This window comes from Octopus sinensis, linkage group LG8 (assembly GCF_006345805.1).
Source record: "Octopus sinensis linkage group LG8, ASM634580v1, whole genome shotgun sequence".
Lineage (NCBI taxonomy): Eukaryota > Metazoa > Mollusca > Cephalopoda > Octopoda > Octopodidae > Octopus > Octopus sinensis.
In genome coordinates, this window is record NC_043004.1 from 5,121,723 (window position 1) to 5,193,811 (window position 72,089).

General features: G+C 35.9%; 2 protein-coding genes across 3 annotated transcripts in view; one reads left to right on the forward strand and one right to left on the reverse strand.

Annotated features, from left to right (window-relative positions):
* The window catches only part of LOC115214986 (THO complex subunit 4), a 23,037-nt gene extending 9,322 nt beyond the window's left edge, over window positions 1–13,715 (forward strand). For both annotated transcript variants that reach the window (XM_029784085.2, XM_029784086.2), the window contains 5 exons: window positions 939–1,094; window positions 4,513–4,660; window positions 9,906–9,996; window positions 10,149–10,317; window positions 12,302–13,715. In XM_029784085.2, coding sequence (XP_029639945.1) covers window positions 939–1,094; window positions 4,513–4,660; window positions 9,906–9,996; window positions 10,149–10,317; window positions 12,302–12,316 — 579 coding nt within the window. In that variant the 3' untranslated portion in view covers window positions 12,317–13,715. The remainder of the gene's footprint in view (window positions 1–938; window positions 1,095–4,512; window positions 4,661–9,905; window positions 9,997–10,148; window positions 10,318–12,301) is intronic.
* A 5,594-nt stretch (window positions 13,716–19,309) lies between these two features.
* LOC118764472 lies at window positions 19,310–51,304 on the reverse strand. Its single transcript, XM_036505194.1, has 7 exons — window positions 51,134–51,304; window positions 43,472–43,697; window positions 41,519–41,709; window positions 37,276–37,777; window positions 28,745–29,066; window positions 25,556–25,607; window positions 19,310–19,423 (listed from the first exon to the last, which is right to left on the reverse strand). Exons 2-7 carry the CDS (start codon window positions 43,662–43,664, stop codon window positions 19,310–19,312), a joined length of 1,374 nt encoding a protein of 457 aa, XP_036361087.1. The 5' UTR covers window positions 43,665–43,697; window positions 51,134–51,304.
* Between the last annotated feature and the right edge of the window lie 20,785 nt (window positions 51,305–72,089).

A 72,089-nucleotide genomic window follows, 5' to 3' on the forward strand; every position in this document is an offset into this window, starting at 1 on the left:
ACCGGTGGCACTTAAAAGCACTATTCAAGTGTGGTCAACACCAGTACCACCTGACTAGCCTGCGTGCCGGTGGAATGTAAAAAGCACCCACTACACTCTGAGTGGTTGGCGTTAGGAAGGGCATCCAGCTGTAGAAACTTTGCCAGATCAGATTGGAGCCTGATGCAGCCTTCTGGCTTGTCAAACTGTCCAACCCATCCCAGCATGGAAAGCGAATGTTAAAAGACGATGATGATGTGCCTGCACAAATATGCATTGTACAATATAGTTGTACATTTACAAATCAATGCACTAATGCTTCATTGCATATTAGTGCAGACATGTGAAATAACTTATACACTGAAATTATTATTACATGAAGAAGGCTGCGAAACGGCTGTAATCCTAAGTATAACAAGTAGTTATATAATTGTATTCACCTTTCATACCTTCTGACGTTTTATGGTTTATATATTCCTCATGAATTCATTTCATCAATTGGATCTCCTGGATTTCAGCTGCATAAAACGCTGTGCTATACTCCTCTGTGTTGGATTACTGTGTGGTATGATAGCCGGATCCTCTGGAGGAGCTTTCTGTGATAGCCACATGGTTCTATGAATCCATATATTGCAAATTTATACACGCGCGCGTGTGCATACACACATAGTGGCTTTCTTTCAGCTTCCGCCTACCAAATCCATTCACAAGCCTTTGCTTAAAGTGCTGCACAGTGGGATTGAACCTGAGACCACAAGCTTGTGAAATAAACTTCTTAAGCACACTGCTACACCTGTGCCTGTATTTTATCTATGAAAATATTGACTTGTCTCATTGAGTATCTGTTTACTTATAATATTGTTTTTGTGTTTAATTTTCTTTTTTCTTTTAATTTGTTTCTGTTTTCTAATTCGTATCACACAAATATCTGTTTATTTTATTTTTATTTCCCTTTTCAGCCAAAAGAGCTTCCTGATGTGTGGCAACATGATCTCTTTGATGGTGGTACTGCTGGACCCATAAAACGTATGATTGGTGGCAGAATAAGCACAGCGGGGCAGGGCAAATTGCTAATTTCCAACTTAGACTTTGGAGTTAATGATTCAGATATTCAGGTACATTTGTGTTAGCTTTACTCTGTAATTCTTCACTTTATATCTTGCATTGGTTTTATTTAGAATGGAGATCCAGCTGTAAAAAAATAATAATTTGAGACTAAGAATTCATAATGGAGATATTACAAGCTTCATCGAGTATATTCTAGCATAGAAAAATTGATATATGGAAGAAACAAAAAATGACTTTATACGTATTTGTATTTATTTTCTCTATATATAAAGAAAAGTGACCAAGACTTCTGGCAATTTGCTATGCTTGAGAAGACACATTGAGTTAAGTGAAATCATGGTTGTGATCAGTGCCAGTGATATGTAAAAGATACCCAGTACACTCTGTAGAGTCAGTGGTTGGCTTTAGGAAGGGCATCCAGGTGTAGAAACCATGCCAAAACAATTGGAGCCTGGTGCAGCTCTCCAGCTTATTAGCTCTAGTCACTATCTAACCCATGCCAGCATGGAAAACAAGCATTAAATAATGATGATATATGGCTTGTTCTCACTCTTTATCATTGTGTATACCTAAAACATGAGAGTACAAAAGAGATTGTTATATGTGTGAGATGATTGAAGACATTAGTAACTTACTACATTAGGCTAATGAATAGTCAATAATATTCAAAAATATACTGAAAGCATTAAAACATGCAGGAGTCGGAGTTAGTAAAATTGTACCGACTCTGACTCACAATGTCTTTATTCTTTAATATAAACCAGTTATAACATATAGGCCTACTCCAAGTACAAGCGTATGCATATGCTTTATGAGAAATGTAGACCACAATCACTTAATTACATAAAGAGGGGTCGGAGTCAAAGTTTTTTGTTCTAACTCCACAGCCCTGGTTGTAATAATATCAGCTTTGTGCAGCCTATCAAAACTCAAACCATGGACCCCTTTGATTCTTATTTTACTCTGGTAATTTAATTTTTAAATATTATTAGGAATTGTATAAAAAATATTGTTAAAACATTTTGTGTATTGTAGAAATATAATCTATTTATTGCACATAACTTTTAGCAAAATCTTATTTGGGATCTCCAAGGGTCATAATGGACCCTGGCTGAGCACCACTGATTTAAAGCATATGCATTCATATCATCAAGTCTACAAAATACATTTAATACTTTCAACTCTCAAATTACAGCAGCTTTATAATACAGTGTGTGAGAGGTATTTGAGGACCTATTTGCTAATTCAATAAGGCAATGCCAATCTAGCAAAAACCAAGTGTATTTTAATAAAACTTTGCACATAAAATTATTGTATGAATCCATCTTCAGCTTCAGTGCAGGCCCTAAATGGTCCTTATTCATTTCAGACATCACCTGGACAGTGGCTGACTTCATTGAAGCTATGGTATTGTGGGGATGTTGATTAATTTTTCTTTCAACAATGCTCCAAGCATAATAGTCCATGGAATTTAAATCTGGCGAGTTTGGAGATCACAAGTTTGGTATTAGATGATTTAAAAGATTGTCTAATATATATTCTTGGGTTATGGGAGCTTTGTTGGAAAGTGCTGAGTTGTGTTGAAATGCTTATGGTCTTCCGCTGCATACTTCATCCATCCAGAGCTCAGCAAAACATTGTTGAGCAACCATTTGGCACAGATCTAACAAGTTTCCCTGTCTTAGAAAACAGGAAATGGCCTCTCCTTGTGTGCTAGTTCGGATGGTCTACTCTAACAGCTGAAGTTCTTTGGCAGTGGCCCTCCTTGATTTTCTAGGATCGTTATTAATAATGTTTTGAATCCATTGAATGAATTGCAGTGTCCTTACAGTGTTTAAACATTTAGTATGGTTCTTTTTTTTCTCTTGGACACAGTTGAAACATCCCCACCAGAGATTTCCAACTCCCTCCAAACCTTGTGTACAAAAGATTTTGCAACATTTAGAAAGTTGGCAATTTCTAAATCACTGTTCCACTCTTATGGCAACAATGATTGCATGTCTTTTCATTTCTTGTGTTAGCATTTTGTCTGCAATGGGGGACTTGAATGAAATAAAAATCTCTTAATTGGTTTGAAGAAAGTGATATACTGATAACTGTCTTTAAAACATTAACTACTATGTCTTGTGTGTAGCTGGCAACATGTACCACTGATGGTACATGTTGCAGTTGGTGTATTAATTATCCATCATTCCCTCTATGTATGAGTATGTGTGTGTGTGTGTACACCATTCAGTTTCTTGTGTCTAAAAACCTACAGTCTCCATGTTTTATTTCTCAATATTCCCTCAACACATAGATTACTCCTTGCTTATATATCCCTCTTCTCTACCAAATAAGTTGATGACATTCAGTGTTGATTTATGGAACTCTTCCAAATATGTTAATTCCAGATTACCTCAGTGTTAGTATTGAATATAATCTCCCCAACCAAGAAAGCACTGCATTTTTTTTTTCTCTTCCATTACTGCTCAGATAAAATTGTAAAACAATATCTATCATTTTTTTTCATTTTCAGTTCTTACTGATTTTATTAACATTTAGTATAATCTTATTACCATCCATTATCCTCTTTGAATTTTCGAAGAAATACAAGTCAAATCTTTGTATAGGAATAATAATATAGCTATCACCTTTTCAGTATACATTTGGGTTGAAAATCTTGGATTTATTTCCTTACAGCCATTATTAAGATTATGTTCTTGTAAAATTTGATGTTTTGCATCTCAAAAGAGATTTTATTGTCGTCATTTAATGTCCGCTTTCCATGGTGGCAAAGGTTGGACGGTTTGACTGAGGACTGGCAAGCCAGTAGGCTGCACTAGGCTCCAATCTGATTTGGCATGGTTTCTGTGGCTGGATGCCCTTCCTAATGCCAACCACTCCGAGAGTCTAGTGGGTGCCTTTTACGTGTCACCAACATGGGAGCCAGTCAGGTGGCGCTGGCATCAACCACATTTGGATGGTGCTTTTTACATGCCACTGGCACGGGAGCCAGTCAGGCAGCACTGGCATCATTTATTGTGGAGAATTTCACTGTTTTCATCATTGCTCACATTTTTATCTTAAAATCATCTTTGGGTATACTCCAATCCAAATTGAAACTACTTTTGATATGTGGTGTTGTGCATGATCTAAGTTGATCAGTAAAAGGATGTCAGGTTATCAAGTATCCACTCCAAAAGCGCCTGAGTGGTGAAAGTGGACTTTTGGTTGGTTTTAGAAACTAGAATACAAACTTGACTTGCTTTATCACCTTAACTGAAGAGTACCGGTCATGCACCACGGCTAAGCCTTCACTTTTGTATTTTTGGTTTAGTGCCAATATGAAATCATGACTAAGATTGGTAATGACTAAGTAATTGCTATATTTAAAACAATTATATGAAATTTTGTTTGTGATTTAAAAAAAAAAAAAATAAAGTTTCTTTATGCATGTGAATAAAAATGATTTTTCTGTTGTAGGAATTATTTGCGGAATTTGGACCTCTAAAGAAAGCTGCCGTTCATTATGATCGTTCTGGTCGATCATTAGGTACTGCTGAAGTTATTTATGAAAGACGAACTGATGCTATCAAAGCTATGAAACAGTACAACAATGTCCCTTTGGATGGTATTATTATATTCTTTCTATATTTTCTTTTGTTTGGTAATAATCAGGACTGTGGAGTCAGAGTCGGTAAAACTATACTGACTCTGATTCCAACTCATAATGTCTTTATTCTTTAATATAAACCAGTTATAGCATACAGGCCTACTTGAAGTACAAGCGTATGCATATGCGTTATGAGACATGTTGACCACAATCACTTAATTACATAAAGAGGAGTCAGAGTTGGGGATACCAATAGTAGAGGAGTTGGAGTCAAGGTTTTTTGTTTCGACTCCACAGCCCTGGTAATAATATACTGGGATTCCAGATTTGATATATTGAGTTTAAATATTCTTAATACACTCCATGAAATTGTTTGTTGAACTAATTTCCTTTTCAAAACCTCGCATATTTGATAGCATTTCAGGATGATAAATTGCTATTATCCCCATCGGTATCAGACGATATTGAATGTAATGGAAACTGCACCAATAAATAGACAATTACTGTAATAATCATTGAAGCATGCAGATTATTTTTCTCTTAACTCTTAAAATCCCGTAGTAGTTTCTCTATAGAAATTGTTCAGTTCTGTTACAAATCGAGAGATTTTGGTGAAATAATTAATCCAGTTCAAACACCACAAGAACATAACTATTGCATCAATATGAAATGGCATTTGCTCATACAATACAGTGATTGCTGCTGAACATTGTATATGTAGTTTTTTTGGGTTTTTTTACATATCACTTTCACCTGTCCAGGGAGGCTGAATACAGATAAATTGTTGATTAAAAATACAAGTTTTCGTACATAATTTCAAAATACCAACTTCTTATTTTGGAGCTGAATTTGTGCTCCAGATAGTTTCTGTAACTTGGAAGCTGCACAGCTCCCATTGGAGAAGAAATAAATTTGAAATGCCTTCATCTCCTCCATTCAAAAATTTGTGAGGATCAACAAATTGGTGTTATTTATTTTTATTATAATTCTCTCTTCATAACCCCAATAAACCAACCAGTATGGAGAGACCTTACATTTATAATATATCAGTAAATATTTGGTTTTTTAATCTTTATCGTTTATTAACAAAAGCATCAATGCAATATCAACTCTATGATAACTTGATTCCTACATAGAATTCATAAATCTTAATATCACTTTAGCTGGTATGTATGTACATAGGGAACTGAAATGTCTTCTAATTATTTTTTCAAAGTCCAAACTCTTTCCCTGTCACTCAGCAAGTAAAGTGAAATCACAGCCATGGCCGATACCAGTGTCGCATAACCAGCTCATTTAGAAGTACCTTTGATTCGTTGGGCGATATGCTGCACTTGAGAAGACCTATCGAGTCAAGTAAAATCAAAATGGAAATTGTAGGTTGTGGTCGGTGCCAGTGCTGCATGACTGACTCCCCATGCTGGTGGCATGTAAAAAGCACCATCAGAATGTGGTCGATGCCAGTGCCCTCCAACTAGCTCTTGTGCTTCTAGCACGTAAAAATCTCCATCCAAATATGGTCAATGCCAGTACCACCTGACTGGCTCCCGTGCCAGTGACACATAAAAAAGCACCCACTACACTCTTGGAATGGTTGGTGTTAGGAAGGGCATCCAGATCAGATTGGAGCCTGGTGCGGCCTCCTGGCTTGCTAGTCCTCAGTCAAACCATCCAACCCATGCCAGCATGGAAAACTGATGTTAAATGATGATAATGGTAAATAAATAAATCATTAAATATCACTAAATTCTGAGCTCACTACTTGGATATTACAACCATCATCATCATTTAACATCCACTTTCCATGTTGGCATAGGTTGGATGGTTTGATTGAGGACTGGCAAGCCAGGAGGCTATACCAGGCTCCAATCTCATTTGGCATGGATACCCTTCCTAATGCCAACCACTCTGAGAGTGTAATGTGTGCTTTTTACATACCACCAGCATGGGAGCCAGTCAGGCAGCACTGGCATCGGCCACGACTACTATTTCACTTGACTCAACAAGTCTTCTTAAGCACAGCATATTGCCCAATGATTGAAAGGTTCTTTTAAACAGGCCAGTTATGTGACACTGGCATCATGTTAAAAAAAAATCCAGAGAAATTCACTTTAATAAAACATGAAAATAAACACACAAAGTGTAATCAGGAAGTTCTTTCTAAAATGAGACTAAACTTTGTTTCTTGCTCAGGAGTGTTTAGTTCTTATAATAATAATGAAATTATTGTATACAGTGCTCAGGTGCACCACAACTTGTCAGAAAGTGCATACAAAGTATATGCAGTAATGTACAAATGTCTGGAAAACGAACAATGTATGAGTCAGATACATGCTTGTGTGTGTATGGAGGGGAGGAAATCAGGTGTAGTGTTGGCGATTTTCAGAAAGCATGGAAGTTTTGAAGGATGCAGTGCTCCGACAACTAACAACTGATGCCGGCAGTTTGTTCCATGCTTCAGCAACTCTCAGCGTGAAAAAATGTTTCCTAAAGTCATGGGAGCTGTGCTGTTTTCTGACTTTGTAAATATGTCCACGGGTGTTAGACAGGTGGAGTTTGAAAAGGTGCTCAGAGTTATTGTTTGTAAGATGGTTGATAATTTTATGGGTGTCTGCCAAGTCAGCTGCCAGACGTCGGAGTTTCAATGTGTCCATGCCCAGGGAAGTAAGGCATTCAGAATATGGCAAATGTCTGATTGAGGGTATTTTGTGGTCCCCACAAGATCACTATTTGAACTGTGATTTTTGCGCAGTTTAGGATTTTGCAACATATGTGAATGCCTGAAGTACAAAAATTCAAAGAGCTAATTAAACTTAGTTCAGTGAGCTTTTCTGTTACCTTTTCCTGTCAGGCAAGTCACATGGTAGCCTCGCTAGTGCTGTGACACAAGAAAAGCACCTCACACACTGTAAAGTTGTTGCTGTTAAAAAGGACAGCCAACCAAAGAAACCATGGACAGCTGATATTAGAGCACAATGCAGTCCTGCAGCTCAAACTGTCCGACCCATGTCTAAATTACATTTATAACAAAACGTAGGTTTTGTTATAAATGTAACTTACACTTTTTTTTTAATGAAATAGTTTTTCATAAGAAGTTCACTTCACAACCTGATGTTTTCAGGTTTAGTTCTACTTGAGCAAGTGTCTTATTATAGACTAAGACTAACCAATGTCTTGTGAGTGAAATTGGTTGGAAGAAACTGAAAGCTAATTGTGTGTATGCATGCATGTCTATGAATTTCTGTCTTAAAGTTGGCACCACTTGTAAATCAGCGCTCTAACGTTGCAGAACTTAACAGTTCAGTGATTAGAGGACTATAAGTGTCAGTCTGTCTTGGTGTTGGTATGATTGACTAAAAAACCTTCAAGGTTTTGGCCTCAACCTACTGACTGACACAAAAGAATTACAATATTTTATAATAGTCAAATCACTTTACCAATTAATATTGCTACAGTAAGGGTCTAAGTAGGCAGATTAATTAAATTAAGTATTCATCAAACAATTTGCATTTCATATACCATTTGGAGTGTTCATATTTCGTGTGGGTTTTGGCACATGGTGTCTAGATTGGAAGTGGTTGTTGCATAGTTGGGGAATTTCAGAGAAGAACGAAAAGAATAGCCATTGGTGTTTATAAAGCAGAGATGGGGATTGAAACTGGGTACTGGAGCACACCAGAATTGACAGAACGAAAAACAGAAAGAACTATGTCATCAGCTGAATCAATAGTGCAGTCTAATAGGAACTCATTGATCTTTAAGAGATGAGAGATGGGCGTGCCAGACTTAGTCATCAATCTTTACTGGTGCTGAGGGCAACAGAATTGCTTTCACCAAATTTCTCTCTGATAAAAGCCCATTGGTGGGTGACAGAAGAATCTAACTTTGCAGAAATTGTATTGGTGGTCATGAAAGAGAGATTCAAGGTTGCTAGGATTAATAGGGACTTTTCACTGGACTTACAATGAAGAAAAGGATTTCTGTGAAGTATGCTAATGGCATACCTTAGAGATATCTTATCTCCCACTGTGTTTATCAATGCAACTGCCTTGGTACTACAATTATACTGTTCGAATACATCCAGTTGTTAAAAACCCAACCAAAACTGGATCTCAGTTTTGCCAATGACTTGGCATCGCATTGCTTCATGCAATTAGTGCCACAAGAGGTGGACACATTTGCCCAGCAAATTGGGCTATAGATTAATATTAGAAAGATAAGCCTTGACTTGCTGTCTTCTTGGTGGTACTAATTACCCTGAACACTGAGTCCCATGGTAAAGTGAATAAGTTTGTATATTCCAGGACTTCCTCTGCCAACCTACCAGAGCCATAAAGAAATCTCTTGTTGCATCAACTGGATGTGTTCAGTCATCATACACCACTACAACTGCTTATCAGACCAGTGTGACATGAATCTATGAACCAAAGTCTGTGTATATTGCGCATCCATACATCATTACTTCTTCCAGGGCTGTTGAGTTATACTTTATAGAAGTAATTGATTGTCACTGCTTAAGGCATACACACACACACTCCAAATTACATTAGGCTGTCAATCTTGTTGCTTCATTCCTAGTGCAGCATCAAAGTTGTCATCCAGCAGTGTTATCTCAGTTCAATCACATTTGTCATCAACCAGCTGAAACGCTGGTGTGCTGTCATTGACCCCTGGCTACACTAGCAGTGATGGTATCATAGAGGACAGCTCAAGATCTGTTGGGTCTAACCAAGTCTAATAGGACCTTGATAATGGAGCAAGAAATGACTTCCATTTTGCAGGCACTTGGCAACTGTCCAAGAAGTGTTGATTATCCAAGATGCAGTTTTAGAGGAGGCCAGCTATCTGCAAGTTAGTTACAATGATAGGAAAGAAGGAACTTATCCTCAGACAGGAGACTTAGTCCAAATTGCAACAATGCAAACTTTGCTAAAGACATCAAAAGTAGAGGGGTGGATGGGTGATGTTAAACTAGGCATCTTGACCTTGATAGTAATAAAACAAAAGCAAATAAGTTATATTATTCTAATGAGAGTTTTTACATTTTTGTATATTTTAGTTCTTTTATTTCCAGTGCAAAGTTCAACTTGTATTTCTGAAACACAAAACATTTATTGTTCTATTTTGACAATTTATATTTACACTGAAATCATGAATTAGGCCATACTTTTGGCATTCATAAGTTTTATGTTGGTTTACTTGAAATGATCTCCAGTCTGCAATTCAAAGCAGTCAATTTGATTAAAATTTTTGTTTTCTCCAGGTCGAGCCATGAATATCCAGCTAGTAGGTGCAACAACATCAGAAGGCCCCAACAGATTGGGAATTAGTGGTCTATCGAATCGAAGGCCAGCGTAAGGATTGCTTTGTTTAACTTCCAGCTCTGTTGATTCAGTAGTTACTGCATTTTGATTATGGAATTGAAGCTTTTTATTGTTGTTAAATGACAATAACTTCATAAAATTTGGACAGGTTGAATGTTATTGAATCTCTCTTTGTTTTGTAGATACAATTCAGGAGGGGGTGGGCTTGGTGGTGGTGGTGGTGGTGGTGGTGGCACCGGGAACACAAGAGGAAGAGGTCGGGGAAGAGGAGGTCGAGGTCGTGGAGGTCAGACCAGAAAAACACCAACAGCTGAAGAATTGGATGCACAGCTTGATGCATACAATGCTAGGGTAAGGGACTTGTTTAAGATCTTGTTATTTTTATATATCTCGTTTATGCTTTGACTTATTTACTCAAGCTTATTCTCCCAAACTACTGTTTATTTGCTCTTAACCTCTCGGCTTTTCACACAATCAATTATCAAACTACAATGATCCTCAGAGCCAATACTTACCTTCACTTTTCATATGATAACTCTTCCCTTAACAAGGACTGGTGTTTTTCATAAGGACCTTTTCTTGGAAAGCAATATGAACCCAGCACTACAGCTAAGCAATCACTTGTTGATTCTATTGCTTTGCTCCTATCTACAGCAATAAATTATACCTCTGCTATAACAGAGATATAGTTTATGTCGGCGTCTGTGTAGGCACTCAGGCTGCCTGACACAACCTACCATTTTAAGGAAAGATGCCTGCATTGGCCAGTGCAGCCCCTAATATAGCAAACAACAATCTGAGTGTGACCTCAGATTGTCTTTATTTATGGGGCTGTTTGATTAAGGCTAAAACAACAACCTTCAACGGTATCACTTAGAGCTATTTAATTTTATAGCATTTAAACCAGCCACGTCCAACCTAAATATTCTATCTGCTTTATGTTCAAACTGACCAAATCTGGCTTCTCACACTTACTCTACAATGTCATTCTAAAAACTAACAATTGTATCTCAAAGCTAAGAGAAAATGTGAAATAAGATCATTTCCATCTAAATATAGTTGTATATACTGTGAAAATTTCAACTGCACATTTCAATACCTCCAGTTCCACCCCCTCCCAATGTTTGAAATGGAAATTGATGTCTTTGTAATCAACAATATGGCTTCAGCAAGTAGCAGTTCCAATTTCAGAGGATTCACTGTTGAAGACTTACAAAATGTAGAAGAAAAATAAAAGCTACTGCAACTTTTCTTCAGGTGAATCAGATTCTGAATTTTCCTTCGACAAGGAAGGGTATTTTGATAGCAAAAGTGAAGATCTTCAGAACACCATTCACAATATTACGATGACATGGCCAAACTATATAACACCAATAAATATTCCCTCATTTTATTTAAAATACATAATTGTGTGTGTGTGTGTGTGGGGGGGGTAAATTCCATTTAATTTGGTTCAGAAGTGTTTTGTTCTAAGTAGACACCATAACAAGACAGGAGTATGGAACCTAGTACAGCCCCTAGTCTTGCCATCTCCTGTCAAGCCCTCCAACCCATGCCTCATGCCAGTGTAGAAAACGAAGTTTAAATGATACATTTAATATTAAATAATCTAAATGCTAAAGTGTTTGGCTTCGAACATGGATGCAACAAGATGCTAAATTTGGGGGGATTTTTATGCTAGTTTACCCCCCGATTAACTTAGCCATCAATGCTCTAAGCTAATGCAATTCACAGGTTACATAATCATTTCTAGTTTGCACCTGCAATTTGATGATTGTTATTCTAATTTTCTAAAATCATCAGAAGTCTTGGCTAATTAATTTGATTATTTGCAAATACCTACCGGATCATTCGTTTTTGTAATCAAACTTTTGACCAGAAATGTATTATTAGGTCTTCAACTCCTTTGGTGCCAACCCACCTGAGACCACCTCCAGCTCTGTGAAATAAGACTCCCTGTTTTAAAAGCGTTCGTATTTAGATTAAGACTTTCCATCATAATCATTTTTATGTAACATTTTTGGTGAGTTACATTTCATATGGGAACCTAATACATCAATTAATGAAGAAATTTAATAACCTCCTTCAAATTTTAAGATTATTTTCATAATTAATTTAAATATATTAAGTGTATTTCACGTGAAATATGGTATTGTGGAAGAGGCTACAAGCAGGAACTATATTTCTCATTCCATGAAAAGTATGGTTGCTACCTCTAGCCTCGTTATTGTAATGATAAAGCTAAGCAATTCTTCTAATATCTGTTTCTACCATCAGTTTTTTTTCTTTTGATATTTGTTATACTTTTTAAGTGACTTTTTGTCTTATATTTCAGATGGATACTAACTGAACCATTTGGCATGCTGCGGCAAGAATCTGGAGTACAGAGTTTCTGTGTTGGGGGTGGCTTCATTCTTGCAGTCGCAGAAACAGCAACACCTCTGTTGGTTTACAGGTGGCGTTTTGGCTGGTTTGATTGCTCTCTGTTCAGCCTCCCTCAAATAACCAAAAGCAGCAGCAGCAGCATCAACAGAAATAACAGTGGTACTAACAGCCTCATTAACTTCTCACACCTCTCTCTTCCCCTTTTAATTTCTCCTCTTCATGAGTGAGACATACACTATTTTTTCCTCTCTCTCTCTCTCTTTATTTCCTACCATTCATTATACTGCTGTAGACTGGTAGGCAGAAAGAACTTCACTGCCTCTGTCTAGTTTCAGCAGTTTAAACCTACTCTGTGAACTGAAGACATATGCATAATCTTAAGCTTGCCTTTAGCATTCATACACACTATTAAGATGACAGGCATCCAGCTCTCTTTCTATCTGTCTCTTTATTTGATCCTTTAACTATTAACCAGCCATTTTACTGCAGTCATGCATTACTGCTGTTGTTATTGTCACTGCTGTTGCCAATGTATATAACACTGTTAGGTCGCAGGCGTTTATCCTGCTACTGTCTTGGAGACAGCCATAAGTATCCCCGTTCTTCCCCGACTCTTCATTCATGATTTAACCTTATCATTCAAACCATTCATATTATAAACAGTTCTTAACATTTTGGTTGCGTCAGAATGAGACCTGCCATGTAATGCAGATTCAGCTCAGCAGTGTGAAAACTATTTCCTCAGAAACTTACTTTGAACAGAACTTCAGATATAACAAAAACAAAAAAAATTCTTCATATACAAAACAAAGCAAAAAAAACTTGGATATTTTTTTCTCATTTGTTTTTATTCCCTTTTAAACTGATTTTTAGTCATTCATTTTCCTAATCATACAATTTTTTTTTTGTTTTTACATAAATATATTTAAGATAAGTGTCTTACCATCAATTATTTCTCCCCCTCCTTTTTAATAAACAAACCTATTTGGGTTTTGTTAAGAAACAAAAGATCTTGCCTTAGTTTTAGTGTATTTTGTAAATAGTTTATAAATCAATTTCATCTCCAGTAAGTGTCACTTTGTCCTCATTCCTTTACAGTTGCATATAATCTGCTATATGAAGCTGCTCATTACTGACTGGGGCCACATAGATTGAATGAAATGTCATTGATCCCACCTACTTTATCTCATCATTCTACTTCAAATACTTATTTGTTTATGAGATCAGAGACAGGGTCAGTAGGGATCAGCTTCTTAAAGTGTAGTTATTTTTGAGTGGGTTTTATTTTGTAATGTTACTTTCAAAAGTGAAAGTCTACTAAAGCAGTAAATTTGGATTAAAATTTTGGAGAAAAAAAAAGAAAAGAAAAATTTCTGTTTTTGGTAGCCTTTCTTTCACATTTTTATTATTTCTTTTATCATATATATTCATCAAATCCATTTGTATGTTGGTTTCTGTTGTCAAATGAAACTTTTTATTACAGAAAACCAACTCGTGTGCTTCATATTATTCCAGTTTTATTTTTTAAATTTTAATTTCAAATACTCTTATCATAATATTAATGTTACTGCTTGTTCCTCGTCTCTTTTTCAAGATTTGTAGCCAGTGCAACAGGAACTATGGTGGCTATTTTAATACAAATTTTTAATTCAGTCTTAATCCATTTCAAACTGGATTAATTATCTGAAGTCAGTAATTCTGATGCAGCCACATCTATTTTGTATTGTTCATATTGCCTATTTGTTGACCTTCCAGTGATGAGTGTGTGGGGAGAGGGGGGAGGTCAAATTCCATTTAATTTGGTTCAGAAGTGTTTTGTTCTAAATCATCTTCATCCTTTAACATCCACTTTTCCAAGCTTGCATGGGTCAAATGGAATTTATTAAGGCAGATTTTCTGTGGCCGAATGCCTGTCTTGTTGCCAGCCTTCACCAGTTTTCAAGCAAGGTAACAATTTTCCATTGCTAGAAATGATTTTCACAAAGGATGAGAAACAACAATCTCGCTTATATGATGGTGATGGTGCTCATTTACAATCGTCGCATAATGTCTAGACAATGACATGCAGGCACACACACACACAGAGACATATAGACACCGAGCCTTATATTAGGTAGCGTGCTGTACTGAAGACAACCCATCTGCCACAGAGGGTTAATACTGATGCTGGCACCACATGAAAAGCACCCGTACACACTGTTGGCATTAGGAAAGGCATCCAGCAGTAGAGACCAAGCCAGATCAGACAGCAGAGCCTGATGCAGCCTTTAGCTCTAGTAGCTCCAGTCAAATCGTCTGGCCCATGGTATCGTGGGAAATAGGCATTAAATGATGATTTTATATATATATATTTATATATGTATATATGACAAATTCATTGAGTTTCCATCTACCTAATACACTCATAATGTTTTGGTCAGTTCAGGGCTGTAGTAGAAGATATTTGCCCAAGGTGCTGTGTAGTGAGACGGAACTCAAGACCCAATTTTTGGGAAGCATCTAATATTGATCAAAATGTGTAAGACTAATTCATTCCATCAGATTGCCCTTTGTTTTGTCTTTTTTTTTTTTATAGCTAAGACATTCATATCTCTTACAGAAGGATTAAGAAACAAAATAGCTGGGGTTATACACCATCATTCATCAATAAGTATTTTTTTTCTCTCTGTGTAGTAAGTCAAAAACCTATTTTAGTCCCAAATCTGCCCATTCCTCCCACTCCAAATAAGTTTCCACAAGGTTTCTCATGATACACTTCCTCAGCAACTAGCAATATGGAGTTAGCTTTTCTTTGGACTGCCACAACACTCTCTTTATTTTTATGCATACGTCTCAGAAGGTTTTGTATTTCCTTCACTCATAAGACTACCACTGTACATACAGAGGTGAAAGTAGTCCGTGGCAGGTATCGAAAACAAAAAGTGGGCCGTGTGTATTCGGGAACAATAACAATTTTTTGGCATCAAAGTTTACTTTTATCCATATCAAAGTTATGAGATTTGACAAACTGAAAATTTCTATATAGATCAGTTACTAACTAGAGTTACTATGAATGCAGACAAAAATCAAAAATGAGGGAGTGGAATTATATATATGTCTATAAGTCTACATATGTGCATCATTACTTAAATGTTCACTTTTCCATGCTTGGTTGGGTCAGACGGAATTTGTTGAACAGCTTTTCTACAGCTGGTTGTCTTTCCTGTCGCATACCTTCACCCATTTTCATGGGGGACTGCTTGAATGCTGGTGACACTCGCTTACAACTATCGTGATGTCAAGGCCAGGAGAGAGAACACACACATACTTAGAAGCTGTGTTGGTAGAAGTTTGCTTCCCAACCAGTCTTATTGAGTAGCATGTTGGGCAAGTGTCTTCTATAGCTTCAGCTTGACCAAGGCCTTACCAGTGGATTTAGTTGATAAAAACTAAACGAAGCCTGTCATATATGTGCCTATGTTTTTGCTTGTCTCTTTGTCTTGACATCATGTTTAGCCATAGAGGAAATATTACTTTGGGAACAGGTGAGGGTTTGCGACAGGAAAGTCATTCTGCCATAGAAAACATACATCAATAAACTGTCTGACCCATGCAAGCAGGGAAATGTGGATGTTAAAGCAACATGAAAATATATATATACATGTGTGCACGATGGACTTCTTTCCATTTTCTTTCAACCAAATCGAGGCTTTGGCCGGCCTAGGACTACAGTAGAAGATGTTTGCCTAATGTGCCGTGGGACTGAGCATGAGTGTGTACGCTTTTGTACTGCTGATGACAAACATTAAGTGTCTAGGATTGACAAGACCTCCCCTTTGTTAATAATTGTAGTAAGTCTTGATTAGTGTGTGATAATAGCAAGCCAATTAATAGAAGCCATGTGTGAGAGCCTGGCGATCGCAAAATCCTGTTTATTCCTTTCAGGTGCTGAAGACAAACATCCAGCATAACTCCATATCTTCCTGTGTTGTCAAAAATTTCAAGGCTGTTACTACTAGTACTGGCACAATGAAAGGTAGGTCAGGAGATATGGGAGATGTCGGGGTTGAGGTAAGTCGTATACGTGATACAAGATGTAAGACAGAAGGGAGCCACAATCAGACTCCTCAAGGAACAAAAGGTGCCAATTCTTCTAGGAAGGTAACAGTAGTGAACATGTATTGTTAGCTGAGAAATTGAGGTGATGAGTGTGTGTAATTAGGTAATTGGGATTAGGCTAATCTGACAAGATTCCTGCTACCTGATCGACCAAACAGTCTGCTTGTGAAATTAACATGTACCCTTAGTGTATTTCTCAGGGAGACTATGGCTAGGCTGGCCCTTCAAATTACAATTACAAATCATTTTTATCAGTTGAGTGGTCTGGAGCAACATCTGATAAAGTATCTTGCTCATGGACATGATGCACCACTGGGAATTGAACTCATGACCTTAAGATTGTGAGCTGAATACCCCTAACCACTAAGCCACATACTTAGGTTCATCGTGGACATGACAGCAGCATCTTTATACACCACAGTCAGGGCTGGCAAATGAATGGAAGGCTCACTTTTGTGAAACCCTTTTGCAGGCTACGTTGATGGACATCTGTAATTTCGTCATGCTGGTGATTTTAATGCATGCATCAGATGACAGCATGAGGGCTTTCTATGTGTATAAGAGGCTATGGTTATGGTACAAGAAAATGAGGAGTCAAGCTCCTGGAATTTTGATGCAAATTAGCTAACCATTTGTTACGCTAACATCAGAAAACTACTTACCTGTCAGGTATACAAACCAAACCATGCAACAACTTTGTTTTTAAAAATGTTACCTCTCAGATATTTGGTAAAATAATTTTAGGTTGAAGTGGAAGCCTTATACAGAGTAGTAGCTTAAAGAGGAGGGGGAAGTCACCGGGGCTCAGTTCTAGCTCTCTCCTTCCATTCTATTTATAGTCTTAAGCAGAAGGGTTTAAGGCTGGCTGACTGGACATAGAATCTGGGAGTTGAGACAAACATGCACATATGCAGAAATATATACATACAAAAAAATATGAAGTATGACTACATGGAATATGAACTATTTTTTCGAACAACAAAAGACACAAATGGAACACAAGACAAACAACATAAAGAATGACCCTTCATCAGTTGGCTGTTCTACTCTTGTATATTGTTAAATGCTGAGTAGAAAAATAGCCAACAACAACATATATATCACATAGCACTGCACGGGTGCTCTCATGTGGCACCACACAGGTGCTTTTACATAGCTTTGCCACGAGTGCTTTACATTACCAGAAGGACCAGTCTTAACACTTCTGCTGGTGGAGTACGGGTCTTCTTGAGCAAGGCACCAGACATCTCGGTTATGTGTGTGTATGTATATATATAATACATGTAGATATTTGTGAGTATATACATGTGTGTGTGTGGACATGGATGTAACCAACTGAGTGGATTATGATAGACTGAAGATATCTCAAAGGACTGAAACATGTCCAGAGTTGTTAGCATGGCTGGCAAAGATCAGACCCATCAGTACTTGTACATATCTCTATTTTATCTTTAGTTGATTTAAATTTTGAGAGTTTTCTCTGCTATTCTGTCTGAGAATAAATTTATGTTAATACTAATGACTTTTTATCAATAATTAGTATTGTAAGTCAAACTTATTACAAATTATTTTCAACTCAACTCCTCAATGTACACACACACACACATATTGTACAGACCATATGTTGAAACTAGAGACCTGCTTTTGAATGTAGTGGTACACAAGGGTTAAGTGTTAGCATTAAACTGGGAACCACATTAAATCTATCAACCAAGAGTTCTAGTTCTGTCATAGTCAGTTTGCATCTATGGTTCATTGGCTACATATTGGTGTTTTACAGAGAGTTAATAAGTCAGCTGCATCCACTTTTCCCCCTTTTCATAATCTCAGCAATGGTTTGTAAAGCAAGCACGAGCCCAGAAATTTTTTGAGAGAGGGAGTTAATTAATTTTATTAACCTCAGTACTTAACTAATGCACTTATTTTATGACTGTCTAGAGCAGGTCTGGCCATCTCTAATTACGTTGCAGGCCACTTTAATTGCAGAAAAATTTTGAGGGCTGCCTGTATACTGACAGAATTGAAAGCATTTTGCTTTCTCATGCTATTATTACAATAATGGATGAATGAATGATCGTTGATTCAACATGAAATATTATCGTTGCAAAGAACAGTAGTATCTTTCTTTTTTACTTTCCATTACAATCTTCAATTTTTGATAACATTTTAAAAATGTTTGTTTAAATAAACCCATTTCAAGAAAGTAACAAGCGTGCCACAAGACAAAAGTCTGTAGCCACATGCGGTTTGCAGGCCTCAGGTTGGCCAGCCCTGGTCTAGAGAAAACCAAAATGCCAAGTTAGAAACATTTACATCTGTTTACATGAGTGGAAGTATGTTTTAAGATACTGGTCAAAATCGTCTTGCCACAACAACACTTCCTGAATTTATCCTTTGATTTAGCCTTTCATTCATTTAATATTTGTTTCTATTTTATTCTTTTGTTTCACTATGAGTGGCACTTTTATTTGTTTATTATGTGGAAAGGTAAAGATGACCTTGACTCAGAACTTAAAGAACATTTTATGAAGTGCTTTAAAAATGTTACTAATTCATCACAACTGTCAATCCAGTGCTGTCATATTAATAACAATAATCTTTAACACCACAAGGTAACACAACATATTTTTTAAAGCAAGTACAGTTTATTAAATCAATTAAAGTTAATTAAATCAACCAGAATACTTCATAGTTTTTTTTATATCAAACTTGGTAAAAGGAAAGGTAAAGCTGATTCTATACAATTTGAACATAGAATGAAAAACAGACAAATAAGAACAATGATACTTTATTGTTCCTTCCATATTTCGTATTTTTATTAATAACACCAGCTTTTAAAATTGCTACAAGGCCACAAATTTTAGGGAATGTAATATGGCGTCACTTGGTACATTATTATGTCAACTCCGATGGATGAGAGGCTACGGTAATAAGAATTTGGACTCAGACTATAATGAGATGTAATTAAATGTGACTAAAATACAATGAGGTATTTTAAAAGCACAAAGGCTGAAGTTTAATGGGAGAGCTTTAGTGGATCAAATGGACCCCAGTACTTAATTAGTACTTTATTATACCAACACTATATGGATGAAAGGCAAAGAAAATTCAGAAAACCAGAACAAAGAAGTCTTATCAAATAAGGCCACTCATGTCAACATATCTAATAGATTATGTAACTGTAGGAACATGATAAATGTCCATTATATAACCAATGTCCAAAGAATAATCTAATAATACCTGAAAGTGAATTTCTTTATGTGCATATTAACTACCAGATTAACAAAGTGTTAAAAAACAGCGATTTAAAGGGACTGCTCACCTGACTCAATCTCACAGCTAATATGTACATAAACAAAACAGAGCCATTCAGTATGTGACATAAGTAATGTTTATATCATTAGAGCTACTTATAATTCATACATGAATATATATATATACATACACACACATATATATATATATATATATACATACACATATATAGATACATATATATATATAATACATACACATATATACATACATATATATATATATACATACACATAACATATATATATATATATATACATACACATAACATATATATATATATATATATATACACATAACATATATATGTATATACATATATATATATATTCTGAAGGTGGACATAGTATAAATTCGCAGAAAACCTTGGGATTCTGCTTTCTACAGTTAATAAGAGTGATTGTGCAATTCACCAGAGAGGGGAGTGAGTCCACATTACCTCACTCAGGTCAACCATGACCCTTCTGTTTGCTAAGAGAAGTGTGGAGGATAATCCTCATTGCAGGGCCTGTGACACAGCAGAACAAGTTGATGTCAGTCCTAGAATAGCTGTCAGGTATCTCCACAATTTGGTTACTATGGCAGAGCAGCAAGAAGGAAGCCACATCTTCAACCAGCCTACATCAAGTGGAAAAAAGATTGGGCTAGTGAGATGGTGAAGAGGCCACTAGCATTTTAGGACACTGTCATATTCTCTGATGAGTCCAGATTTACTGCATTTCCCAACAGTGGTCAAGTGTGGGTCTGGAGACTCTGTGATCAAGAATTTGATGTGAAAAGATTGCAGCCAGCAATGAAACACGGCAGCCATTCTGTGACAGACCAGGGAGCAATTTGGAGCAATGGTTGATCAGAGCTGGTGGAACGTGATGGAAACATTAAATCAGATAAATATGTGTCCATATTGCAGAAAGGATTTCTTCCAATCTTCTCCAGTGGTGAAATGATTAAAGAAGATTCTTTATTTATGGAAGATGATGCTCCTTGTCACTCGGCTAAAATAACACTAGATTTGTCAGATGAGAATGACATTAAAAAGTTTCCATGGCCAAGCCAGTCACCACATATGAACCCTATTGAACACCTCTGGGACATAATAGACTGGACATTTCATAAAGAGAACAAGAAAGCATCTTCAAAGCCAGATCTTTTGAGATTACTGCATGAAACTTGGCAAGAAATTCTGCAAGAGACTATTCATCATCTGATCAGAATTGTGCCTAATAGGGTCCCTGCATAAAAAAAATGCTAAGGGCATGTCTACTAAATATTAAATATTCACATTATAACAATTAATAAGTAATTTGGATGTATAATTTCAGATTTAAATAAATTTTAATGATTACAAGGGTGTCTTACTTCTGTCATGCTTGTGTATAAACATATACATACAGATGTTCCCGTCTCTAATAGCATGACAAAGTTTTGCAAAATGATGGAAACTGGTGGCATATTTTGATGAAATATAAATATTTTGTGTCTTTGTTTTCAAAATGTTTTCTTTTTGTCTTTTAACATAACTTTACTGATGTGAACCCCCTTAACCTTTCCCTGTGTGTGTGTGTGTATATACACACACACACACACACATATATATATATATATAGCGGGAGGGAGAAATCACAAAAAAAACAAAAGACGAAGACATGTGGGTAGACAACAAACAGATGTATTAGTTTAACGCTCGGGAAGTGAAAAAATCTATACACACACATTTATGTATATATATATATATATATGTGTGTGTGTGTGTGCATGTAAATATATTTATGTATATATATACATATATAAATATGTATATATCTGTATGTCTATCTATTTATATATTATATATATATCCATCTATCTTTATATATACATTTATGTATGCGTGCAAATATACATAAATATGTATGTATGTATATAAATATATATATATATGTATGACATATAAGAGAACAAAGTGTACGTACACCACTATAAGTATATATATATACATATATATATAAATACAAAATGGAACAAGAACACAAAACATCCAGATAGACGATACAAAGAAAACAAAGATGGGTCATTCAAAGTTTTCTTTCTTCAGTCAAGCACCAGATTATCCTTGCAATTTCAGCTTATTAATCTTGAGATTGCTCCAATCTGGCCAGCCTCAAGGGGAAAAAAATTAAGAGCATTAGATTCCTTGGAAGAAAGCAACCAATGTATACAATAACAAGGACAGAAAGAACGGACAATGTTACACAAATATAAATACAACAAAAATAATAACAGGACATATATGTATGTATGTATATATATATATATATCGTGCAGTGGCACGTAAAAAGCACCATCCGTTCGTGTCCGTTGCCAGCCTCGCCTGGCCCCCGTGCCGGTGGCACATAAAAAGCACCATCCGTTCGTGGCCATTTGCCAGCTCTGTCTGGCACCTGTGCAGGTGGCACGTAAAAAGCACCCACTACACTGACAGAGTGGTTGGCGTTAGGAAGGGCATCCAACCGTAGAAACACTGCCAGATCTGACTGGGCCTGATGAAGCCTTCTGGCTTCACAGACCCCAGTTGAACCGTCCAACCCATGCTAGCATGGAAAACGGACGCTAAACGATGATGATGATGATATATATATATAGATAGATAGATAGATAGATATGTGTGCATATATATATATATACACGCACACATGTATATGAATATATACATACATACATACATAGATACAAATATCACATACACACAAACAAACACATACGTATGTGAACTTATATTAAGTATTCTTAAACTCTGAACTATCGCTGGCTGAATGGATTATCCGATGGCTATGCATTTTATAGTAGAAAAAGAAACCCAAAGTTAAAATTTCTTGAAATGCACTTTCTTGTTTGGATACAGCATTACCAAATAGTTATTCTCACTTGGCAGAAATCTCCCTTATCTATTTATGAATTGGAGATAATTCTGAAAGCTTAAAAATAAAACTATGTTTTAGGTACATGGCAAAAAATGATTAACTTGGTTGATTCTGGTATTTTTCCTCTAGTCAGTTGATTGTGACATTTCGTACCTACGTAGTTGACAATGCAGTTGTAGGATTGGGGTTAGATCTGCCCTATTAATCCTCATATGTCTGTGCTTACTCACCAAATTCTCTTGTCTATCACATAACTTTCCATTCTTTGCTTTAATCCATCTTCCATTTTAACTATAATACCCTAAGAGTTATCTCCCCTGTCTCAAGTAGTCCAAGAACAGACTTTAATTTTTGTTTATTTCTGGTCCGTTGGTTATGCATTCAATACCAGCCTGTACCCATCCAGTCGGCGTATTCTACCATCTGTTACCATTTATATGGTAAAAGCTTAGGGAAACATATATACATACAGACACACACACACACATATATGTCCTGTGATAATATATTATTTCTATATTATTTGAAATGAACGCCATGCATCCATTTCCAAGTTTATATATATATATATATAATATATATATATATATATATATATTATTATATATACACACACACACATATATACATACATACATATAATATGCATGTGTGTATATACATATATATATAAATAACATATATAATTGTATAATATATATTTATATTGTATAATATATATATATATATATTGTATAATGTATACATATATTGCATAATATATATATATATATATATATATATATATATATTATATATATATATATATATATATACATATTAGATAAAGAGATAGATAGATATGCATATCAGGTATTGTATAATATATATATATATATATATTATATATATGACCACATCTTTGAAGCTGTAAAATTTTAAAGAATTAAAGAATTTTATATAAACACACACACGTGCATGTACATAAATGCATATTTTGAAATATAACATACAAAACACATACACACACAAATAAACAGATATATATATACAAATAAATATATGCAAATAATATATAATGCAAATAATATACAGATTATATTATATATGTATTATATACCTAATATATTTTATATAAATTATATACATATAATTACATACACAATATTAATATATATATATATATATATATATATAAGATATATCTATATACATACATACACAATACATATATATACATTATATACATATATATTATATAATACATATCATATATATATATATATACATAAATATAAATATTATATACATATCATATATATATAAATATTATACATAATATAACTATATATACATAACTATAAATATATATACATATATATATAAATATATATACATATATATATAAATCTATATACATAATATATATATAAATATATATACATATATATATCTTATACTATATATATATATATAAATATATATACTATCATATATATATAAATATATATACATTATATATATATAATATACATATATATATATATATAATATATATACATATCATATATATATAAATATACATACATATCATATATATATATAATATACATACATATCATATATATATAAATCTACATAATATCATATATATTAAATATACATACATATCATATATATTATAAATATACATACATATTCATATATATATAAATATATATACATATCATATATATATAAATATATATACATATCACATATATATAAATTATATACATATCATATATATATAAATATATATACATATCAATATATATAAATATATATACATATCATATATATATAAATATATATACATACATATATATATAAATATATATACATATCATAATATATATATATATTAAATATATATACATATCATATATATATAAATATATATACATATCATATATAATAAATATATATACATATCATATATATAAAATATATGACATATCATATATATATAATATATACATTCATATATATATATAAATATATATACATATCATATATATATTAAATATATATACATATCATATATATATATATTATATAAATATATATATACATATCATATATATATCAATATATATACATATCATATATATATATAAATATATATACATATCATATATATATATAAATTATATTTACATATCATTATATATATAAATATATTATATAATATATTATATATATATATTATATATACATATCATATATATATATATATATATATATTAATATTATATAAATAATATACATAATATATAATATATATATATAAATATATATCATAATATATATATATATAGATATATATATATATAAATATATATACATATCATATATATATATATATATATATATATATAAATATATATACTAATATCTAATATAGATATAATACTATATATATATATATATATATTATATATAAATATATATACATATCATATATATATATATATATATATATATATATATATATATATATATATATATATATATATGCATAATATATATACTCACACATATATGTATATATATATGGCCATATTATCTAATCACTCATTCCTCATTTATCAAAAGTACACTTCCATAAAAAGAGATGGTTTGATGAAAACAAGCGTTCTTATAGTACTAAACCCATTGCTGAAACACAATATTTCCTGGCGGACAACAAAGTGTCCGAGACACTCAAGTAATTTTTCCTGGATAATCTGAATCTCCTTAATATTATGTTCTGGTGACAGCATGTTTGATGTTTTATAAATCTCAAAGATTTCCTCTGTTTCCTCTTTTTCCTCCTTGATTTTGCTGTCTGTGTCTACAGTTTGCTTCTTTTTTTTGTGTTTACTTCGGACTTTTTTCTTAAATATTCTGTCTAATCTTCCATATCCTTTGAGTCTAGCAAGCCTGCAAAACAATACAAAAATTAATTTAATGCTTAATTTGCAAAATTTATATATTCATATGACTTTACGTTTCGCAGGTCAGTTATGCTTCAAAGATATTTATATTGATCTAACTGTTTATTAACTCACAACCCTACTTTCATGTGCCTTCACAATATTGTGTTCTAACCAATATTGCATGTAATCAATTCATAATTTATATTGATTTTCTTTAAAATAATTAATAGACAGAAGCAGTTTTAATATCAAAATGTAATATTTATTCTCACTTAAAATACAACGTTATGTTAGAACACAAAATACTGCAATATTTACCATGAGAGAAACTCTCATCTGGTCTTCTGGTGCATATAAGCACTGTTGTTTATATTGCTAGCAGGAGAAAAATAACTGCCACCGTCAGCACCAAGACTACTAGATCATGTGATTTCAACCTTTACCAGTCTTGTCAATGGTAGACACCCAACTGCTGGAGATAGCAGTCGTGCCTCAGCTTGTGATATACTTTGAATTAAATTGTCGAATCGGGCAATGGAATAACTAGTGGACTTACTAAGTGGCAATTTTAGTGACAGAAGCAATATTAATATCAAAAAGTGGTATTTATCTTCAATTAAAAGTGGAAGTTGTATTAGAACACACGATACTGTGATATTTACTGTGAGAGAACCTCTCATATGTTGAATAAAGAAGCCATGCTTCCGAGTCACCTCAGGGTTGTCTCTCTTGTGTTACTCTCTCAGGGTTGTCTCTCTCTTGATGAGAGCTAAATAGCTTGAAATACATTTACTGTTCCATCAGAGGACACCATATGATGACCGTTGGTGTTTTGACACCTACTGCCAAAAGTGAGAAGCTTTCTCCCAGGCAAACTGCACCAAAACAGCTTTTTACATGTCAAATACAAGGGATGTTCATTAAAGATTTCCCCTGACCCACTTTCCAAGGACTGGGATAAATGAAACTTGGCATGATTATTAGTCCTTCTCTACATAGCCACCACCAATGGTGATACCCTTCTCCCATTGCTTTATACAGCTGTGAAAACCTTGTCTGTAGAAGTCGGTAGGTTGTGTCGGGAGCCAAGACTTTACATCAGAAATAAGTCGATCATCATCTGGAAAGTGCTTCCCCTTCAAAAAAGACTTCATGGTTGGAAAGAGGTGAAAGTCAAATGGTGCATGGTTGGGAGAGTAAGGGGGATGAGGAAGGATTTCATAACAGGAGTGTGCATCCATCTGGGTAACATGCACATTGTGAATTGGGATGTTGTCTTGGAGCAGGCAGACTCCTTTGGAAAACCCCTATCTGCTTTGATGGTGCCCCATAATTTCTGTAGTGGAGAAGCATAATATGCCTCATTAATTGTGGTACCCTTTGCCAGAAAATTCATCATCACTACTCCGCATTGGCCCAAAAGACTGAGCCTCAACTTGCCTGCTGAGGGTTGGACACAAACCTTTTTTGGAGGTGGTGAATTATCATGCTTCCATTGCTTTGACAGGACTTTAGTCTCAGGATCACAGTGACAGACACATATTTTATCCTGTGTGATAAGTCTGCCAAAAAAGCCCTCTTCATTTTTTTGGCATGTAGCCAAAAGAGCCTGGGAGGAATTGACTCATTCCTGCTTTTCAAAAGGTGCGAGCATCCAAGGGAATCCATTGTGCAGACAATTTCCACATGTGCAAATGGTTGTGAATGATTTTTCCCCTGGATCCTACACTTATCTTCACTTCTTGGGCTAGTTGTCAAATAGTTATGTGACAATCCTCCCAAATGGCAGCTTTCACTTTATGGATAGTGTCATCATCAATGGTGGAATGTGGTTGTCCAGGAACAGGAGCAGTTTCCACCAATGGCCAACCAGATTTGAAATGGCAATGCCAGTGCTTGACTATGTCGTATGATGGTGTGTCATCACCATAAACTTCTTTCATCTCATTGAATGTCTCTTTTGGTGTACGGCCTTTCAAGTATAAAAACCTGATCACTAATCTGCATTCAACTACCTCCATTGTAACACCTTAGCAGCCATAAAAGACAAACTAATACTAGTAGAAAGCTACGATTTACAATGTGACATGAGGAAACATGTGTGATTTATACCTGTACAAGTTCTGTTTCTTGCGATAACTGGAAGCAGGTCAGGGGGAAATCTTTAATGAATAATGCTCCCTGTATGTCCCAAACATATTTGAACTTATTTAAATGTTTATGTTTGTAGTGTGGGTGTTGTGCGTGAGTGTTGTGTGTGTGTGTGTGTGTGTGTGTGTGTGTGCATATGCACATATGTACAAATGAGGGAGTGCTGAGAAGTTCCTGGCTTTGGGTGAAAGAAAATACAGGAGGATCAGTTAATTATGATTTTATTCACCATATTCCCCTCTCAGATTCACACACTTAGTGCAGTGGTCCCAAGGACAATAATGAAATACCATATGCACATCACCCTGATGGAGGAGTAGCATGGAAAATTAGGAGCAACAAATATGTAGGATTGCATTCGTGTCATAAATCTGTCCGAGCAAAGCTGACCAGGGAATACACAACAACATCATGTTTTATAACTAAAAAAAATTTTTTTTCCCTTCTTGATATGCAATTTATCATCACAAAAATGTGAAAGTAAATCATCTTTAAAATAAATGAAAATAAATTGCGATAGAAACCAAGAATCAAGTGGCTCCTCTTGAAAAAAGGGATTACCTCATAACCCAAGTAAATCGATAAGAACAACTTCCAGTTGGTTCTTTCAGTACAACTCCTTAATCATGCAGGATTATTGCATTGCTCACATGTAACTGTGTTGGTTATCATGTGGTCCACATGCAAGCATCAAATTGCCTGCTGTATAGTGTTCATTGCTGGATACAGTATGTTGGAATAGTGTATTTTGTTACTTTTCATGAAATATTTAACATATAACTCCTTGGTGCCAGTGGATGTGGCAGAATGAGGGTGTTCTATAGATTCTCTTTATAAAAATTTGCTATGTTACTGTCGTCACTTCCAGTTTCTATCACAATTTCCATTTTTTAAGGATAATTTACTTTCATTTTTTTTTTTGACAGCAAACTGCATGTTACCCCACAACAAAAAGAAAAAAAATTAAATAGATGTTAAATAGCCTCTTACGATCTTTTGAATATCATTTTTGGACAATCTGGATGACTGTTTAGTAAAGCACGAAATATTTCTTGACTGCCTATGATGCCAAAAGCCTTTTCAGAAAATTTTTTCCACTTGCTGTAGCTGATGGTGGAGCCCTCAGTTTCAGCATTCTTAGTTTCCGTTGGAGGTTCAGCAGATTTTTTTATTTGTCCCAACTCAGCATCTAAGACAGTCTTTTCTAACATGTTACGGGTTTTAGTAAGAAGTTTATCACTAAGAAACAGTTTAGACACTCGCACTTTATAGCCAAGAGTCTTTTGTTTATCCTCATGTCGAAGAATGCTTCCTAGACAAGAAAAGAAAATCGTAAAAACAAATGCTTGATTAAAAATTTGTAAAGAAAATTTTTTTTACTATTAGCACAAGGCTTAAAATTTTGGTGGATATGGCTAGTCAAATACTTTGATCCTATTATACAAGTGGTACTTATTTTATCAACCCCAAAAGGATGAAAGGCAAGGTCAATCTCGGTGGAATTTGAACTTAGAATGTAAAGATGGACAAAATGCCTACAAGCAGGAGTGGCTGTGTGGTAAGTAGCTTGCTAACCAACCACATGGTTCTGGGTTCAGTCCCACTGCGTGGCATCTTGGGCAAGTGTCTTCTGCTATAGCCCCGGGCCGAACAATGCCTTGTGAGTGGATTTGGTAGACGGAAACTGAAAGAAGCCTGTTGTATATATGTATATATATATATGTATCTGTGTATTTGTGTGTCTGTGTTTGTCCCCCTAGCATTGCTTGACAACCGATGCTGGTGTGTTTATGTCCCCGTAACTTAGCGGTTCGGCAAAAGAGACTGATAGAATGAGTACTGGGCTTACAAAGAATAAGTCCCGGGATCGAGTTGCTCGACTAAAGGCGGTGCCCCAGCATGGCCGCAGTCAAATGACTGAAACAAGTAAAGGAGTAAAAGAGAGTAAGCATCTTGTCTGATGTGCTAATAATTCCGGTAGTTCACCATCTTAAGAAAAAAAGCAACTGTGTGAATATATTATATTCTCACCAGTCCTCAGTCAAATCATCCAACCCATGCTAGCATGGAAAGCGGATGTTAAACGATGATGATGATGATGATGATGATGACACACATAAACAGAGAGAGGAGGTAAGGAAAGAAGGAGAGAGAGAAAGAGAGAAGGAGGGACAGAGAGAAAGAAGGAGAGAAATATTAAGATGAAACATTAAAACATCTGGTGTCAAATAAGTCGGCGTCAAATCAGTGATTCCAAATAGGCGGTGGTGAAATATCTTTGCCAAAATGTCTCATATCCTACTCATCATGCCATATGTTAGCTTGTTCAGAACTGATTAATGACTTCACAACAACAGAAAGAGTATCATCCCTCTTCTTTCCTGTAACCACAACAACGTCGTCATCATCATCATCATCATCATCATTTAATGTCCATTGTTCATGCTGGCATGGTTTGGATAGTTTGACCAGGGCTGACTTGGCATGGTTTCTATAGTTGAATACCCTTCCTAACACCAACCACTCAGAGAATGTAACGGGTGCTTTTATGTGCCACCAGAACAGGTGCCATTTGCGTGACACCAGTATCTGCCACAACTGTAATTTTATTTGGCTTGATGGGTCTTCTTCTCAAGCATGACATAATGCCAAAGGTCTTGGTCATTCGTCATTGCCTCCATGACACCTAACACTCAAAAGGAGCTTTTCACATGATTGACCACTTTGCCAATGCTCAAAAGGTGCTCTTTATGTGCCACTAACATGGATGCCAGTTACATGACACCAGCATCAGCTACAACTACGATTTCACTTGGCTTTATGGGTCTTCTCAAGTGCAGAATATTGCCAAAGTCTCAGTCACTAGTCATTGCCTCTGAAGGCCCAAAGTTTGAAGATCATACTTCACCACCTCGTTCTATGTCTTTCTGGGTCTACCTCTACCACAGGTTCCCTCCACAGTTAGAAATTGGCACTTCTTTACACAACTGTCCTTGTCCATACACATCACATGACCATACCAGTGCAGTCGTCTCTCTTGCACATTACATTTGATGCCTCTTATGCCCAACTTTTCTCTTAAGATGCTTACACTTTGTCAAACATGCACACTGACATTGCACATCCAGTGAAGCATACTGGTTTCATTTCTTTTCAAGCTAACACATGTCCTTGGTTGTCACAGCCCATGTTTCCCTGCCGTGTAGCATAGCTGTTTGTACACTGGCATCGTACAATCTGCCTTTCACTCTGAGGGAAAGGCCTTTTGTTGCCAGCAGAGGTAGGAGCTCTCTAAGTTTTGCTCAGCCTATTCTTATTCTCAGAGCTACACTCTCAAAGCAACCACCTCCACTACTAACTTGGTCACATAGACAATGGAACCTATCTACTACCTCTAGTTTACCCCGCTGGCCATTGACGGAGTATATCTTTTGTACATTTTTCGGTGTTTATTCTACCTGTGCACCTTACACACACAAATACTATTTTCCCAATTAACCTTTCTCTGATATCTTCAGGATTAAATAAAAGACAACAAACAGAAGATATGACATACCTGTATATATATATATATATATATATATATATATATATATATATATATATATATATATATATGTATACACATATATATACATACATCAACATACATATATACATATATATATACATACATATATATACATATATATACATACATATATATACATATATATACATATATATACATACATATATATACATACATATATATACATATATATACATATATATACATATATATACATACATACATATATATACATACATATATATACATATATATATATACATATATATACATACATATACATACATATATATACATACATATATATACATATATATATATACATACATATATATACATACATATATATACATATATATATATACATATATATACATATACATATATATACATATATATACATATACATATATATACATATACATATATATACATATATATACATATACATATATATACATATACATATATATACATATACATATACATATACATACATATATATACATATATATACATATACATATATATACATATATATACATATACATATATATACATATATATACATATATATACATATACATATATATACATATATATACATATACATATATATATATATATATATACATATATATATACGATTGCGCTGGTATGGTCATGTGGCGAGAATGGATGAAGATAGGTGTGTGAGAAAGTGCCAATCCCTAGCAGTTGAGGGAACCCGTGGAAGAGGTAGACCCAGGAAAACCTGGGACGAGGTGGTGAAGCACGACCTTCGGACGTTAGGTCTCACCACGGAAATGACTAGAGACCGAGACCTATGGAAGTATGCTGTGCGTGAGAAGACCCGGCAAGACTAGTGAAGCCATAATCCGTGGCCCCTACCTGGGACGTAGTCAGTCCACCTGTGCATACCTTCCTTCTTGTGACACTTGTGAAGACCTGTTGAGGCAAGTGAGAATCGAATCAAATCAAATCAAATCAAAATAGATGAACATCAATGGAATTTGTATCCTTGTGGTACCAGTGCCGGTGGGACATAAGAAAACCATCCGAACGTGACCGTAGCCAGTACCGCAACGACTGGCCTCCGTGCTGAGGGCACGTAACAAACACCATCCGAGCGTGGCTGTCCGCCAGCCTCATCTGGCACCTGTGTCGGTGACACATAAGAAAACACCATCCGAGCGTGGCCGTCAGCCAGCCTTGTCTGGCACCTGTGTCGGTGGCACATAAAAAACACCATCCGAGCGTGGCCGTCTGCCAGCCTCGTCTGGCACCTGTGTCGGTGGCACATAAAATCACCCACTACACTCTCGGAGTGGTTGGCGTTAGGAAGGGCATCCAGCTGTAGAAACACTGCCAGATCTGACTGGCCTGGTGCAGCCTTCGGGCTTGCCAGACCCCAGTTGAACCGTCCAACCCATGCTAGCATGGAAAGCGGACGTTAAACGATGATGATGATGATGATGATGATGATATACATATATATATATATATATATATATATATATGGAGGCGCAGTGGTTAGGGCAGTGGACTCGTGGTTTCAATTCCCAGACCGGGCATTGTGAGTGTTTATTGAGTGAAAACATCTAGAGCTCCACAAGACTCCAGCAGGGGATGGTGGTAATCCCTGCTGTACTCATTCACCACAACTTTCTCTCACTCTTTCTTCTGTTTGCCTGCTTGCTTAGCCAACAGGGTGGTGTCATTGAAGGCTAAAACAATGCAAAGTGCATTGTGACCAGCGATGTGTAGCAACATCTGATGGCCTGGTCGGTCACATGATCACGTGATATATATATATATATATATATATATATAATTTTAAAAAAATATAGTAAATAGACATATAAACATATACTAAATACATAGATGAATGGAAAACACAGGTCACCAACTCGTCTTTGGTTTTCAGCCAGAGTCAAGCACAATTTTGGCCATTATCAATAATATTGCTCCCATCCTGGAGGCACCAGCAAGAAACTTGCCAGGAATGGGACCAAAGCATAACAAAACAATATGGGCTCGAGACGAGACTTAGTAGACAGATGAGGGACAAGATAATAAACAGAATAAAGGTTTAGGGCAACACAAAGACAACAATTAAAATGTTAATGATACAGCAAAAAAAAAAAAACCTTAAGGCTGCAAGACAAGACAAAAATGGGTAACGTGAAGGAGAAATGAAAAACTGTCCAAAAGGACTATAGGGATGGTGGCGTAGGGCAAGGAGCTCAGAAAATCATGACCAGTCCGATTGAAGGCAATGCGTAAAAGAATGATGCCACCTTAGGCTGTCAGGAATCACGTGGTAGTAGGAGGAGGGTAACAGTGAAAGATAGATAGAGAGAGAGAGAAAGGAAATAAAAGAAGCAGAGTAAAGGAAACAGACAGAGTGTCGCAAAAATATTCCAAGAATTTTTCTACAAATGGGTAAAAAAGTTATGAGTGTGTGCGTTACATAAATATTTTCAGGATTAGAAAAAAGACATCAAACAGAAAATAGGACATACCTGTATATATATGTATGTATGTGTGTATATATATATATATATATATATATATATATATATGTGTGTGTGTGTGTATAAATTAGAGAAGAACCACCATGTAGCAATTCAACAATGAAATAACAATGATATAATTAAATTATACCATATAGAACAAAATTAAATATACGATAAAACATATACCAATAATTAAGTAAAATACAAAATAATAAATAAATAGTATATAATTGGTAAAAAGACAATTTTTAATTATATATATATATATTTATATATATAATTTTAAAAAACATGTAGTAAATATTGCTGTGTGGAGGCGCGTGGCTTAGTGGTTAGGGTATCAGCACCATGATTGTAAGATTATGGTTTCGATTCTTGGACCGGGCAACGTGTTGTGTTCTTGAGCAAAACACTTCATTTCACGTTGCTCCAGTTTACTCAGCTGGCAAAAATGAGTAATGCTGTGATGGACTGGCGTCCTGTCCAGCTAGGGAATACATACGCCATAGAAACTGGGAAACTGGGCCCATGAGCATGGCTAGGCTTTAAAAAGGGCTCATTTATTTATTTTAAATATTGCTGCACCTCTTACGTGCCCAAACCTTACTCCAGGTACATCTTATGGAGTTTCTACCTACACCTTTTCAACAGATTGAACAGGGCCATCTACCTGAAAGGATTTGTGACTTGTGATTTGTCTGCCTTCTTACTTACCTACACCAATAAACTGTACTTCATCATGAGAGCTAGAAGAATCCCCCGACAAGACTAGGCCAAAAGTAAAGTGGTTTGGCTATAGGGATACAGTGCAGCTTGGGGCAGGACACTAATGCAATCGTCTATAGTTTTAGATCTTATTTGTAGTCACAATTATCAGTAATGAACACATTACTGAGAACTGGGTCTCTGAATTCATCTCTGCAACATTGCACTCCTGTCTACAGGATAAACAAGAACTTTGTTTTAATGCCAACATGCAAAGAAGATATTGCAAGTGAAAGGAGACTGCATCAATCCTACTACTACTATTGCTGCTGTTGCTGCTACTGCTACTACTACTACTACTACTACTACTACTACTACAAATTATTATTATTATTATTATTATTATTGACCTCACCTTTCATCTTTTTGGGGTTGATTAAATAAGTAACTTAGCGATTCGGCAAAAGAGACCGATAGAATAAGTACTAGGCTTACGAAGAATAAGTCCTGGGGTCGATTTGCTCTACTGAAGGCGGTGCTCCAGCATGGCTGCAGTCAACTAACTTTTTTTAGCCACGTAATAAATATTATATTCCCCCCCCACCATACATCATGAACGCTCTTTTTCTCTTCCCCTCTTTCTTGTCTCACTCTTCACCTTATCCTCTTTTTCTCTCTTCCTTTTTTTCTCCTCTCTTTCCCTTCAACTAATCACTTGAAAGCACTACAATTACATTCCCTCCACCTCACATCAGGGATGCTTTGCCCTCTTTTTCTCTAATCATGTGAAAGCATCACCAAAGGGCTAAGTAATGTAATAACAAGCAGAGTTATTATGTCCAACACCTGCTGTTGTGTGTGGGACAAATCTGGCTGTCAACTGAATCCATCATGAAGATCACACTGCCACCTTCCTTTGTGTTTATATGCCCAGTGGCCATGGTGAAAGAAGTTGTATGGTGGACAAGATTGAAGGGGCTGAAGACAAACACTTTTCTCTTTGGCCAATCCCTGATCAACTTCTGTAAGTTTCACTTGCAAAGGAAAATAAGGGTAGAGAAGGAAGTGTTGTCTTCAAGCCAGTTTGCTGAAAGGCGGATGAAAGTGGCGAGAATGATCCAAGTGAACAGGCCTGCCCTGAGCATACACCTGTAGTTGGGAAAAAGGAAAGGAAAAAAAGACACCTGCCTAAAAGTTAGGGTACCCATGGTTTTTTTTATGGGGTTTTTCCATGACCAGCCCTCAAATGTCTCTTCCTTATTGAGGATCACACAATGTTGATTTCCATTTAAAAAAAAAAAATTTGTTAGTCTTGTTTACATGCAAAACACTCACAACAACACACATGTACAACAACACACATGTACAACAACACACATGTACAACAACACACATGTACAACAACACACATGTACAAAACACACATGTACAACAACACACATGTACAACAACACACATGTACACAACACACATGTACAACAACACACATGTACAACAACACACATGTACAACAACACCATGTACAACAACACACATGTACAACAACACACATGTACAACAACACACAGTACAACAACACACATGTACAACACACACAGTACAACAACACACACATGTACAACAACACACATGTACAACACACACAGTACAACAACACACATGTACAACAACACACATGTACAACAACACACATGTACAACAACACATGTACAACAACACACATGTACAACAACACACATGTACAACAACACACATGTACAACAACACACATGTACAACAACACACATGTACAACAACACACATGTACAACAACACACATGTACAACAACACACATGTACAACAACACACATGTACAACAACACACATGTACAACAACACACATGTACAACACACACATGTACAACAAACACACATTCACAACGACACATGTACACACAACACCATGTACAACAACACACATGTACAACAACACACATGTACAACAACACACACTCACATGCATACACACGTTCTTTGTTTTGTCTTGTACTGTCCATAATGTTTTTCTTAATGTAAACCCCAGTGGTTAATAAAGAAATCATTTTATTATTATATTATTATTATTATTATTCTTGGCGTTAGGAAGGGCATCCAGCCGTAGAAACACTGCCAGATCTGACTGGGCCTGATGAAGCCTTCCAGCTTCACAGACCCCAGTTGACCCGTCCAACCCATGCTAGCATGGAAAGCGGACGCTAAACGATGATGATTATTATTATTATTATTATTATCATCATCATTATTATTATTCCATGTTTGACTTTTGCTTTACATTTGTACAAGTTGGCTCCAAGTCCCACCCAGAGACCTCAAGAGACAACAAGTTGGAAGTTCATGTTGGTGTTATCCCTAGGGTGCCATATATTTGGTTTTGTACGTAGTGTTGTACTAGTGAATGTCTAAAAAAAAACATACGAAAATTATGTTTGTTTTAAAACTTGAGATTACATAGAAAGTATTTTGCGTAGGATATGAGCAGTTCCCATGAGCACTATCTTTTGTTATTATTATTTTTATTATTATTATTATTATTGTTATTATTATTATTGTTATTATTATTATCATTATCATTATTATTATTATATTATTATTATTAGTAGTAGTAGTAGTAGTAGTAGTTAGTTTTATGATAAGCAAATTTTAAAAGGCAAACAATGGTGCGAAATAAGAAGTAACTTCCACAAACCTAGAATTTGAAAAGACATGTTGTCGGTGTTTATTGGTTGTAAATACGTTTGATTAAATGGGTCTTCATAAGGTTGTGGGTCTTTGGTCTTGCACTTTGTTTCACGGGTATGCTTTGGACGCTGAAGAATCGGCTGACTTTTGATGGTCCTCTGGACAGTAGGTGGTTTGAAAATTGATGCCAATCTTTCCTCTGGTGAATCACCAGTGTCTAAAACATCTCGAAGGTTAATTGGCTCTGAACAATGAAAATGTGTGAGATTAGCATTAATTAATCTGATTGATTTAATTTTATCATATTCCGTAAGCTGAGATATTTTTATTCTTTTCTGTATAGTTTCTTGTAGCCTTTCCAGGTGTATGATATTACTTTCCAGCCTAGATTTTAAACTTGTGGTTTTGTTCACTTTGCGTTCTTTTCTAAATACTTCCGATTTACTCCTTCCAATGTATTCAGTATTTCTGCCAAAATATGTAAATTCTAAACGTATTGTTCCATATTTCTGAAATAAAAACAAGACAGAATGTCCATATAGTATAAAATCAAAAGAATGAAAACGAACTATGACTTTTATTTGAAGTAGAAAAAATGGTAAGTATTGAATTCTTTTGAAGTGCTACAAAAACATATACTTTGAGACAAAATGAAAATTAGAAATTGTTACATTCTTCAAGCCTTTCCCAATGATCTTTCTAGAGAATAAGAAGGGAACTAGTTTCAACTAGGAATTCTTATAAGTAATAGGCATAGGAGTGGCTGTGTGGTAAGTAGCTTGCTTACCAACCACATGGTTCCGGGTTCAGTCCCACTGTGTGGCACCTTGGGCAAGCATCTTCTACTATAGCCTCAGGCCGACCAAAGCCTTGTGAGTGGATTTGGTAGACGGAAACTGAAAGAAGCCCATTGTATGTATGTATGTATATATATGTGTATGTTTTTGTGTGTCTGTGTTTGTCCCCCCCCAACATTGTTTGACAACCAGTGTTGGTGTGTTTACATCCCCGTAACTTACCGGTTCGGCAAAAGACACCAACAGAATAAGTACTAGGCTTACAAAGAATAAGTCCTGTGGTTGATTTGCTCGACTAAAGGCGGTGCTCCAGCATGGCCACAGTCAAATGACTGAAACAAGTAAAAGAATAAAGAGTATGTATCATACGAAATGCAGATACGTTGCAAAAGGCAAATTTACTGTAGTATTCATCAGCAGATCATATCTCTTTACCAGCGTCACCTTACTGGCACTTGTGTCCCGTGCTAGTAGGGTGCTAAGAGCACCATCCGAGCGTGATCGTTGCTAGAGCGGCTAGCTGGCTTCCGTGCCAGTGGCATGTAAAAGGCACCATTCGAGTGTGATCATTACCAGCGTCGCCTTACTGACACCTGTGCCAGTGGCATGTGTAAAAAGATTCGAGCGAGGTCGTTGCCAGTACCGCCTGATTGGCCCCCATGCTGGTGACACGTAAAAGCACCCACTACACTCTCGGAGTGGTTGGCGTTAGGAAGGGCATCCGGCTGTAGAAACTCTGCCAGATCAAGATTGGAACCTGGTGCAACTATCTGGTTCTCCAGCCCTCAGTCAAATCGTCCAACCCATGCTAGCATGGAAAGCAGACGTTAAACGATGATGATGATGATGATCCTGTGTTTAATGACATAAATATATTAGTAGCTGGCAAAAATATTGTGATAATTGCAGTATGTTACTGATTAATATCTTAAAACCACTCTCAATTATCTATCATTTTATAGTGTTGTGCCACTTATTAAATTTGAGCTGTGTTCCTAATGTTATCTGATGAATATCAAAGTTTCAGGTAAGCTTTGTAGTTACATGCAGAAATCCTGAGGGAGGAAACTGGCAAGCAGCTGTGATAGAAGGTGTTACCTGCAAGCAAGCACAGAACTGTCTATAAATTATACGAGGTGAATTTTCTTATTTGAAACCTATGTAATTTATCATAATGTTTTTTTTCCGAGAGTCTTACATAACAAATATCCTAGCAGTAGCAACAGTGAGAGTGCTATATGTGCATTTCCGCGTCTTTGAGCTTTGTCAGTAGTGTGAATTCACTGCCAGCTACATGCTATGTTTACCTATTATACGTGGGCCAGTTAATTTCTGACCTGCAAAAACTTATTGGACATTTATAGGTACAGGTGTGGCTGTGTGGTAAGAAGCTTGTTTCCCAACCACATGGTTCCAGGTTCAATCACACTTTCATGGCACCTTAGGCAAGTGTCTTCTACTATAGCCTTAGGCTAACCAAAGCCTTGTGAGTGGATTTGGTAGATGGAAACTGAATGAAGCCCGTTGAGTGTGTGTGTGTGCATGTGTGGTGTCTGTGTTTGTCCCCCTGTCACTCCTTAACAACCAATGTTGGTGTGTTTACATTCCCTTAACTTGGCAGTTCAGCAAAAGAGTTTGATAGAATAAGTACCAGGCTTGAAAAAGAAAAAAAGTACTGTGGTCGATTCATTTGACTGAAATTCTTTAAGGTAGTGTCCCAGCATGGCCACAGTCTGATGACACACATGCATAACTGCACACATGTGCATATCCATGCATAACTGTATGGTTGAGAAGTTTGCTTCACAGCTGTATGGTCAGTTATCCTCACAACCATGCAAACAAATATCTTCTACTAAAACCCAGGCCAAATAATGTCATGTGAGTGAATTTGGTAAATGGAAATGACCAAAGTAACTTGGGACCTATGAAAGGAAAAGTTTATGAAGCGAATCGTTTCCTGGATTCTCATGCACCATTTGAAACCCAGTCTAGATTTTTCTGTGAGTCCCCACCTAGTGTTCTTGGCATTAGCACTAAAAAATTTATGTAAGTTGACTGTTAACCTGTGACTATATCTTGTCAAACTTAGTTCAAAACAAACTAAAACCCTTTTGTTTAGCATGACGTAATTTAATTAGAACAAGAGCACTCAGAAAGTGCAAACCTCTGCCAAGGCAACACCAATGTCCTCTCAATGATTAGCCAGAGAGGATTTTTAAAATGAGAATATCTAAAATAAACTCTACTGCTCTTACAAATGAGAATACTAAAAATGAACCCGACTGCTCTCAAAAATTAAGTAAAAAAAAACAGGAAAAATAATCTAGAATCCTTGTTCAGAACCAGATCAATCCCAAAATCTAATCAGTTTGTGCCAGTCACAAGGACAAACATCCCTGAAAGTTTCATCCGAATTCATCTGGTGGTTCTTGAGATATCTTCCCCACAGACAAACAAACAAATAAACATGACTGAAAACAATACCTCCGCCTTTGCTAAGGCAGAGGTAAAGATACTATAAATACATAACCCAAATTAAATTCTCCCTCTTTCTTCAGTGCCTTGCCCAAAGCTCATTGTTCTTTCACCTGGTACCTAACAGAAGGAGCACCTACTGCATGTTTCTGAGGGACTATACAACTCCACCCTCTTTACTCAGCAACCTAGTGGAGTGAATTGTTTTATTCTCTTTCTCTCTTTTTTCCTTCCAACCAGATGAACACAGCTACTTAAGAAATTCTTAACAGAACTTTGACTAATCTTTGTGCAACTCGAGGAAGTTGCTTCTTATATTGTAACAGTAAAATAAAGACCATTCCAACCACGAGCGTAGCTAGAGTGTGTGCCACCCGGGGCAACTCTTCCATTTTCCACCCCTAGACCCCACAAAAAACACACATTGCCTAAAGCAGACCTAAAAGTGGTGCCCCTTTAAAAGTGCCACCCCTACTGCCCCTCCCCCAAGCAATGCTAGTGATTCCAACCATCGTTTTTTGAAAAAAACATTTGAACAAGGTCGTTGTCAGTGACACTGGACTGGCTCCTGTGCAGGTGGCACATAAAAAGCACCATTTGAGCGTGGCCATTGCCAGTACCACCTAACTGGCTCTTGTGCTGGTGGCATATAAAAGCACCCACTACACTCACGGAGTGGTTGGCATTAGGAAGGGCATCCAGCTGTAGAAACTCTGCCAGATCAGATTGGAGCCTGGTGCAGCCATCTAGTTTGCCAGTCCTCAGTTAAATTGTCCAACCCATGCTAGCATGGAAAGCGGACGTTAAACAATGATGATGATGATGATGATCCATTACATTTACATTACTCCAAACACATGAAAGCAGGACTAACTAAAAGTCTGAAAACAAGAATGCATGTTTAGGACAAAATTATGAAGATGCTCTGGACGAGCAAAAGGCAAAAATGTAGGAAACTTAAAGTACCCAGCCTACCTGTGGTTTCACTTCATTAATATTGCTTGATCTAAATTTAATAAAGCCAACAGTTTTATGACTTGATATTTGTTTATTCTCCAATAAAGTTGCTAATGTCATGGTCAAATCGGTATTCAGAAATCCAGGTTTTACACGTATCATACAGCAATCTTTCCATTTGTTAGAATACAAGAATTTCCAGAAACTATCTGCACAGAACAAGGAAATAAGAAAAAATACATTAAAACTTTTGAGAGGAAAACAAAATTATTGGATTTACCATCCACTGTTCAAGAGACAGACCTCACTCATCAACCAGTAAGGTGGGTGGGGTTGAAGGTGCATTGCTTAATGGATAGGGTATTCAGCTTATGGCTGTAAGGTTGTGAGTTCGATTCCCAGCAGTGTGTCGTGTCCTCGAGCAAAACATTTTATTTCATGTAGTCCCAGTTCATGCAGCTGACAAAAAAAAACCCCAGTAGTACCGTAAATCTTTGAGTATAATCTGCATTTTTTCCCCAAAATCCCTAGTGCGTATTATACACAAGGTTAAAAATGAAAAATATTTTCTAAGCAATGTCCGAATCTCTAATTGCTGTCTGGCAATGTTTATTCAGACACATTTTGTGATGTCGGGCACAAAATATACCTTAAGCTAAGCCTGAAAGCAATGAAGTCATAAAAGAATCATCCATAACTTGCAGTAAGCAACATTTATTAAATGTTATTACTGTTATTTCTTTATTTTCTGCAAACAAAATGCACAAAAATGCTACACGTTTGCATTATGTTATATATATACAATAATAATAAAGTACATTACCATATACAGTTTTACAAACCAAGGACATTATATAGCCCTCTTTGATTCAAGTTAGAGAAGGAGTGCATATTATACACAAAGTTTAGGTTTTTCAGAGGTACAGCCCCCTAAAAATCCCCTGTGCATTATACTCAAGGGCGGACTATATTCGAGGATTTACGGTACCTATATTTCAAAGGACCAGCCTTGTCACATTCTGAATTTTGCTAAGTCTCCTTGAAAACTACATTATGAGTGTGTCTGGGGAGCACTCAACAACTTGCACCATTAATCTCACGAGTAGGCTGTTCCATTGTTGGGTCAACTGGAACCCTCATCAACATAACAGACAGTGCTAGTTATGGCAGTGTTACTCATTTGTATCTGAGTGACTAAAGCAAAATGAAATAAAGAGTGTAGTAAGTCACCTATGTAGAAAGTCACCAATTTAGTGAGGGTGTTCGTTTGTTGTGTCTACAATTTTAGTGTGAGTGCATTTATAGTGTCACCAGTGTAGTGAGAGTGTTGTCAATAATTTATAGTGTGGAAGTTGGTAAAAGGAAAAATATCAGAAAGCAATTTTTATTCAAAAATATTTTTTAATTAACATCACTTGACAAGTAGTAAGATGTGTAACTTGTATGTATGTATGTGTGAGTCAGGGAAAGCTTTTATCACTTATGTTTGTACAATAGATTTAGTGGTAAGTCACGAGTTGATATAATTCAGAGTTAGCCTCACAACAAAAATGTGAAGAACAAAGAGCTGTTCCATGTTGAAAGAGAGATGTGATATAATTCAAAACTAGCAGACACGAAGTTGGTGTGCAAAGCAAAGTTGCCGCTCCATGTCGAAAGATAGATGTTACTTTTCTGCTCTCTATCGGCTAATTAAATTAAAACTCTCACTTCTCTTCATGGGCAAAGAACTGCCTCTAGTATTGATATATGCCCAGCTCTGATTGGCTGGAGTTCTTATAGTGCAACAACATGGCAACAAAAGTAGCATTTCTGACTCACTGCAAGAGTTTTTCTCTAGAGCACCAACACATTTGGGAACTGAAACAGCGACCACATGATTGTGAGCATAATACCTCTAATTACTAGGCCATACCTTCACTGCCTGTTGGAGTGTGTTTAAGTTATTCAAATCATTTAACTTATATTTACCTGAATCAACCTCTACACTATAAGCTGGAATTTTCATGTCATATGCTTCACACACAATACTTTCCTTGAATGTTGGACGTAGGAAAACATTTTTGTAGTCGATTATACTAGAGCGTTTCTTAGAATTTTCTACAGGGCCTGAAATTAGCGGGCGAGTTGCTTGTGTATAAAGGAAACGTTGCGTGCTATTCATAGTTCGTCAATAATTAATATATCTCATTCACATCTGCAGAACAGAAATAAAGAAATGGAACAGATGAGAGAGAAATAAAACAAGAGAGAGAGAGAGAGAGAGAGAGTAAAAAGAGGAAGAGAGAACAAAGGGAATAAGTGGAAAGGGCTTTGAAAGCACGATTCGATATCGATCCTATTTGTAATGCTTCGATTACTAAAAATAATCCCACCTCAGAAACCTTTTGATAGGCACAGATACGGCTGTGCGGTTAAGAAGCTCACTTGGGAGCTCAGTCCCCTTAGACAAGTGTCTTCTGCTATAACCCTGGACTGATTTATGCCTTGTGAGTTAATTTGATAGCTGGAACTGTGGGTCGTATAACATATATATCTATATGCATACGTGTATTCGTGTCAGTGTTTGTTCCCACCAACATCACTACCACCACTTGACAGACAGTATTGGGTAATTGTTCAGTTTAGTTATATAAAAATTAAGGGGCAGATAAGTAGTTCGGTGGCATAAAGAGTCTCGAGGAAGTGTTATTTGGTCGAAGTACCTGACCGCACAGAAGAAACTTTAACTGAGCTGATACAAAGGTAGATTTTGCCTGTGTCTCACACAATCAGCGATGGATGACGAACATATAATAACATTGGTATCCTCAATGGTGGTGCCTACAACAACATTTTGTTGATCCTCATGATCAAGACGTCCACACAAAATGTGGAAAATATGTTAATGCGGGTGAAACGGAAGTTGAGACGACAGTTTGGGACATGGGACGAATTGTTTGTTTCATATCTGTATGAGTTTCTCTGGTGTAATTCCACTGAGAAAAAGAAGACATTTGTTCACTTTCTGGCGGTGATCGCCAGTCTTTATGCTGTATAAAACGCAAGCTGCTTCTTTTACTACTCATCTCCCCTTAATTTTATTTCTTTTTATTCTACTAAACTGAACAATTACCCAGTATTGTTTTGTTTACATCCCTGTAAATTAGAGTTTTAGTAAAAGAGATGGATAGAATAAGTACTAAACTTTAAAAAAAAACTTTTTAAACATTAAAAGAAACCCAGCGGTTGATTTGTTAGATTAAAATCTTTTAACGCGGTGTTCCAGCTTGGCCGCGGTCGAATGATTGAAATAAATGACAGGCAAAGAAATTAAATGTGCTTTCTTCTCTTGAAACTAAAAAGTTTAATAGCAGTGTTCCTACAAAAATTAATCCCTTCTCGAGTCTCTAGGAGCCACAGCGTAAGTACTCATCACCAATTTCATATAGCATTAAGCATATGAGATACAAACATTTTCACAGAGTATGGCGGCGAGCTGCAGAAACGTTAGCACGCCGGGCGAAATGCTTAGCAGTATTTCCTCTGCTGCTACATTCTGAGTTCAAATTCCACCGAGGTCGACTTTGCCTTTCATCCTTTCGGGAGCGATTAAATAAGTACCAGTTACGCACTAGGGGTCTTTTCCTTTAGAAAGGCAATTTCTAGTCACCTAAACACATTTAAACTTCGTATACTGGTAGAATGTGTTTATAAAACATCATTTTTTCTTGGCTTTATTGAGAAAATTCTATAGTTTGTAAGATATTTCCACTTTAATTTCGAGCATTTCGGCAATTTTAACCAATCGCTGACCTCCATTTGGGGTGAAAACATTCCGTGCTGTATGAATATGTCCCTCGTTTAAGAAACAGATTGGGTTTATTTACATTTGCGAAGTAAAAAAGATACCCTTCCCCAACCCCTAACCCTAACCCTAAAACAGATTGAAATGCAATAGATCGATACTTGGGTTATAATTATGGGTGACATTTTCATACGACAACGCTACGGAAAATGGGATTTTTTTCTAGCGGTATCAAATGAAAATGTCACCCATAATTATAACCCTAGTATCGATCTATTGCATTTCAATCTGTTTTAGGGTTAGTGTTTAGTTAACTAGAAATTGTGTTGACATGTGCCGTTCAAAATGAAAAGATCCCGCACTGGGGTCAATATAATTGACTTAATCCGTTTTTGTCTGTCCTTGTTTGTCCCCTCTGTGTTTAGCCCCTTGTGGGTAGTAAAGAAATAGGTATTTCGTCTGCCGCTACGTTCTGAGTTCAAATTCCGCCGAGGTCGACTTTGCCTTTCATCCTTTTGGGGTCGATTAAATAAGTACCAGTTACGTACTTGATCGATATAATCGACTTAATCCGTTTGTCTGTCCTTGTTTGTCCTCTCTGTGTTTAGCCCCTTATGGGTAGTAAAGAAATAGATATTTCGTGTGCCGCTACGTTCTGAATTCAAATTCCCCCGAGGTCGATTTTGCTTTTCATCCTTTCGGGTGTCGATAAATTAAGTACCAGTTGCGTACTGAAGTTGATCTAATCGACTGGCCCCCACCTCCCACAAAATGTCGAGCATTGTGTCTAGAGTAGTAAAGAATATTTTCAAAAAGTTACTGTCATTAACTTTTCCTTGTAAAGGAAATGGAAGTTAGAATCTTTCATTAAATACAACAGCATTTACTTTGACGTGGCGGACAAGGAAGATGTTGATAAATAAATGTCTTGGTCACAGATACAACGTATAACGAGGCTTAGATTTGAATAAAAGTACTCAAATCGTTATTCTGGTTGATGGCCAAGCCAAAACAAATAGGCGGAGTTGCAATATCAGTTGGCATGAACTTATGGTTTCGGAGGTTTTTTAAAAAATTTTGACAGAAGCAATTGATAAAGAATCACCTGTTTACACACACGCACACATATATAGAATACAAAAAAATGGGACAAGAAGGGTATCTTTTTTTCTTCGCAAGAACGCAAAACATCAAGACAGATGATACAAAAAATGGACAAGAAAAAACAAGGACGGATCATTCAGAGTTTTCTTTCATCAGTCGAGTTCCAGATTAGATTTGCAGTTTCGGCTGGTTATACTCGAGACTGCTCCAATCTGGCCAGCCCCAAGGAAAATCTAAGCTAAAAGCACTAGGTTCCTTGGATGAAAGCAGGGAATGTATACGAAAACAAGGACTAATGCAGGACATTAGCAACAGGTGTCTCTCGACTAAGGACGAATTAAATTTATTTATATATAGATATATATATATATATATAACGTGGTCACGTGACCGACCAGACCATCAGATGTTGTTACACATCGCTAGTCACAATGCGTTCGCATTGTTTTAGCCTTCAAATGACGCCACCCCACTGGCTAAGCAAGCAGGCCAACAGAAGAAAGAGTGAGAGAAAGATGTGGCGAAAGAGTACAGCAGGGATCGCCACCACCCCCTGCCAGAGCCTCGTGGAGCTTTAGGTGTTTTCGGTCAATAAACACTCACAACGCCCGGTCTGGGAATCGAAACCGCGAGTCCGCTGCCCTAACCACTGGGCCATTGCGCCTCCACACACATATACATACATACATACATATACATACATACATATATATATATATACATATATATATATACATATATATATATACATATATATATATATACATGTATATATATACATATATATATATATATATACACACATACGCGCGCGCGCGGCTGTGGTTAAGAAGCTAGTTTTCCAACCACGTGATTTCAGTTTCAGTCACTCAGTGCAGTACCTGGTGCAAATGCCTTCCAAGTGAATTTGGTTGTCGAAAACTGTTTGGAAGTTGATTGTGTGTGTGTGTGCGCGCGCGCGCAAGTCTATTCCTTGATTCACCGTTTTTTAAACCGCTACAACAAAGGTTTGAACTCAGATTACGTTGAGCAGTCGAAATGAACTCTATACTTTATTTAGTTCAGCACTCTACATTTTCAATCACGTCTACTGTCCTAGATATTGATTTCACGCTTTAGCACCGAATCATAAAATTTCCGAGGCGGAATACAGTCAATTAAAGGCTACGAGCTCGCAGGATCATTAACACGTTTGATGAAATGCTTAGCGACGTTTCTTCTGAATCTTTTCGTTTTGAGTTCAAATCTCGCTGAGAGGCATTTCTTTTGCCTCTTCATGTTCTGATTTCAAATCACGCCGAGATCAGTTTTGCCCTTCATCCCTTTGAAGTCCTTAAAATAAAATACCTCAAGTACAGGGGTCGATGTACTCGGCTTATCTCTTCTCTTCAAAATTGCTGGCCTTGAAACCCTGTAACTGACTGGTGTCCTATTATGGGGCATGTTGAGATCTCGGCCACTTATATCTCACGGAAAACGGATAACCAGCCTTATGTTTCATAGGCTTCAAAAAAAAAAAAAAATCGATTAACATTGATAAGTAATGGCTGATATTTACATATACTCGACCCAAAGAATTCGGAAAGCAAAGATATTTAATCTGATATGTTACCGTTTCTATCACTCCACAGTTCTGGCCGCCTTATCTATAGGAATTCATTACTGTGAAGGAGATTAAAGATGGTAACGCTTCGACTATATGTCTTTTAAATATTCACATACAAACATCCGGTTTTGCCCTTTCAAAACCGGCCAGAACTTATTGTTCAATATTCACGATGTTGACCTTTAGTAAGACAATACATCGTATACCTACATGGTACAGAGAATGTAATTGAAAGAAAATCTTGCTATGTAACTCTGAAAAGAGAGAGGGCAAAGTTTGAAGTTATTGTTTCTACCAGCGGTTATATGTTATTCGAGATATTTTTGGAATATCGAAGCAGAAAAAGGCAAGACTTCCGCCCGTGCCCTCCCCCCACCAAACCATCCTTTTCAAAAACTTTTTTTTTTCGACACAAACCTACCTTTTCGGCTAAGGGGAATACGAATCTGCAAAAAAATTGGCAAAAATCGACATTTCTAAATTACCACCCCCACCCCTATTTCTTTCATTTTTAACTTTTTTCACAATTTTTTTTCCTCAAAATATGCGGGAAAATACAGAGATTATGATTCTGAAAAAAATTTCCCAAAATCTTTGTAAAATTTTTTTAAAGAATTTTTTCTTTTCTAAATATGCGGGAAAATACGGACATCAAGATTCGGACAAAAGGTCAAAACATTTCTGTACTTACGGTTACGGTTTTAGGGTTAGTGTTGCGGAAAAAAGTCAAAATTGAAGAAGTGGGGGGGGGGGGATTTTCACAATGCCGATTTTTGACAATTTTCCCGAACCTCCGTATCCGAAAACGGGATTTTTGGCAAAAGAAATTTAAAAAGTAAACAAATTTGGGAGAAAATGGGAGGTGACGAGCGGAAGTCTTTCCCAGAAAAATACTGTAAAATAAGTTAGGTATAATTATAAGATTTTTCTTCTACTGTAGATATTTCTACTGATATATGTATTTATATGAATACCTCCATCAGTAAAGAGGCTTTGTGCTTCCGGCCAGCATGTCTGATGAGTCATCTATATTGCTTGGTGCAATAGTAGATGCAAAACTTGTGGTAACTTTCTGACCAGTTATATGCCATAACCAAGAATACACTACTCGAATACATAAAGGATATAACTGGTCAAAATTTATTTTGGAGTGTGCTTTTTTCTCTGACTTGTGGAGAACTGACCGATATATATATATATATATATGAGAAAAAGAAGAAAATGAAGGATGCATTAGGATGCACAAGCCAGTGGCGAATGCAGGCGTTGCCCTGGCAACATCCTTTCTAACCGCATTGTTGCAAATATAACATTGTTATTATATTTCCAGCAGTTTCACAACATTATTGTTTCATAGGTCTATTTGTTACGAATTGCGATTTCCACTTTAATCGTATTTTTTTCAAAACTTTTGGGCAGCACTCCCCAAAAAATCCATGACCGCGCACCCCTCTGCAAGCGCACATATCTGAATTTAAGACTGAGTCTATCAATGATTAGCCAATACATTGGGATGTAGTTCTTTTTCTATCAAATTCTTACTCTGACGAAATGTTCAATTAACTATATTCAGTATGAATCTTTAATTTAATTTCTCTAATTTGAACATTAATTGAACATGGAAATGATTGTAGGTTCTATGAGTTTGATATTGTTCGGAATTGAATTAATTTTAATAGATTGATGGCGGAGGTAAAGAATACGTACACCATCCGTTTTCGGTGTAACAAAAAACCTAACCTAAGCACTTGATGTGCGTGTATTCTTAACTTTCACCAAATTGATGTCTATATGTCAATTTCTCCGTTTCCTTTTTCTCGTACATAAATGATAATTTACCCATATCCATCAATGCGAAGTGGAGGCACATGGCCTAGTGGTTAGAGCAGTGGACTCGCGGTCGAGGGACCGCGGGTTCGAATCTCAGACCGGGCGATGTGTGTGTTTATGAGCGAATCACCCAAGCTCCACGCGGCTCCGGCAGAAGGTAATGGCGAACCTCTGCTGACTCTTTCGCTACAACTTTCTCTCACTCTTTCCCCCTGCATATTGCAGCTCACCTGCGATGGACTAGCGTCCCGTCCAAGGTGGGGAACCTATACGCCAAGGAAACCGGGAAACCGGCCCTATGAGCCAGGTGTGGCTCGAGAAGGAACAAAAAACAACAACAAATTAATGCGAAGCTAACATCTTTTGGTTATTTTTACTAATACACTGGATATAACTGGGAGACTTGGAGGCTTACACCCATTCAAAAGGAATTTATATAGTTGAATTAATCAAATATATATACGCACGCGCGCACAGATAATGCGCAGAAAACAAGCTGCCTGGATATCAAGTCACTTTCACTTTTGAACATTCTCTATGAGGTTAGATAAAAAATATAAAGGTTACTATAAATTATGTACTGATATCACAGAAAATAATAAAATCTCTGTGTAGAAAAGAAAAGAAAACCAAAAAAATTCCTTCTCTTCACGTTTTTCTTCGTAGTTGAGAACTAAAGGTCGAACGTATCAAATGAAAAACGGTTGTGATATTATCATATCCCCACTAATTATTTCAATAAAACCGAAGAATATTATTTTGTATGCTAAGGTTTCTTTTATATATTTTTTCTTCTCTGTAGTTTTTTGGCAACGGGAAGAGGAAACTTTATATATTTTAGATAAAAGCATTAACGATGAACTCGAAGTAGAATGTTAACGACCAGAAAACGAAACTTACTTTTAAATTGATATCTCATTTATTTTTCACCTAAGATGATATGTCATTAAAAAAAAAAAAATTTAACATAGCTAAAATACTTCGTTAGGTTAACAGCTGAAGAAAATTGAATCTTTTCTCAAAGCCATTATCAGAAACTGAAATCAGGTTAGAGATTCGAGCCGTTGGTCGAAAACATCTGGCTCAGTCGTCAAATGAAACCAGTAAAATTTAGTAATATCGAATGAATCCATATATGGACAACAGGCGAGATTGAAGCCAAAGCACAAGATAAAAACTTAATCGTTGAAAATATGATGTGAGACCAGAAATTTTATCAAATGAACAAGATAGCAAGAAGAACGCGATGTAAAGAGATGACAAACCATTATAAATACAAAGAAACGTATTTTGTTTTGTAATTCACCTGTTAGCTGAATGCAGACGACATCTTATAATTAGTGTGTCGATTTAACATCAGTTATTATTTCAATGAGTGGATGATAAATAAATAAACGGGTATAATCATCAAATACGTTATTCGTCTGCAAGCTTGTCTGTTACGATGGAAATTAAATGACTGTTGGTATTTGATATTTTTCTTTGATGATTGAAATCTGGTCTTTTTTCTCTTACGTCACTTGCTCGGGGAACGCATTTTGAATAAGTTCAACCGAACTACCCCAAATAACTTTGAACACGTTATCTATTGCTGTGGTTACTGTTACAGAGTCAATCCTAGCTTCAACAGCTATGGTTTTATATGCTGTAACTGTTATGAAGTTATTTAGTTATGGGATGCAAGTTATTTTGCACTAGGATGCAACATCCTATTCTATTTATTTCACTCTTATTTCAGGATTTTGCAAATATTTCAGTTAAAAATTGTTTCATACTGTAGCAGTTAGCACAGCGTTTTTACGTTTTGCTCCGAGTGCGTTTCAAATAATAGTAAAACTACATACATACAAATAGGTAGAAAGAAAGAAAGATAGATAGATAGATAGATAGATAGATAGATAGATAGATAGATAGATAGATAGATAGATAGATAGATAGCCAGACAGACAGACAGGTAGACAGACAGACAGACGGACGGACGGATGGATGGAGAGTGCGAGAGAGATATTTTTCTGAATTTATTCACGAAAATAGTCAAAATCTTTTCAAGCAGCGCCTCAATTACAGTGGTCAACTAAAGATTTCTTCGTGAAACCGTAGGGAACTAGTGATGGTCTATGTTTTTGCAAATAGTAAGTAGAAAAAGTTCACAAAATGGAAGAAATGAGAGATGTTTGTCCAAAACATCCGTTTTCTCCTCTTCACGAAAAACTAACATATTCTACTTTGACATAAGACCAACACTTTGTAAGTGAATATGGTAGATTCTTCGTCTGTGGTGATAAACAAGCATATAATTAACAATTTCTACTCTGGAAATTAACGTTGATTTGAGTGAATATTCCACAAATACGAATTCTAACGCAATTCATAGGCCATTTCAGCGGGATACAATATGACAAGGCTAAATTACAGATATATGATTTAAAAGTAAGACGTACAGACAATTGCGGGATCTTTTCCTTTTGAACGGCACTTTTCAACACAATTTCTAGTTAACTAAACACTTTTAAACTTCGTATACTGGTAGAATGTGTTTATAAAACATAATTTTTCTTGGCTTTATTGAGAAAATTCTATATGTCGTAACATATTTCGTCTTTAATTTCGAGCATTTCGGCAATTTTAACCAATCGCTGACCTCCATTTAGGTAAATAACATTCTGTGCATAATGAATATGTCCCTCCTTTAAGAAACAGAGTGGGTTTATTTACATTTGTGAAGAAAAAAAGATACCCTCCCCCCCTAACCCTAACTCTAAACCTAAATCTAAAATAGATTGAAATGCAATAGATCGATACTAGGGTTATAATTATGGGTGATAATTTCATACGACACCGCTACGGGATATTGGATTTTTTTCTAGCGGTGTCAAATGAAAATGTCACTCATAATTATGGCCCTAGTATCGATCTATTGCATTTCAATCTATTTTAGATTTAGGGTTTAAAGTTAGTTAGTTAGGGTAAGGGTTGGGGAAGGGTATCTTTTTTTCTTCACCAATGTAAATAAACCCAATCTGTTTCTTAAAGGAGGGACATATTCATTGTGCACAGAATGTTATTTACCTAAATGGAGGTCAGCGATTGGTTAAAATTGCCGAAATGCTCGAAATTAAAGATGAAATATGTTACAACATATTATGTTACAAAGTGCCGTTCAAAAGGAAAAGATCCCAATTGAGTCTTAAAAAGGCTGAAAGACAAAGATGACTATGTTTGGGATTTGAAATCAAGAAAGTAGACAGTTGAGTAGTTCAGAACAAATATTTTTTCCTTTCCGCTATGGACACAAGGCCTGACATTTTAGAGGAGGGGGTTAGTCGATTACATCGACCCCAGTGCTCAACTGGTAGTTACTTGATCGACTCCGAGAGGATGCGAAATAAAGTCATCTCTGCAGAATTTTAATTCAGACGGACGAAATGTCTAAGTATTTTCTCCTGTGTGCAAATGATTCTGACAGCTTTTCAATGGTCAAATATTAAAAACATTTGTAACAATACCAACACCAGCATATTTTTTTCCAACACTTTAAACGTTAGTTCTCCCCTCTCAGAATATGTAGATAATGTTTCTATTTTTTGTTTGTAAGCTTAAAATATGTTTTTATTAAACATTTATTATTGACAATGCATTCATAAATAAAGTACAGAACTGGGAGTGGTTATTATCAGTTTAGCCTAAAGACAAGTAAATTCGGCCTAGCCTAGCCAAGAGACAAGTTAATTCGACTTAAGTCGTTTTTTGACTTCGTGTCTAATTAACGATGTAAGTGAGGAATGCCTATATAGTGATATCCTATCTTTATTATAAGCTATGTGCTGCGCTCTGAAACAAAACAGCCGATATAAAATCAGTAGTGAAATACTGAACTAAGTAGAAATTAGTAGATAGTTTAGTGGCCTAGAACAAATAGCTGAAACAATGAACAAATACCAAGAACAAATAGCTGAATCAGTGAATTATCTCAGAGAGGAAAAATAATATCAGATGTAAGTGAAATAGGTCAAACAAAACGTGTAATGTTTCTTTTGACCGATAAATTATTCAACACAAATCGAAAAGATACATTTTTTCGGGTATTCCAGATGATAGTGTTGGTCATCAATTTTGAAGAGATGGCGGCGCTGTAATTTAAAAAGGTATATGGAAAGTTTACGTGCTTGAAGTTCAGGTGTTTTTTTTTTATTTCACTGCAATGTTTGTGAGATTTTATGGAAAAGTTTGAGCTTATCATTAACAAATACAACTGATAAAAAAAAAAATTGTGACATAGATTCAGTGTCACTGATGTCGGAGTGAAATGAGATTGCGATACATTCATATCCTCTTCAAATACCTATTTAGTGAAATAAAATGGAATATGAGACGTTTCAGCGCAGCCGTTTTGGCGCCGCTGAGACGCTGGCTTATTTGACATCAGACGTTTTAATGTTTCTTTATCTCTTCCCCGCCTCTCTCTCTGTTTATGTGTCTGTGTATCTAATTATGTTCTAATTTGTACATGTGTAATGTCTCTCCTTCTCTCTCTCTCTCTGTATGTTGCGTGTGTATGTATGTATGTATATATATATATATGTACATAATGTATATATATATATATATATATATATATATATATATATAGATATATATATATATATATATATATATAGAAGGAGCTTCTACAGGACTAGAACTGTTTCATTCAGATGAAATCTTCAGGAAGCTGGCTGTCAAAATAAATACCAACCTACCCAAAAAACGTCCCCCACCACCACTCCATTAAATCTGCCTAAATGCATAAAAACCAGAACTTATTTTGACAGCCAGCTTCCTGAAGATTTCATCTGAATGAAACAGTTCTAGTCCTGTAGAAGCTCCTTCTATAAAATAAATTACTTTACTCTGCTATGTATTGAGTACCTTATTTACTGTGGTTAACCCCGACTCAACCCGGGACCTACACATATATATACATATATATATATATATATATATATATATATAATGTATGATGAATTTATGGAATGAAGTTGCATAAATCCCATTAATTTTGTTAAGAATGGAGGAAACAAGTTGTTAAAATTTATATGGAGTTTTAACAACTTGCTTCCTCCAATCTTAACAAAATTGATGGGATTTATGGAACGAAGTTCCATAAATTCATCAAACATTATATACAAGTACTACTTTCATATCTTCGCAAATTTACGCCTGTAAACTTTCACCAAAGTATGAAGAATCAACATTAGGAATCTTTTTTGGAAACCTCCAATTAAAAAACGAATCCACATTCAACCTTTATACACCTATATGTGTGTGTATTTATATATATATATATATATGACAAGCTTCCACATGATATCCATTTACCAAATTCACTCACAAGGCGTTGGTCGGCCTGGGGCTACAGTAGATGACATCTGTCCAAAGTGCCGCTCAGTGTAATTAAACCCGAAACCACCTGATTACAAAGCGAGCTTCTTAACCAATCAGCCATGAATGCATCTAATAAAAGCAATACGGAATATACATACAACTTATTTGTCTAAGTTTAACTTACTTTTTTACCAATTACTCTCTTTCTCTGTCTGTCTTTCCCTCCCCTCCCTCTCTCAATTTCTCTCTCTCTGTTTCTTTCTCTCCCTCCTCCCCTCCCTTTCTGTTGTTACCTGCTCTAATACCATGTAATATTGTAGGGACTTTGCCTTGAGTGCAGTACTCGAATTCTGGCACAAGGCCGGCAATTTCGAGGGAGGGGATTAGTGTCGATTGCTCAACTGGTACTTATTTAATCGACCCTGAAAGGATAAAAGTCAAAGTCAACCTCAGCGGAATTTTGAACGGAGAACATGAAGACGGACAAAAAGCCGCTGAGCACTTTGTCCGTCGTGCTAACGATTCTGTCTGCTCACTGCCTGAAGCAGATCACACATATTGGTCTCAAATTTTGGCACAAGGCTAGCAATTTCGGGGAAGTGGGTAAGTAGATTACATTGATCCCAGTGCATAACTGGTATTTATTTTATCGACCCTGCAAGGGTGAAAGGCAAAGTCGACCTCAGTGGAATTTGAACTCAGAATATAAAGACAGACGAAATGCCACTGAGCATCTTGTCCGGTGTGCGAATGATTCTGCCAGCTCGCCGCTTTAAGCAAATCACTAATACTGAGATGTAGCCACATGACTTTTCCTCTTGTTAATCATCACCTCATCCAGTTAATTATTAGGTTGGTGCATAATTATTGCGGCTTTTTTTTTTTTTTCAGTAGATTTTATTCAACAAAAACGATAACAAAATTTAACAAAAACATCTTTAAATGAATATTCCGGAGCATATTCACCATCTACTTCAATTACTGCTTCCCATTTGCTTGGCAGCCGGTCGGAATAATCATTTAAAGATGTTTTTGTTAAATGTTGTTATTGTTTTTGGTGAATAAAATTTATTGAAAAAAGGTTCAAAGACAAAGTCGACCTCAGCAGATCTTAAATGCAAAACGTGACGACGGATGAAGTGCCGCTAAGCATTTTGTCCGATGTGCTAACGGCTCTAACTGCTCGCCGCCTCATTTGCTAAGGTATATTATTGGTTTAAGCATTTTGTCCAGTGCGGTAACAAGTCTGCAAGTTCGTCGCCTTTGTAGCGTGGCAGTTTCAGCAATTGTGAAAAATGACTTAGCGATTGCTAATATCTTCACTGTGTGAAAGGCAAGGCAGGAATGATCTCGTTTGAGGTTACAACCATCTTTGGTCAACCTGTTCTTGTTCTAAACACTAATTTGATTGGCTGACAGGACACGAGTGGTCTCTACGTGTTTCGCGCCACTGGGTGACATGTGACACGAGGGTCCCTACGAGGTCCGCGCCACTGATCGACACGTGACGCGAATTGTCTCGACTTATTTCGCGCCATAATTGCGAATCAGCCAATCAAGACTTTCGGTTAAAATTCCATTTTCTGGGGTTCGGTGAGCCAACCAAACAGTATATAAGCAGGATTTCACAGACACTTGGGGTCTTAGTTTCCAGTTCTTCTAAGAGCTAACTTAGACCCCTGCTGCTCAACTTACAGATATGCGATTGTCTCTGAGTAGATTCCAGCATCTTGCCCTATGAATGGTAAACTAAATGCCATTGTTAATTCTATGTTCAGTACCTTTGGGTATGCTTCACGCCACCGGAACACACAGACACAAAACGTGCTAACGTTTACGAACTCTTAAAATCCGCATGATTATAGAATATGTGAAATAAATATTTATCTACCAACAGAAGACTTGTGTCAATTCACTTATGTCCTATCGTCGTTATATGTATTTTATGGCTTTTGAATAATTCGTTAAGAATAGAACCGCGTGCAATCGTATTTCCTACACGATACGACTAAGCGTGATCCTATTTCTTACACCTTATTTTGCTAAGTGAAGATATTGAAAAGTATTTTCCATTGTTTAATGTTTTTTTGAGGGGTGGATCTTTTCGCTTTGACCGGCAGATTTTAAAAATAATTTCTTTGCAACTAAACACTTTTAAACTTCGTATACTGGTAGAATGTGTTTATAAAACATCTTTTTCTCTTGGCTTTCTTGAGAAAATTCTGTAGTTTGTAAGCTATTTCCTCTTTAATTTCTTAATTTTCGGCAATTTCAACCAATCCATGACGTCTATTGAGGTGAAAACAATATCTGCCGAAGTCTGTCAACAACAATTTTTTGCAGTGTCACATGAAAATGACTTTGATCAGATCCTCAGACTTTGATCAGATCCTCAAAATTGATCTTACAGAAAACATCTGGTTTGATATTTGGTAGAGATAAGGCATCCCAAATATTCTTTTAGCAAGTTTAAAGTGATTTCTTTTATGCTGTAAACCATTTACTGATTCTATCATGGCATCCCCTTTCTTTGATGCTCCAAACACGTGCATATTTTGCGGTAAATTTTGTTACTAAGATTTTCACTAAGAAAAAAATTACGGAAGACTACCAAGACTACAATTACGGAAGACTACCAAGAATACACACACACACACACACACACACACATATATATATATATATACATACATATATCTGTGTGTGTGTGTGTAATCGTCTTAACTTAAAGGAAAAGGGCTATACTATCCCAGTCTTGGTGCTCCCGGTCGAAATGCAACCATTTCATCTCCACGTGGTTCTCGGTAGTCTTCTGTAAATTTTTTTTCCTATTGAAAATCGTGGGGGTGTTAATATCAAAATTTACCCAAATGAATCCAACACTTGGTACACATTACTGATAAAAAAAGTAGACAGTTTTGTATAAATGTTACGAAACCAAATACTAACTAGTAAGAAAGGCAGAGATAACAACATATTTCTAAAAATAACACGTTACCCAAAAATCTGGAATGAATACTTAACGTAACCTCCTTTACCACGAAGCCGCTAGATGATAGCTGTTTTCTAGACGTTAACAGTGTCACATGGTCTTCTCAAATATAAAATTTACCAACATAGTTCTTGCTAGTGTGAAAGTTAAGACCCATTCTGTGCTGAACCTATTTTACTTTTCAGAAGGCGGCGAGCTGGCAGAAACGTTGGCACACTGGGCGAAATGCGTAGCCGTATTTCGTCTGCCGTTACGTTCTGAGTTCAAATTCCGCCGAGGTCAACTTTGCCTTTCATCCTTTCGGGGTCGATTAAATAAGTACCACATAATTGTAAACCAAAATGAAAACGGAATTGTAGTATGCGTGGTAGTATGCGCAAAGTTTGAGGCGGCGCAGGAACAAGTTGACGTCCGCCCGAGTCTCGAACTCATCACAGTGGCGCGTGAGTGGCGTGAAGCGGAGACCCTTACTGAGGAGAGAGCGCTCGGCGGCGGAGAGGGGGAGGTTGGTTTTTCACTGTTTGATTTGCCTATTAGTGGTTTTATCTCTAATTTAATTTATACAGATCTATATCTCATTTGTATACATTTGTATATATAATGCGTGCACACACACACACACACACATATATATATACACACACATATATATATATATATATATATATATATATATATATATATATATATATATATATAATGTGTGCATTACGTAGTCGGTCGATTCAGCTGAAAATATGCATACCTATGTTAAAAGTGCTGGCAAGTTTGCATGACAACTATTTTTTTCCTCAAATGAAAGGCGTCACCTCTAAGACAAAATTCCTCATCTTATAAAATGTGGCCCCAGTAGACCCGAATGAAATCGGGTTATGTTAACCAAAATGTGAAAAGTGGTCTAAATGGGGCTGGAATGGGATTAAAATTTAAAGGAGCGGGTGTTTAGGAATTCTCTGTTACATCAAGCTAAAAAATTTGCGCCAGCCTTTTAATCGTCAATGTGTTGCCGTCCATGATAAAGAGTCCATGATAAAGAGTCCATGGTGAGTCTACTGTCGTGAGAAAGAATCACTTCAAAACTTGGTGTTTACGAATTTTCTTTTACATCAAGTTGAAAATTTTACGCCAGTCGTTAAACTGTCACTACATTGCTGTCCGTCGTTAAGAAGTGCCAGCCATGGTGACTCTACTATCCTCAGATTCTATCCCTTCAAACTTTGGTTTCCAATATTTTATTATTTTTCTTCAGCTCGCAAGTCCGTCTGTCCCTTTTAAATGTTAGCATTTTGCTGTCTGCCTTGAAGCAGACTTTTCCATTATCACTGCCTCATATTTCTGATTGATCTTTCTAAATATTTTATTTCTCAACTTACTCAAGATCTTCTGTTGTTTATAAATGGGAGAGAGATAGATAAAGATAGAGAGTAAGAGAAAGCAAGGAAGAGTCCGAGAGATAAGAAAACTAAGAGAGTGGGAAAGTGAGAGAGAAAGGAGAGAGAAAAAAATACGGAGAATCATCATCATCATCATCGTCTAACGGCCGTTTTATGTGCTAGCAAGGCTTGGACAGTGTATACATTGTATACATTTATATATATATACATATACATATATATATATATACATATAAATATATATAATTTGTATACATTTATATACATATAAATATATATAATTTGTATACATTTATATACATATATATATAATTTGTATATATTTATATACATATATATAATTTGTATACGTTTATATACATATATATAATTTGTATAAGTTTATATACATGTATATAATTTGTATAAGTTTATATACATGTATATAATTTGTATACGTTTATATACATGTATATAATTTGTATACGTTTATATACATGTATATAATTTGTATACATTTATATACATATATACGTATATATTTATATACATATATATAATTTGTATATATTCATATACGTATATATAATTTGTATATATTCATATACATATATATAATTTGTATATATTCATATACATATATATAATTTGTATATATTCATATACAAATATATAATTTGTATATATTTATATACATATATATAATTTGTATATATTTATATATATGTATATAAATATATACAAATTATATATATAATTATATATAATTTGTATACATTTATATACAAATATATAATTTGTATACGTTTATATACATATATATAATTTGCATACATATATATAATTTGCATACATATATATAATTTGTATATATTTGTATACATATATATAATTTGTATATATTTGTATACAGATATATAATTTGTATATATTTGTATACAGATATATAATTTGTATATATTTGTATACATATATATAATTTGTATACATATATATAATTTGTATATATTTGTATACATATATATAATTTGTATATATTTGTATACATATATATAATTTGTATATATTTGTATACAGATATATAATTTGTATATATTTGTATACAGATATATAATTTGTATATATTTATATATATAATTTGTATATATTCATATACATATATGTAATTCGTATATATTCATATGCATATATGTAATTTGTATATCTTCATATGCATATATATAATTTGTAGATATTCCTATGCAAGTATGTAATTTGTAGATATTCATATGCATGTATGTAATTTGTATATATTCATATACATGTATGTAATTTGTATATATTCATATACATGTATGTAATTTGTATATCTTCATACACATGTATGTAATTTGTATATATTCATATACATGTATGTAATTTGCATATATTCATATACATGTATGTAATTCGCATATATTCATATACATATAAGTAATTCGCATATATTCATATACATATAAGTAATTCGCATATATTCATATACATATAAGTAATTCGCATATATTCATATACATATATGTAACTTGTACATCTTCATATACATATATATAATCGCATATCTTCATATACATATATATAATCGCATATCTTCATATACATATATATAATCGCATATCTTCATATACATATATGTAATCCGCATATATACAACTTGCACATATCTTCATATACAGATATACAACTTGCACATATCTTCATATACATATATACAACTTGCACATATCTTCATATACATATATACAACTTGCACATATCTTCATATACATACAACTTGCACATATCTTCATATACATATATACAACTTGCACATATCTTCATATACATATATACAACTTGCACATATCTTCATATACATATATACAACTTGCACATATCTTCATATACATATATACAACTTGCACATATCTTCATATACATATATACAACTTGCACATATCTTCATATACATATATACAACTTGCACATATCTTCATAACATATATACAACTTGCACATATCTTCATATACATATATACAACTTGCACATATCTTCATATACATATATACAACTTGCACATATCTTCATATACATATATACAACTTGCACATATCTTCATATACATATATACAACTTGCACATATCTTCATATACATATATACAACTTGCACATATCTTCATATACATATATACAACTTGCACATATCTTCATATACATATATACAACTTGCACATATCTTCATATACATATATACAACTTGCACATATCTTCATATACATATATACAACTTGCACATATCTTCATATACATATATACAACTTGCACATATCTTCATATACATATATACAACTTGCACATATCTTCATATACATATATACAACTTGCACATATCTTCATATACATATATACAACTTGCACATATCTTCATATACATATATATAACTTGCACATATCTTCATATACATATATATAACTTGCACATATCTTCATATACATATATATAACTTGCACATATATTCATATACATATATATAATTTGCACATATTCATATACATATATATAATTTGTATATATTTATATACATATATATAATTTATATAAATTTATATATATGTATATAAATATATACTAATTATATTTATAATTATATATATTTTGTATATTTTTATATACAAATATACAATTTGTATACGTTTATATACATATATATAATTTGTATACGTTTATATACATATATATAATTTGTATACATATATACATATATATAAATTGTATGCATATATATAATTTGTATATCTTCATATACATATATATAATTTGCATATTTTCATATACATATATGTAATTTGTATATATTCATATACATATATGTAATTTGTATATATTCATATACATATATGTAATTTGTATATATTCATATACATATATGTAATTTGTATATATTCATATACATATATGTAATTTGTATATATTCATAGACATATATGTAATTTGTATATATTCATATACATATATGTAATTCGTATATCTTCATATACATATACGTAATTTGTATAGCTTCATATACATATACGTAAGTTGTACATCTTCATGTACATATATTTAAATTGGATATCTTCATATACATATATGTAATTTGTATACCTTCATATACATATATGTAATTTGTATACCTTCATATACATATATATAATTTGTATATCTTTATATACATATATGTAATTTGTATAGCTTCATATACATATATGTAAGTTGTATATCTTCATATACATATATGTAACTTGTATATATTTATATATATGTATATAAATATATACAAATTATATATATAATTATATATATTTTGTATATATTTATATACAAATATATAATTTGTGTACGTTCATATACATGTATATAATTTGTGTACGTTCATATACATGTATATAATTTGTGTACGTTCATATACATGTATATAATTTGTGTACGTTCATATACATGTATATAATTTGTGTACGTTCATATACATGTATATAATTTGTGTACGTTCATATACATGTATATAATTTGTGTACGTTCATATACATGTATATAATTTGTGTACGTTCATATACATGTATATAATTTGTGTACGTTCATATACATGTATATAATTTGTGTACGTTCATATACATGTATATAATTTGTGTACGTTCATATACATGTATATAATTTGTGTACGTTCATATACATATATATAATTTGTATATATTTGTATGCATATATGCAATTTGTATATATTTGTATGCATATATGCAATTTGTATATATTTGTATGCATATATGCAATTTGTATATATTTGTATGCATATATGCAATTTGTATATATTTGTATGCATATATGCAATTTGTATATATTTGTATGCATATATGCAATTTGTATATATTTGTATGCATATATGCAATTTGTATATATTTGTATGCATATATGCAATTTGTATATATTTACATACCTATATGCAATTTGCATGTATTTACATACCTATTTGCAATTTGCACGTATTTACATACCTATATACAATTGTCTATAAAGCATACAATGTAGAGAAAAAAAGATTTGAACACCTGGAGGAAAGCACCATCGAGAAGTGTCTTGGTGCGACTATGAAAGATATCCCCGCAGAAGTAGAGGTAGGCTGGATTGTAGCCACACTTCTACACCAGAGGGAGGACAAAATACAATTGGTCGAAATTGCAAGAGACGGGCCTACAATTCCAGTCTGTTATATATTTTGAGTATTGTTATCACTAGCGATATCAAGATATAACATTGTACTTTAAGTGTATATATAGTTCGGTTCGGTTCGGTTCGGTTCGGTTCGGTTCGGTTCGGTTCGGTTCGGTTCGGTTCGGTTCGGTTCGGTTCGGTTCGGTTCGGTTCGGTTCGGTTCGGTTCGGTTCGGTTCGGTTCGGTTCGGTTCGGTTCGGTTCGGTTCGGTTCGGTTCGGTTCGGTTCGGTTCGGTTCGGTTCGGTTCGGTTCGGTTCGGTTCGGTTCGGTTCGGTTCGGTTCGGTTCGGTTCGGTCGGTTCGGTTCGGTTCGGTTCGGTTCGGTTCGGTTCGGTTCGGTTCGGTTCGGTTCGGTTCGGTTCGGTTCGGTTCGGTTCGGTTCGGTTCGGTTCGGTTCGGTTCGGTTCGGTTCGGTTCGGTTCGGTTCGGTTCGGTTCGGTTCGGTTCGGTTCGGTTCGGTTCGGTTCGGTTCGGTTCGGTTCGGTTCGGTTCGGTTCGGTTCGGTTCGGTTCGGTTCGGTTCGGTTCGGTTCGGTTCGGTTCGGTTCGGTTCGGTTCGGTTCGGTTCGGTTCGGTTCGGTTCGGTTCGGTTCGGTTCGGTTCGGTTCGGTTCGGTTCGGTTCGGTTCGGTTCGGTTCGGTTCGGTTCGGTTCGGTTCGGTTCGGTTCGGTTCGGTTCGGTTCGGTTCGGTTCGGTTCGGTTCGGTTCGGTTCGGTTCGGTTCGGTTCGGTTCGGTTCGGTTCGGTTCGGTTCGGTTCGGTTCGGTTCGGTTCGGTTCGGTTCGGTTCGGTTCGGTTCGGTTCGGTTCGGTTCGGTTCGGTTCGGTTCGGTTCGGTTCGGTTCGGTTCGGTTCGGTTCGGTTCGGTTCGGTTCGGTTCGGTTCGGTTCGGTTCGGTTCGGTTCGGTTCGGTTCGGTTCGGTTCGGTTCGGTTCGGTTCGGTTCGGTTCGGTTCGGTTCGGTTCGGTTCGGTTCGGTTCGGTTCGGTTCGGTTCGGTTCGGTTCGGTTCGGTTCGGTTCGGTTCGGTTCGGTTCGGTTCGGTTCGGTTCGGTTCGGTTCGGTTCGGTTCGGTTCGGTTCGGTTCGGTTCGGTTCGGTTCGGTTCGGTTCGGTTCGGTTCGGTTCGGTTCGGTTCGGTTCGGTTCGGTTCGGTTCGGTTCGGTTCGGTTCGGTTCGGTTCGGTTCGGTTCGGTTCGGTTCGGTTCGGTTCGGTTCGGTTCGGTTCGGTTCGGTTCGGTTCGGTTCGGTTCGGTTCGGTTCGGTTCGGTTCGGTTCGGTTCGGTTCGGTTCGGTTCGGTTCGGTTCGGTTCGGTTCGGTTCGGTTCGGTTCGGTTCGGTTCGGTTCGGTTCGGTTCGGTTCGGTTCGGTTCGGTTCGGTTCGGTTCGGTTCGGTTCGGTTCGGTTCGGTTCGGTTCGGTTCGGTTCGGTTCGGTTCGGTTCGGTTCGGTTCGGTTCGGTTCGGTTCGGTTCGGTTCGGTTCGGTTCGGTTCGGTTCGGTTCGGTTCGGTTCGGTTCGGTTCGGTTCGGTTCGGTTCGGTTCGGTTCGGTTCGGTTCGGTTCGGTTCGGTTCGGTTCGGTTCGGTTCGGTTCGGTTCGGTTCGGTTCGGTTCGGTTCGGTTCGGTTCGGTTCGGTTCGGTTCGGTTCGGTTCGGTTCGGTTCGGTTCGGTTCGGTTCGGTTCGGTTCGGTTCGGTTCGGTTCGGTTCGGTTCGGTTCGGTTCGGTTCGGTTCGGTTCGGTTCGGTTCGGTTCGGTTCGGTTCGGTTCGGTTCGGTTCGGTTCGGTTCGGTTCGGTTCGGTTCGGTTCGGTTCGGTTCGGTTCGGTTCGGTTCGGTTCGGTTCGGTTCGGTTCGGTTCGGTTCGGTTCGGTTCGGTTCGGTTCGGTTCGGTTCGGTTCGGTTCGGTTCGGTTCGGTTCGGTTCGGTTCGGTTCGGTTCGGTTCGGTTCGGTTCGGTTCGGTTCGGTTCGGTTCGGTTCGGTTCGGTTCGGTTCGGTTCGGTTCGGTTCGGTTCGGTTCGGTTGCAATTTTACGTGCTCCGCATTGCAACAAGATGTGTCTTCGTCAGAGCAATTGCTGTTGACCTTACCATTTACATAAAACGTAGCTTTGTCACTGAACAACACAAAGTTTTTCGTAAAATTGATATTTTCATCCAATTTATTCGTCTATCAGGATCGTCTTAATTTAAGTGATGCAATATCTGTAGGTTGTATCGATGAAACTTTTCCTCAACCAGCATTTTGTGGATGGTTGGTTTTGGAACACCTAACACCGTAGATGTCCGACGAAGTGATTTTGGGGGGCTAGCTAGCAGAAACTTTAGCCTCGACACCCTCTTTAGTTTCATCTGAAGTCTTTGGTCGCCCGGAACGGGGTTTATCCGAAACACTGCCTGTTTCTTTAAATTTCTTGATCAATTTCCTGACGGCAGTAAAATAAATAGGTTGCCTACAAGGGTGTGGAAGATTAAATTCTTCCGCAATAAGACCATCCCTCTCGTCCACTTAATAATACTAACTCGATTCTTTCTTCTTTAGACAGATTCATCATTCGATCTGGGATTCTTTCTTCTTTAGACAGAGCCATCATTCGATCATCTGTAGAAAAAATAACAAATAAATTTAGAAAAGTAAAGTATTTTTTTTATTTAATTTAAACAAAAGTAAAAAAGGAAAATTATTATTTCTTATGTTATGATTTTATTCCATAAACCCAGACTTCGTGGACACCCTAAAATTGCTCTGATTAAAACCCTTTCAACATGGAAGTATCCAAGGAGCATTTAAGGCACATATAATTCTTTATGAGTACAATAAAGGTAACTCTGATGCCGAAGTGACTCGAAACATACACTCAGTTTATAGCAAAGTGCTCGAATGAAAGAACTTGCAGGAGATCGTCTGCAAAATTGAAGATGAATATCGAACAGGATGTCCAGTTGAGTTTGACAAGCTCCTTGAGGCATTACTTGAAGAAAATCCGTCATTATCAGTTGAAGAATTGACAATAAAGCTTACTTCAAACCATACAACAGTTCATCGTCATCAACAACGTGGAAAGGTTCCTAAACTTGGAAAATAGGTGCCTTATGTATTGTCCGAAAGCAACCGCAAATCCCGAGTTGGTATCTGCTCTTCTCTCCATTCTCGCAAACTCATTTCACCCTTTTTCGATAGACTTGTGATGAAAAATGGATTTTCTATCGAAACGTTAGACGTCGTAAACAGTGGCTTGGTAAAAGGGAAAATTCTCAACCACAACCGAGAAGGGAACTTCATGGGGAAAAGGTTCTACTCTCTATCTGGTGCGATTGCAAAGGCGTAATTCACTTTATATTGTTACCACCTAATGCAACAATCAATGCTCAAGTCTACTGTCAGCAATTAGAGCGTTTGAACCAAGCTTTGAAGGAAAAAAGAGCCGCTTTAGTGAGTCGAAAACGAGTGATGTTTCAACAGGACAATGCGCAATCCCACACTGCAAAGATCACATCACAGAAGATCGAAGGGGTCAGTTTGGAAAAATTTCTTCATCCAACTTATTCTCCCGACCTTACTCCTTCAGGATACCATTTGTTTCATAGTTTACAGAATTAGTAGGGGGATACAACTTTCGCAAGCCAGGGGGAGGTCGAACCTGACATTTCAGAGTTCTTCGCTTTCAAACCAAAAGAGTTTTACGTTGATGGGATTAAAAAGCTTGTAAATAGATGGAGGTAAGTCATAGATAATTAGGGAAAGTACATTGATGATTAACTTTCAATTAAATATAACATTTGATCACTTGTATTCTTTATCCAAAATTCAGACAGAACTTATGGGATGACCTGAGATATATACACTGGCGAAAATATATTTAAGACAGACGATAAAAGTTCTATTTCTTACAAAATATTTTGTTACTAACACCATACAAATTATTATTTAACTTTTACACCTTATGCAAAATTTATTTCGCTTTCGAATGATGCAGACAATAACCATTTTTATACTACTTGAAGAATTCTAATGCTAAATATAATTTTAATGGAGATAACCTGCAGTATATAGTACAACATTTTTGTCTCCGTATATGAGCTAAGTATTAATAAAATGTGGTATACGATAAAAATTTCGGATATTTGTCTTAAAACATTCAGACAAGAAAATTCAGATGTAGCACATGAGGTATTATTTTCCATACGAATATCCACATATTTATATTAAGAATTTCATGATAAAAATATAGAAATATTGGGTTGTCCGGAAAGTTCTTGCAGATTTATAGTAGCTTATCTTTCGACTTATTTTAGAACATGTTTGAGTCCATAAAATAGGATTTGACTACACCTCCATTTGGAGCACAGTTTAATCTATCTTTTCGTGGAAGAAGGTTTATGTTCCAATAACCTGTGTTAATTCTGTAAACCTTTAAATTAAAAGATGAGAAAAATTCATTATCGGCATTTGATGCTTTGGGAACCAGACAAAAATTGCTGCAGCTTGGCTGGGGTGACTTACCCCACCCTCCATATTCACCAGATATTACTCCTTCGGATTTCCACTTATTCAGGTCTCTGCAGAATAGTCTTAATGGTGAAAATTTCAATTCCTTAGATGACGTAAAAAGATACCTTGATGAATTATTTGCCTTGAAACCACCCCAATTCTGGGAAGAGTATTTAGTGACCATGTACTTTCCTTTAAAAATCGGAACGAACTTTCCGGACAACCCAATATAAACATAACAATGAAATACAAATAAAACATGAAAAATGAAAACCTGAATTGAAAGAGGCGATTAAATTTTTTTCCTAACCTGCAGCCGTTTGTTGTACGAGGTATTCGAAATTCAGCCCTCCTTCCTCAGGGTTCCTTTCTCGAGGTAAAATCCAGCAGAAAGCAGTAAGGCACTACATGACGAGTATTCAGTTGGTAAAAGTTCAGTTTTTGAGTATCGATTATTTTATTATTACCCACTAGGGGCTACATAGATGGGACAATACAATCGGGAATGAATAATGAATTATGAAGTTTGTACAATGTGGTGTAATGCCCACTCGATCCCCGAAATCGAGCGGTTACATTTCGTCATTTGTTTTTTTTTCGTCAACAATATTTTCCAAATAAAACATTTCATACATTTTCAACATACATTTCAAGAGTTTTACAAAGTTCAACATTTCTTTTTTTTTTTTTTCAGAATTTAAAGTTCTTTTTATCATTTCCAAATTAAGTTTTCACAATACCTTTTCTTTTATATATACTCCATTATGTCTACCAAACCTGAGTAAACTTCCATTGTTCGAGGCCACCTTGTAAGTCGGCATTTCATATGTTTTGACACGTTCTCGCCAGCTGCCTCGATGAACGCCTCGGCGTCGTTCTCGTGGACGAGTGCACCTGTTTCTTTCCATTCGGTGCCCATCCTGACCCACGTATATCCGTTTGTTACGCTTATTAGATCTTCCATCTCCTCACAGTGCCTGTGATGGATCAACGTTCCATAGTATTTGAATTTTTTATTCGTACCTACATTTTCTCTAGTTTTTCTCTTAGGACTTACTTCCTCTTTTTTCTCCTCCCTCGGTTTCTCTCTTTCTCTCTTTTTGCTTTCTCTTCTTTCTTTTTCCTTCTCTTGTCTTTTTGGCTCTTTGTCTGCCGTCTCTCTACCCTGTGCCTTAAGTTCCATTCCTGTTGTTTCTTTTCCTTTTTGCATACCATCTTTTCCTTTCTCTTGGTTCTGTTCCTTCTCTTGTTCTTTTCCTACTTTTTCTCTTCCCTTTAATGTACTTTCCTTTTCTTTCTCTTTCTTCTGCCTTGGCTCCTTCTCCACTACTTCTGCACCCTGTGAATTTTGCTCCTTTTCTACTATCTTCTTCCCTTTGTTTTCATTTTCCTTCAGTGCGCTGTTACTTCCCTTCTCTTGTTGTTTCTCCGTTATTTCCTTTTCCTTGTTTTCGCTGTTCTTTCCTTCGTGTTCGTTTTCCTTCTCTCCACTTTGTGTCTCTTTTTGCTCCGCTGTAAATTCATACAGCGGACATTCCTTTTTTATGTGCCCTCTTGATCCGCACAGGTAGCAATTCGGTTTTCTGCCTTCCACTATTACACTAATTGTCTTCTCGTTTTCTATTTCTATTTGGAAGGGAAATCTTTCGATGTCTTCCATTGTGGCCATTAGCCACAACTCTACTCCGAATCCCTTCCAATTTACAACGTTCGTCTCCTTAATTGACCCTATTTCTACTTCCTCTTTTGCTGCCCCAATAATGGCTGTTACCAGCATTTCTGTTTTAATATTTGGGGGCACCTTTGGGACTCTTACCCGTACCCCTCGTCTTCCTTTATACGTCGGCCACATGGTGAAATTTTCCGCTTTCAGGACATTGGAAGCCAATGAGGCCGCCACTTCCTTTGTTGCGCATCTCACCTCCACCGTACCATATTTCTTTCCTCTGTCTACAAAAGTCGCTTTTTTCATGATGTCTCCCAGACATTTCTCTATTTCTTCAATCGTCACTCTCACCAGTTTTCTCGTGTTTCTATCTTGCGTTCTATACGTTATCGTCTTGTTAATTTTTTCTTCTATTGTTTCCACAGGCGGGACCAGCTTCACGCTGTCACCCTCCCTTTTGACGAACTTCTCGTATTCCTTCAATTGTTCTTTTCTAAAGAACACTTCTCTTATTCTAAGAGACTCGTCACTTTTTGTTGTGGCGACCCCCGCGTAAGTCTCCATGACTTGAGGGTCGACACACCTTCTATAAAAGGTTCAAACACGTAGCGGCAAACGCCTCGCGCGATTCAATTTTTTGACAACTTTTAACAGTCTTTTTTCAATTTTCACATATAAATAACTCACAACACACGTATATATGGTGCGTATCCAAGTTTTTGAGTATCGATGTTCACAATTTTTTCAAGAGGATTGCCACGTTTAAATAAGAAATGGAAATCATTTAGTTAATCATCCAATTTTGGGAATATTCCATTTTTTACTGATATATACTACAATAACAAAGAAATTATTTAAGATTTTAGATTTATGCATAAGTATTCTTATGGTTCCAAAACGCATGGTTCTCAGTTCAGTCCCACTGTGTGGTAACTTGGCATGTGTCTTCTACTATAGCCTGAGACCAACCAAAGCCTTGTCAGTGGATTTTGTAGACAGAAACTGAAAGAAATCAATCGTATATATATGTATGTATGTATGTATGTAAGTCTGTGTATGTGTCTTTGTGTTTCTCCCTCATCACTGCTTCACAACTGGTGTTCGTTTATTTACATCCCCATAACATACTGGTTTCACAAGAAGAAACTGATAGAATAAGTACCAGGCTTATCAAAATTTAAAAAAGCTCTAGGCAGTGTCTCACATTTTTGTTTGCCCACTCAGTTGTATCTATCAATTTATCTTTGTGTGTGTGTGTGTGTGTGTACATACATATATATATGTATGTATATATATAATATATATATATATATATATATATATATATATATATATATATATATATGGATTTCGTGGACAGGAACTGAAACAAATCAATCGTATATATATGTATGTATATATGTAAGTGTATGTGTTTTAGTATTGGCAACATGAATGACAATAGCCAGAGACTACTTGAATTTTGCACATACCATAACCTGTGCATCACCAACACATTCTTTCCCAACAAGACATCCCACAAGGCATCTTGGAGACATCCAAGATCTCACCACTGGCATCAGTTGGATCTCATCATTACACGAAGATCCTTTCTGAATTCTGTTCAACTGACCCGTAGCGCGGATTGTGAGACAGATCATTCACTAATAAGAAGGGTGAGGATTCTGCCTAAAAAGTCCATCACTCCAAGAAAATTAGCCAACCACGCATTAACACTGCCAGAACCTCGAACCCTACACTGCGACAATGTTTTGCTGTTTTTATCAAGGTTGCCCTCAGTAGCTGCCCAACCTCCTCTGCTGAAAGTAGGTGGAATTATATCAGGGAAGCTTTGTATACCACATCAATAGATACTTTCGGAATGAGAGAAAGGTAAAACCCAGATTTTGTTCAGTGCTGGGCTCTCAGAGCTGGAACCAGTTATCGAAGCAAAGCGTACAGCTCTGATGCAATACAAGAGTGGTTCTTCTACAAAGTCACACGAAGAACTCAGAAAGGCAAGAAATAAAACCCAACTGACTGCCAGACGCTATGCAAATGGGTATTGAAAGGAAATCTGTCAGAGTATCCAGTCAGCTGCTGACAGTGGCGACACCCGTGGGATGTATGCCGGTTTGAAGAAGGCCCTCGGTCCATCCG

Bases quoted from the DNA above. Each gene is read 5' to 3' on its own strand.
- LOC118764472 (XM_036505194.1), bottom strand. From the start codon at position 43,664: ATGAATAGCACGCAACGTTTCCTTTATACACAAGCAACTCGCCCGCTA. The intron at 41,710-43,471 runs GTAAATATAAGT...TGTTCTGTGCAG, and splicing joins TAGTGTAGAGGTTGATTCAG to ATAGTTTCTGGAAATTCTTG. The intron at 29,067-37,275 runs GTTTGTGGAAGT...TTTCTTGTCTAG, and splicing joins CATGTCTTTTCAAATTCTAG to GAAGCATTCTTCGACATGAG.